This window comes from Oncorhynchus mykiss, chromosome 22 (assembly GCF_013265735.2).
Source record: "Oncorhynchus mykiss isolate Arlee chromosome 22, USDA_OmykA_1.1, whole genome shotgun sequence".
Taxonomy (NCBI): domain Eukaryota; kingdom Metazoa; phylum Chordata; class Actinopteri; order Salmoniformes; family Salmonidae; genus Oncorhynchus; species Oncorhynchus mykiss.
The window spans coordinates 37,740,510-37,811,359 of NC_048586.1; the positions used below are offsets into that span (position 1 = coordinate 37,740,510).

General features: G+C 41.4%; 8 protein-coding genes and 1 pseudogene across 10 annotated transcripts in view; 5 read left to right on the forward strand and 4 right to left on the reverse strand.

Annotated features, from left to right (window-relative positions):
- Positions 1-22,330: 22,330 nt before the first annotated feature.
- Positions 22,331-24,718, reverse strand: LOC110501826 (annotated as a pseudogene).
- On the forward strand, positions 24,220-43,131 carry LOC110501820 (gamma-crystallin M3-like). Of its 2 annotated transcripts, XM_021579660.2 has the most exons (4): positions 24,220-24,331; positions 35,787-36,025; positions 42,087-42,335; positions 42,432-43,131. In XM_021579660.2, exons 2-4 carry the CDS (start codon positions 35,906-35,908, stop codon positions 42,711-42,713), a joined length of 651 nt encoding a protein of 216 aa, XP_021435335.1. In that variant the 5' UTR covers positions 24,220-24,331; positions 35,787-35,905; the 3' UTR covers positions 42,714-43,131. The 2 variants fall into 2 exon arrangements, with proteins under 2 accessions (XP_021435335.1, XP_036815136.1); XM_036959241.1 differs by lacking the exon at positions 24,220-24,331 and having other exon boundaries at positions 35,270-36,025.
- LOC110501827 (gamma-crystallin M2-like) lies at positions 29,151-30,381 on the reverse strand. The gene is made up of 2 exons (XM_021579666.2): positions 30,091-30,381; positions 29,151-29,474 (listed from the first exon to the last, which is right to left on the reverse strand). Exons 1-2 carry the CDS (start codon positions 30,379-30,381, stop codon positions 29,199-29,201), a joined length of 567 nt encoding a protein of 188 aa, XP_021435341.2. The 3' UTR covers positions 29,151-29,198.
- Positions 38,762-39,131, reverse strand: LOC118943607 (gamma-crystallin M1-like). Its single transcript, XM_036959243.1, has one exon. It carries the CDS (start codon positions 39,057-39,059, stop codon positions 38,796-38,798), a length of 264 nt encoding a protein of 87 aa, XP_036815138.1. The 5' UTR covers positions 39,060-39,131; the 3' UTR covers positions 38,762-38,795.
- A 5,716-nt stretch (positions 43,132-48,847) lies between the features above and the next one.
- LOC110501823 (gamma-crystallin M3-like) lies at positions 48,848-49,907 on the forward strand. Its single transcript, XM_021579662.2, has 3 exons — positions 48,848-48,937; positions 49,135-49,377; positions 49,511-49,907. The coding sequence occupies exons 1-3, from the start codon at positions 48,926-48,928 to the stop codon at positions 49,814-49,816; spliced, it is 561 nt and encodes a 186-aa protein (XP_021435337.1). The 5' UTR covers positions 48,848-48,925; the 3' UTR covers positions 49,817-49,907.
- A 3,592-nt stretch (positions 49,908-53,499) lies between these two features.
- On the forward strand, positions 53,500-54,439 carry LOC110501825 (gamma-crystallin M3-like). The gene is made up of 3 exons (XM_021579664.2): positions 53,500-53,587; positions 53,733-53,975; positions 54,099-54,439. Exons 1-3 carry the CDS (start codon positions 53,576-53,578, stop codon positions 54,378-54,380), a joined length of 537 nt encoding a protein of 178 aa, XP_021435339.1. The 5' UTR covers positions 53,500-53,575; the 3' UTR covers positions 54,381-54,439.
- Positions 54,440-58,469: 4,030 nt separating this feature from the next.
- Positions 58,470-59,582, reverse strand: LOC110501821 (gamma-crystallin M3-like). The gene is made up of 3 exons (XM_021579661.2): positions 59,423-59,582; positions 58,958-59,200; positions 58,470-58,836 (listed from the first exon to the last, which is right to left on the reverse strand). The coding sequence occupies exons 1-3, from the start codon at positions 59,450-59,452 to the stop codon at positions 58,531-58,533; spliced, it is 579 nt and encodes a 192-aa protein (XP_021435336.1). The 5' UTR covers positions 59,453-59,582; the 3' UTR covers positions 58,470-58,530.
- A 3,691-nt stretch (positions 59,583-63,273) lies between these two features.
- Positions 63,274-64,327, forward strand: LOC110501824 (gamma-crystallin M3-like). The gene is made up of 3 exons (XM_021579663.2): positions 63,274-63,415; positions 63,638-63,880; positions 64,010-64,327. Exons 1-3 carry the CDS (start codon positions 63,386-63,388, stop codon positions 64,283-64,285), a joined length of 549 nt encoding a protein of 182 aa, XP_021435338.1. The 5' UTR covers positions 63,274-63,385; the 3' UTR covers positions 64,286-64,327.
- LOC110501828 (gamma-crystallin M3-like) overlaps positions 63,599-70,850 on the forward strand; it is a 7,654-nt gene continuing 402 nt past the window's right edge. The window contains exons 1-2 of one of the 2 annotated variants that reach the window (XM_036959242.1): positions 63,599-63,637; positions 70,564-70,806. In XM_036959242.1, coding sequence (XP_036815137.1) covers positions 63,614-63,637; positions 70,564-70,806 — 267 coding nt within the window. In that variant the 5' untranslated portion in view covers positions 63,599-63,613. Of the gene's footprint in view, positions 63,638-70,337; positions 70,414-70,563; positions 70,807-70,850 lie in introns of those variants that run through there. The other variant, XM_021579667.2, reaches the window with a different exon arrangement.

Below are 70,850 nucleotides of genomic sequence, written 5' to 3' on the forward strand. Positions count from 1 at the left end.
TATGTCGCTTGGGGTATGTCTCTATCAGTTTTGCACATCGAGAGACTGACATTTTTTCCCATTCCTCCTTGCAAAACAGCTCGAAACAGTGAGGTTGGAAGGAGAGCATTTGTGAACAGCAGTTTTCAGTTCTTTCCACAGATTCTCGATTGGATTCAGGTCTGGACTTTGACTTGGCCATTCTAACACCTGGATATGTTTATTTTTGAACCATTCCATTGTAGATTTTGCTTTATGTTTTGGATCATTGTCTTGTTGGAATACAAATCTCCGTCCCAGTCTCAGGTCTTTTGCAGACTACATCAGGTTTTCTTCCAGAATGGTCCTGTATTTGGCTCCATCCATCTTCCCATCAATTTTAACCATCTTCCCTGTCCCTGCTGAAGAAAAGCAGGCCCAAACCATGATGCTGCCACCACCATGTTTGACAGTGGGGATGGTGTGTTCATGGTGATGAGCTGTGTTGCTTTTACACCAAACATAACGTTTTGCATTGTTGCCAAAAAGTTCAATTTTGGTTTCATCTGACCAGAGCACCTTCTTCCACATGTTTGGTGTGTCTCCCAGGTGGCTTGTGGCAAACTTTAAACAACACTTTTTATGGATATCTTTAAGAAATGGCTTTCTTCTTGCCACTCTTCCATAAAGGCCAGATTTGTGTAATATACGACTGATTGTTGTCCTATGGACAGAGTCTCCCACCTCAGCTGTAGATCTCTGCAGTTCATTCAGAGTGATCATGGGCCTCTTGGCTGCATCTCTGATCAGTCTTCTCCTTGTATGAGCTGAAACTTTAGAGGGACGGCCAGGTCTTGGTAGATTTGCAGTGGTCTGATACTCCTTCCATTTCAATATTATCGCTTGCACAGTGCTCCTTGGGATGTTTAAAGCTTGGGAAATATTTTTGTATCCAAATCCGGCTTTAAACTTCTTCACAACAGTATCTCGGACCTGCCTGGTGTGTTCCTTGTTCTTCATGATGCTCTCTTTGCTTTTAACGGACCTCTGAGACTATCACAGTGCAGGTGCATTTATACGGAGACTTGATTACACACAGGTGGATTGTATTTATCATCATTAGTCATTTAGGTCAGCATTGGATCATTCAGAGATCCTCACTGAACTTCTGGAGAGAGTTTGCTGCACTGAAAGTAAAGGGGCTGAATAATTTTGCACGCCCAATTTTTCAGTTTTTGATTTGTTAAAAAAGTTTGAAATATCCAATAAATGTCGTTCCACTTCATGATTGTGTTCCACTTGTTGTTGATTCTTCACAAAAAAAATACAGTTTTATATCTTTATGTTTGAAGCCTGAAATGTGGCAAAAGGTCGCAAAGTTCTAGGGGGCCGAATACTTTCGCAAGGCACTGTATATACTGAGATCATGTGACAGATAATGTGACACTTAGATTGCACACAGGTGGACTTTATTTAGCTATTATGTGACTTTTGAAGGTAATTGGTTGCACCAGATCTTATTTAGGGCCTTTATAGCGAAGGAGTGAATACATATTCACAAACCACTTTTCCATTTGAATTTTTTTAGAATTCCTTGAAGCAAGTATTTTTTTTCATTTCACTTCACCAATTTGGACTATTTTGTGTATGTCCATTACATGAAATCCAAATAAAAATCCAAATATACAGTTGTATATCTTTATGTTTGAAGCCTGAAATGTGGCAAAAGGTCGCAAAGTTCAAGGGGGCCGAATACTTTCGCAAGGCACTGTATACTTTTTTAAACCTCTATTTAACTAGGCAAGTCAGTTAAGAACAAATTCTTATTTACAATGACGGCCTAGGAACAGAAGGTTAACTGCCTTGTTCAGAACAACATATTTTTACCTTGTTGGCTCAGGAATTCAATCTAGCAACCTTTCAGTTACAGGCCAAACGCTCTAACCATGAGGCTACCTCCTGCCCCGAGATGGTAGCAGCAACATTATGTACAAAATAAGTTCCAAACAATGAGAAAAAAACAGACAAAATAACACAGTTGGTTAGGAGCCCGTAAAACAGCATCAATTCCCTTCGGCGCCATTATTTAATGTGTGTGTGTGTGTGTGTGTGTGTGTGTGTGTGTGCCTATGTGTGCCTATGTGTGCCTGCCTACATATGTTTATGTGTTTTTTGTGTGGAGTCAGTGCAGACTGTTTCACATATGCATTTCTATTTTAGACGCCAAAGTACAGTTTAATTTATGATTATATGACACATTGTATTGGCAAGTTAGGTCAGCCAGCAGTAGAATTGACACTGTTCAGATAGATAAACATACAGGATTATCTGGAAGAGCAATTTAAGTGCAATTAAATATATGCTGTGTAATTTAAGTGCATATACTATAAATGTAATGTATGCAGAGGCCCTGGCACTGCACACTGTAACCTAGGCAGAGGCCATGGCACTGCACACTGTAATCTAGGCAGAGGCCATGGCACTGTACACTGTAATCTATGCAGAGGCCATGGCACCGTACACTGTAATCTATGCAGAGGCAATGGCACCGTACACTGTAATCTATGCAGAGGCCATGGCACTGTACACTGTAACATAGGCAGAGGCCATGGCACTGTACACTGTAATCTATGCAGAGGCCATGGCACTGTACACTGTAATCTATGCAGAGGCCCTGGCACTGTACACTGTAATCTATGCAGAGGCCCTGGCACTGTACACTGTAACATAGGCAGAGGCCATGGCACTGTACACTGTAACCTAGGCAGAGGCCATGGCACTGTACACTGTAACCTAGGCAGAGGCCATGGCACTGTACACTGTAATCTATGCAGAGGCCATGGCACTGTACACTGTAATCTATGCAGAGGCCATGGCACTGTACACTGTAATCTATGCAGAGGCCCTGGCACTGTACACTGTAATCTATGCAGAGGCCCTGGCACTGTACACTGTAATCTATGCAGAGGCCATGGCACTGTACACTGTAATCTATGCAGAGGCCCTGGCACTGTACACTGTAATCTATGCAGAGGCCCTGGCACTGTACACTGTAATCTATGCAGAGGCCATGGCATTGTACACTGTAATCTATGCAGAGGCCCTGGCACTGTACACTGTAACCTAGGCAGAGGCCATGGCACTGTACACTGTAACCTAGGCAGAGGCCATGGCACTGTACACTGTAATCTATGCAGAGGCCATGGCACTGTACACTGTAATCTATGCAGAGGCCATGGCACTGTACACTGTAATCTATGCAGAGGCCCTGGCACTGTACACTGTCATCTATGCAGAGGCCCTGGCACTGTACACTGTAATCTATGCAGAGGCCCTGGCACCGTACACTGTAATCTATGCAGAGGCCATGGCACTGTACACTGTAATCTATGCAGAGGCCATGGCACTGTACACTGTAATCTATGCAGAGGCCATGGCACTGTACACTGTAACCTATGCAGAGGCCCTGGCACTGTACACTGTAATCTATGCAGAGGCCATGGCACTGTACACTGTAATCTATGCAGAGGCCATGGCACTGTACACTGTAATCTATGCAGAGGCCCTGGCACTGTACACTGTAATCTATGCAGAGGCCATGGCACCGTACACTGTAATCTATGCAGAGGCCATTGATCACTTTGCTTTAGGTTCTTTTCCACCACAGAGGCAAGGTTCATTGAGTTCAGAAAAACCAGGAGCTGGCAGGGGAATATACTGCTAAATCCCTATATTTGTCTTCCTGGATAAGCTGAACAAACAGTAGTGGGCTCCTTCTATTTGGTGAAACTGACTCATCTGCCCTAACCTGCTCTGTTATTCCACATTGTAAATCCAATTCACAAACATTCAAACAAGAGGAGAGCAGCTGTATTTAGAAGGATGACATGATGTTACCCAGGCTCCTCTTTTCTCTCTCAGTTTTCTCTGTGTACCAATAAGAACAGTACTATTGGACTATAACTTATCCCCTGGCTGTGTTGTTGACTGGGTAAAGCCATGACTAAAATGACACTGTCCTTTGAAATCACAGTGTGTTTGGGATATAATGAGACAGAGAATGGGGAAAAGATCAGGGTGAAAAAGAAAGTATTGAAAGAGAGATGAGGTTGGAGGTGGGCAAAAAGAAAGATAAAGATCCAATGTACAGTTTCCCCCAAACAGCCTCCAGTAGGATATTCTTTAGTCATGAGGCTTGGCAAGCCTGCCCAGCAACCTCGGCACTCTCATCACACAATGGAAAATCTCAATGTGTACTTCCCAAATGGCATCCTATTCCCTATATAGTGCACAATGGGCCCTGGTCAAAAGTAGTGCACTACATAGGGAATAGGGTGTCATTTGGGATATAACCGATGTGTTTTGAAGATGTAATATGGCTATTTAGCTTTCACTGCAGGGACTCTCGTGTCCAGGCAGACAAACACAACCTACCACTAGCCGTGTCCAGACAGACAAACACAACCTACCACTAGCCGTGTCCAGGCAGACAAACACAACCTACCACTAGCCGTGTCCAGGCAGACAAACACAACCTACCACTAGCCGTGTCCAGGCAGACAAACACAACCTACAACTAGCGTGTCCAGGCAGAGAAACACAACCTACCACTAGCCGTGTCCAGGCAGACAAACACAACCTACCACTAGCCGTGTCCAGGCAGACAAACACAACCTACCACTAGCGTGTCCAGGCAGACAAACACAACCTACCACTAGCCATGTCCAGGCAGACAAACACAACCTACCACTAGCCGTGTCCAGGCAGACAAACACAACCTACCACTAGCCGTGTCCAGGCAGATAAACACAACCTACCACTAGCCGTGTCCAGGCAGACAAACACAACCTACCACTAGCCGTGTCCAGGCAGACAAACACAACCTACCACTAGCGTGTCCAGGCAGACAAACACAACCTACCACTAGCGTGTCCAGGCAGACAAACACAACCTACCACTAGCCGTGTCCAGGCAGACAAACACAACCTACCACTAGCCGTGTCCAGGCAGACAAACACAACCTACCACTAACGTGTCCAGGCAGACAAACACAACCTACCACTAGCGTGTCCAGGCAGACAAACAAAACCTACCACTAGCGTGTCCAGGCAGACAAACACAACCTACCACTAGCTGTGTCCAGGCAGACAAACACAACCTACCACTAGCGTGTCCAGGCAGACAAACACAACCTACCACTAGCGTGTCCAGGCAGACAAACACAACCTACCACTAGCTGTGTCCAGGCAGACAAACACATGCTGATTTCTGGAGGTCGGACTTGTCGACAAACTGAATTTGGGTTGCCAAAAATAGTTCTGCTTGCTAACGTTTGTTGTTATGAATTCTTAAAGTGTAAATAAAGACCTCAACTAGAACAGAAGCTCCCAGTTAAAAGACATGGACAAACAGAACAGAGGTCAACAATGAGAGGAGGGAAGGTTCAAAAACATACCCCTCTTTATTTAAGCAATAAGGCCCGAGGGGGTGTGGTATATAGCCAATATATCACGGCTAAGGGCTGTTATTATGCACCACGCAAAGAGGAGTGGATACCTCCCTCCTACCTCCCTCCCTACCTCCCTACCTCCCTCCCTACCTCCCTACCTACCTCCCTACCGCCCTCCCTCCCTCCCATACCACAAACCCCTGAGGTGCCTTATGGCTATTATAAACTGGTTACCAACATAATTAGATGTTTTGTCATACCCGTGGTATACAGTCTGATGTACCAAGGGTGTCAGCCAATCACCATTCAGGGCTCGAACCACCCAGTTTATAATATCAGATAGATACTGTATGTCTGTTTTCTTCCCTGAGCCCAGAGGTCTAACAATAGGCATCCACTGAGGGAACTTTGATTCCATTATTTGCTTGTTTTTCCATTTGTCTCCATGGCAATTCCTTCAGGACGCATTAAAGGTTCACTTCAAATACATCCAAAAATACACACACAGAGGAAAGACTGACTGACTGGTGAAGGCAGGGAGGGTATTGGTTAGATTCTCATTTCCTGAGTACTCTCTCCTAGAGGTCTCATGCTCCCATGGCCCTCCATAAGGGGTTGGGGGTTGTGTGTGTGTGTGTGTGTGTGTGTGTGTGTGTGTGTGTGTGTGTGTGTGTGTGTGTGTGTGTGTGTGTGTGTGTGTGTGTGTGTGTGTGTTTATTAGGACCAATTAGGACTCCCACTATTGGCCACGGCCTCAAAAACAGGGAGGATTACCCTTTTCATTCGTATGTCAATATCGTTTGTTATGAAGTGTAGAGTTTGAAAGTGATTTATGAAGGGAATATTACGTAATGTTAAATGGCACAAGGAGCTATATTTTGATCACACTCTACCGTCTGTTGTGGTAACCAGAGGAAAAACACTGTCAGGGCAGCGAGAGTGTCCCTGAATGCATTACACAAGAATGCAATACACAAGACTGCAGTACAAGGTACATAATAATGTCTGCCTACCTTCACAATAGACCCTGACACTGCTTGGGGTTCCAATGTCTCACTCTCTTCGAGACAAAATAAACATAGCTTGTTCTAGTAGTCGTTCACAGATACAACTCCAACACTATTACGTCACCCTAAAATTATGTGACGCAGTTTCGCTCGTAATGCGGCATAAACAAACAGTGAGAGAACAGAATCCACAAAAAAATCAAAAAAAAACAAATGGAAATTCAGGCTAGAGGGGACAAGACAGGAGTTCCCATCCCAATTCCCAGCTCGTTCCATGTATTTACAGAACCGTCAAAGCTTCTATAGAGAGAGCGAGGGAGAGACTTGACAGAAGGAACGGGGATACCTAGTCAGTTGCACAACTGAATGCATTCAACCCAAATGTGTCTGTCGCATTTAACTCAACCCGTCTGAATCAGAGAAGTTCGGGGGGCTGCCTTAATTCACGTCCACGGCATCGGTGCAGAGGAGCAGTTGTTGTTGGGGGTTAACTGCTTTGCGCAAGAGCAGAACAGCAGAGTCTACTTGTCGCCCCTTTGCTTCATAGCAGCCTTCCAACCCGTACACACATACACACACACACACACACACACACACACACACACACACACACATACACACACACACACCCTTAAAGAAAATGTTGTTTCATAGCCACCATCCAGATCCCTTTCATAGTCGTTATTAGAATGCAGCTCCCTCCCTCCCTCCCTCCCTCCCTCCCTCTCTCCCTCCCTCCCTCCCTCCCTCCCTCCCTCCCTCCCTCCCTCCCTCCCTCCCTCCCTCCCTCCCTCCCTCCCTCCCTCCCTCCCTACCTCCCTACCTCCCTCCCTCCCTACCTACCTCCCTCACTCCCTCCATGCTGTGCAGAACAACAGAGAGGAATGATGAAAGCAGAGCTAAAAATATCCCCCTCCTAGGATTCCCCCCGTCACACTGTAAACACTGTGAGCCAGCCCAGTGACAGCAGGCAGCATCAATGCAGTGGCAGACACTCTGCAGCCCTACAGCCTTGGCTTCTCTGCTCCTCGTCCCATATAAACCACTGTTTAGATTGTCAGGCAACGCATCATCAACCGGGAAAAGAGAGGAGGCATACGATACATTGAAAGCCATCTGTGGTGTTTTTCTTAAAAAGGCTCAGAGGCATTTACTGGACAATCAAGATAATGTTACTTCGTTACATACTGTACACACACACTACGTTACGTGTACAAATACACACTGTTATCCAAACAACAAATCTCAAATTAATTTACTAGGATCATATAAAAGATGTGAAAGTAGCATACTGTATCAAGCATTTTAATGACTGGAACAAGACAACTCCTGTTATCTTATTTATGTAGCATAGTCTAACGACTTAGATTCAGGTGCTTTGGAAATAACAATATTAGGCTACACTAAAATCTGTGACACCTGGGCTCTGATAGCAGATCACAGTAATTACAAAGGGCCATTGAGCAAATGATATACAATACAACTTTATTGTCCATAGTTACAGTGAACAACAGAAATGTGTCTTCTGCTCTCTTTATTTCTCAACCCCCATGCACACATCACACAGATACACATTTGAAAGGAGCACAGGGTCAAGCTGCAGTGCAGTGCCCCTGGATGGAAAGCATGTCGTGAGGATAAGGGCCTTGGTCAAGGGCCCAACGGTAGGGGATTGTTGTTCATTTTAACCTACAGGAATGGCTGAACGAACCAGTGGTAAATCATTTCACAATTTTAGGACTACAAGCTGGCGAACTCTATTCCCTACAGTCTGTAGGGCCTGTCATTTATTCAACAAACATCTACACACACAACGTTCTGCTGCAAGTAACTCATGTCATTTCTAAAACTAACTTATGGCCTCAGGCATAGTCTACATGAACACTAATAGGCCTACACGATAAGACAACGTGCTAAAGTGATTCAGTGTTAAGGTAAAGAAACCGAATTCACTGATGTGTTTGTGAGATCATGTTAATAAAACTGGGGAAATGGGTTTCCATGGCAATACTTTTTTCATTTGGTTGACGTCACATCAGCGTCTCTGGTAAATCCTTTGCACAAAGGTGTCTGTGTGTGTCTGTGTGTGTGTACGTTGTGCATGCGAGGTGCATGCGGGCATCATAGAGCGATAGAGGAGGAAAGGCATCTGACCACACAAATCTATACTTCCTGTTCGATGACTGTAATTTGAGTAGTCTGTTGACGGCCTTGATTGAGGACAAAGTCAGTCACGCAGTCATAGTGCTGCTTTTGCATAATTTTAGGCTACGCCTCCCCCTTGTTTTAGTCTGGTTGGGTTGTAATGGCTTTATAACGGCTTTATAAATCAATTAGTCAGGAAGCTACAGGATACCTTGTTAAATAATTGTACTGAACAATATTTTTTATTTTATTAGGATCCCCATTAGCCGACGTGTCTGACATGTAAGGAAAATGACATGATTGCATGTTATCTGATGCAATACAGACACATCAAATCAAAGCTTATTGGCTACGTACACATATTTTGCAGATGTTATCATGTGCCGCAAAATGCTTATATTTCTATCTCCAACTGTGCAGTAACACCTACCAGTACATACATACATACAGTATTGGCAGGGGCACATCTTTACTCTGCTGACTTTTGACACTGAGCCATGTCACAACTCACATATAAAATGGTAAGACTACTTTGCAGGAATAATGCTGTGAAGGTGCCCAGTTCGGACAGACGTCATAATGTTCAAAGTCAAACAACAGTCAAGGACTGTATGAGCAATGTTGCCACCTAATGGTAACAGCATAACATTGTAAAGGGGTGTACAAAAAGGACAACGCTTGACCTGCTGCTCACATGGCAACAGTTAACATCAAGGCTGCTGATTATCCTACACACCTGTCACCATCGTCTCACGCACCAGCGCCTCATGACACTCACCTGGACTCCTTCACCTCCTTAATTATCTTCCCTATATCTGTCACTCCCCTTGGTTCTTTCCTCAGGTGTTATTGACTCTGTTTTCATGTCGGTGTGTTGTTTGTGTTTCGTGTTCATTGTTTATTTTATTTATTAAAACACTCACTCCGTGAACTTGCTTCCCGACTCTCAGTGCACTCATTACAGAATAACACCTCACCTGAGGGAAGCATCATTTAAAAAAAAAAATGTTGTCAGAGTAATGACGTTGGGTCCGGGAAATGCTACTGGCTCTCGTGCTTCAACCAGATCGCTAGGCTTCCCTGTCTCAGCCGGATCGCCAGGCTCTCATGCCTCGGCCAGGCTCCCATGCTTCCACCGACTCGCCAGGCTCCCCTGCCTCAACCGATCTGCCAGGTTCCTGCCCCCCAGCTGACTCGTCAGGTTCTAATGCCTCAGCCGGATCGCCAGGCTCCCCTGCCTCAACCGATCTGCCAGGTTCCTGCCCCCCAGCTGACTCGTCAGATTCTCATGCCAGCCGGATCGCCAGGCTCCCCTGCCTCAACCGATCTGCCAGGTTCCTGCCTCCCAGCTGACTCGTCAGGTTCTCATGCCTCAGCCGGATCGCCAGGCTCCCCTGCCTCAACCGATCTGCCAGGTTCCTGCCCCCCAGCTGACTCGTCAGGTTCTCATGCCTCAGCCGGATCGCCAGGCTCCCCTGCCTCAGCCGATCTATCAGGTTCCTGCCCCCCAGCTGACTCGACAGGTTTACATTTCTCTGCTGGCGTGACAGGTTCTCACACATCAGCAGGGGTGACCAGTCCGCACCTGGTCTCCGGGTTCGTCCCCTTTGTTGACGTCCTGCGGCTGGAGCAACGCGTCGGGGAGGGGGTACTGTCATGTATACTCCCTCTCCAGCCTCTAGGTTTCAGGCTGCTGATTATCCCACACACCTGTCACGCACCTGCGCCTCATGACACTCACCTGGACTCCATCACCTCCTTGATTATCTTCCCTATATCTGTCACTCCCCTTGGTTCTTTCCTCAGGTGTAATTGACTCTGTTTTCATGTCGGTGTGTTGTTTGTGTTTCGTGTTCATTGTTTCTTGTATTTATTAACACACTCACTCCCTGGACTTGCTTCCCGACTCTCAGCGCACATCGTTACACATGCATGATGTAGGCTGTGTCCATGAAACGAGAGATGAGAACCTTGGTGAGTATGGGTGAACCTCTTATTTAGAAGTTATTTTCCTGTAACTTTAGTTTATTTTCCGTTGCATATTTCTAAAACCAAAACCCTCATTAGGCTACCTTTACCCCATGCCTACTATAACGAAGGCTGTTTCAGCAACAATTTCTCCTGTCTTTTTTATGCTGCCCATTTTTCTGATATCATTACATGTACGTATTGTTTTTGAAAAACTAACAGATTGCTTATTTTTTGTAAAATGTTTTTCAAACCAAACGTATCATAATGATTCACTGTCCTTCCGTGGCACGCAAGCAATGCAACTTCTGGAGAAGTGGGAATGCGATCTGTAAGATGGTTCATATGTGTATTTGGGCGCAAGTTTAACATGAGACAATCTCCCTTTCTCTTTATATTGGATCTTTTGTCCAACTACTGTGAAAAGTTTGGTAAAACTCTCCATACTCTGTTTTAATATTATATTCCCAATGGAAGCACTTATGGTGCCTGTAGGTGTACTTAGACAACCTATTTATAACAATTCTTTCAGTTGGTTTATAATTTGATTAGAATTATTCTCTCTTTTTAAGCCTTATCAATAATGAATGGAATCTTGCTCAGACATAATGTAATTTACAGCAGGTCTAGCCCTGTGTATATCAGTGTGAATGCTATGTACTGTATATATTTCATAATTGAAGCCATGCAATTACTTCGAACTATGTGGACTGCAAACAGGTTCAAGTTAGCATACTTACATTGTGTTTCTGTAAGCTATTTAACAAACTATAACAGACTAACATTGGAGTTGATACAACACAAAAGAACATAAACAACTTGAAGCAACCACATCTTTCACCATGGAGTACGTTCTGATTGGCCAGTGAGGGTCCAAGCCTTGACACACCCACAACTTTTTAATACCTCAAAAACCAGCCCCATCAACGCCAACACCAACAACACTGCGCTGATAATTATGGTTGTGAAAATAACAAATATTTCTGACACACCCCCGAACCTATAGCGCTACCGCCAACGCTTAGTTTGACTATTGCATTAGGTTTGTTAAATAGAGCCCCTAATGAGAGAGAGAGAAGAGAGACTGTTGCATATAGACAGACTGGCAGGTTCAGTAGGAGCAGTGGAGCGTCTTCCCGGCTTGGGCCAGGAGCCCTAATTAATGTTCCAGCATGCAGTTATGTGCCAGGCGAGGTGTGTGGCAGGGAGGTTGTCACTGCCAGCTGGGTGCATGATGGTCATACGACACACAGCACAGTTGACCTCAACAACATGGCCTCCAAAACGCACACTAAAGTCAGCAAAAACACTCAAATGAATACTGCTAAATACTGTAGTAGAAAACTAATATATACACTATATTAATGTACTGTTTTTGCAGATTGTAGTATGCTGTAGAATTTGCTGTAAGGTTTAAGCCAACTTTACTGTAGTATTTTTGTGTTATTATATTTGACATAGACAAAGGAAACCTTCTGGAGAAATACTGAAAGAGCACATTTTTCCATAACCTGTACATAGGTAGGAATGTAACTTCTGCTCGTTACAATAACCTGTAGGGCACACAATATAGTCTATACTCGGCATGCAGTCCTCACTCATGGGTGGCACAAATTGCGATATGAGGGAGTGGAATGGGCAGGGTATATGCAAATTAAATACGGTAGTATTTACTAAAGTTAAAAAAGTGTCTTGTGTTTGCGGACTACGGTGTTTTTTTGTGGTCGTTACTGTAGTATTTACTACAAGTGTTTATTTTGCGGATAATACTGTAGTATTTATTGCAGTATTCTACAGTATACTACAACATTCTATAGTAAGTACTACACATGATCGGGGAATACTATAGTGTGTAGTATACTACAGTTTACTAAATCATACTATAGTAAGTACTGTAGTAAACTGAAATATTAAATATTGTTGTGCGGGTAGTTCTATGGTTCTTACACTAGATGCAACTATTTAATTTAGATTGCAGTTGTCTGCCTGCCTGTCCAGAACTACAGTAAAGCAGCGTGGCCACTCCTTACTAGCTGAGAGACACCGAGCGATGGAAAGAGAGTGGCACTGTCTGATGATCAATTCACAAGCACTTGCTGAGAGACAAAATCGTTAAGATCGATGCACCTCTATCCACCTTAATGAACTGAAGCTTGTTTTAAGAGCTCTGTATCAGCTACAAGCTGAATATGAATTAGGGCTGTGTGACCGTAGTTTTCTTCTTAGGGAGATTATTTTGATCACAAGCCACAGCAGACAAATCTTCCCATCCACGTCATGTCATTGTCATTTCCCATAAATTATTTATCAGTCTCTCGGGGATGATAGGAATAGTCTTTATATGAGGATTGTAAAATGGATCTTGGAATTAAGTTCCAAGATCGTAAATATTCAGTGACATTTGTCTGCCAAATTAAACTTCTAACTTTGGTGATGATTATAAAAGCACATTTTTATCATGGCCCCGTTATGACATCCCTGTTAAACAACGTGTGAGAGAAGTTACTTACTCTTTCTGCACCCGTCTAAAACAAGTGACATAACACTAATGCAAAGATTTTCATGAGCAACAATGTTTTGTAATGTTTTAAAGCTCTGGACCTGATGACTGACAAGTGGATGGGATTTAGATGTTTCGATGTTCCAATGAACCACAAAAAGCCTCGTTGAAAAATGGACTCCGCCATTGTTGCATTTGTCATAAAACACAGCCACCTCGTAAAAAACATGGCACAAAAGGATCAGTTAGTGCAGTGTATGTACATTACATGTACGGCTATTTATAGCCATGGTCATTTTGGATCAGAGACATTCTAGAAACACTGGACCTTGTCGTCTTAAATCAGTTTGAGCTGAGGCAAGAAGCATGAAATGTGCCAAGATGTCAAATAGGGCTTTCATTTTATCCCCTTAAATGAAGTGCCTCAATGATCCTCATTTATTAAACAGACCATTAAGAATATTGCAGAGAGAGCTGATCACGAGCATAGCTAATGTCGGGTTTTGCTTGGTGTCAGGTTTGGGGTGTGAACCCCCTGCCTATAAGAGGTACGTCATCCTGTAAACCTCAGACAGACAGACCTCTGGGGAAGCCGGGGGAAGGATTTCATCACAGCTTCTGGCTGGTAACTGTACTGTATTGGCTGTACTGTTAACTTCTTAGTGTAATAGGATAATAGTGTCAGTTATTAAACAGGTATTATACTTGGGGAAATCTTATCCCAAGCAGATACACTACATGACCAAAAGTATTCCAAAATCATGGGCATTCATACGGAGTTGGTCCCCCATTTGTTTCTATAACAGTCTCCACTCTTCTGGAAAGGCTTTCCACTAGATGTTTGAACATTGCTGCGGGGACTTGCATCCAGTCAGCCACAAGAGCATTACTGAGGTCAGGAACTGATGTTGGGTGATTAGGCCTGGCTCGCAGTCGGCATTCCAATTCATCTCAAGTGGTTTGATGGGGTTGAGGTCAGGGCTCTGTGCAGGCCAGTTCTTCCACACGAATCTGAACAAAACATTTCTATACGGACCTCGCTTTGTGCACGGGGGCATTACAATGCTGAAACAGGAAAGGGCCTTCCCCAAACTGTTGCCACAAAGTTGGAAGCACAGAATTGTCTAGAATTTCATTCTATGCTGTAGCGTTAATCCTCCTCCAGCAAACTTTACAGTTGGCACTATGCCTTCGGGCACGTAACATTCTCCTGGCATCTGCCAAACCCAAATTTGTCTGTCGGACTGCCAGATGGTGAAGCGTGTTTCATCACTCCAGAGAACGTCCAATGGAGGCGAGCTTTACATCACTCCAGCAGACGACTGGCATTGCGCATGGTGATCTTAGGCTTGTGTGCGGCTGCTCGGCCACGGAAACCACTTTCATTAAGCTCCTGACAGACAGTTATTGTGCTGATGTTGCTTCCAGAGGCAGTTTGGAAATCGGTAGGGTGTTGTAACAAAGGACAGACAAGTTTTACGCCCTACGGGCTTCAGCATTTGGCTGTCCCGTTCTGTGAGATTGTGTGGCCTACCACTTCGCGGCTGAGCCGTTGTTGCTCCTAGATGCTTACACTTCAAAATAACAGCACTTACAGTAGATTGCATGGCTGTGTGCTCAATTTTATACACCTGTTCAGCAACGGGTGTGGCTGAAATAGCCAAATCCAATCATTTTAAGTGGTGTCCACATACTATTGTGTATATATAGTGTAGATAACACTATTGTTTTAGTCATACTCAGTCAACCCACAGAGAAGGTTAGCCCCTTGTCTAGGAGTTGCCTCAGCACTCACTTTTTCTCTCTTTTTCGCTTCTCTCCCTTTCTCTTTTTTTCCTCTTTTAGATGATCATTTTCTCTCTCCACCTACTCTTTCTATAGCAAAGTTACTTTATTTTCCCTTCAATCCATAGCTGCCATACATGGCAAATCTCTGGTCTAGAAAGTTTATTTTCACATCCTTTCCCTGGGATTAGAGTAATTCCTTTCAACCGACCTCAACAGAGATAAATAGCTCAGAGAGGATGGGAAATGTTGGCCAGTGTGGTCCAGCTTCCGAACCACAACGATGACCATATCGGAGAGGGACATGTTTGTTTATGTCTTAATGGCTTTTACAGCATAGGCTCTATGGTGCATGCAGTGGCGATTTTAGCATGTCAATCTTGGTGGGGCAAACTCAACTTGATTTTTTAAAATGTATGCCAGCAAAGCCACTACACAACACAAAACAACACTAGGCAATACATTCATTGCACTATAACAATGACAAACTGTGTCAACAAACTGTTAGGGCCTACATAAAGCTGAGTTTTCTTTTCATCACAATGGAGTGAATCCTTACCACCGCTACTCCTGGCTATCAGAGGAGCCTTGTCTGGCAGAGAAACAGTTAATTAGGCCTCATTTACTGCCTTTCAAAAAAAAAGCTGATATGGCTGACTTGCTTAAACAAATTTGGTTGCTAATGACAATTGAAATGTACAAACTATGGCATAAGGGAACGATGAGCGGATAAGAGGCAATACGTCATTTTGATTAAGACATTAATGAGCGAGCTAGGACGGACGTAGTCAATATAACTATTTGTTTAGCACTTTTGAAATGTACAGTGACAGAATTCAGAACATGGGCCGTTCTTACATTATTCTCCCCGTACACCAAGTCAGAACCGTAGGATAAATAAAGGGGGCTTATAAGCAGACAATGAAAGCAATTACAATATTTGATGGTGACATTTCTCTAAAACAGGCTATAGGCTACATGTGCACCACCAAGTCAGAACAGTAGGTGAAATTAAGAGGGGTAAATAGACCAAATTATTAGGGTGAGGCACAACAGCTTACTATACAACATACACGTAGTATTACTTTCTTATCTTCCTGGCATATCACAAATTTATGCAGCAGCATACAATACATTTTTGGGCTCACCGTTGCACTGTGCTCACTTGAACAGGAAAGTGGCGCAGTCTTCCTCCTTGTGGGCAAATTTTTTCATGAAACTTTGTCATCAAGTCTGGCATTCTCTGGATTGATGGTGCTTTCAAGACAACTGGGAAATCTGAAAAAAAATCTAAGTCGAATCATGACGTCAGTGATCTTCAGTCAGAGATCTAGAAAGAGGCTCCCGACTTGGAATTCCGAGTTGGATGACTGTTCAAAACGTATTTTCCCAGTTGGAGCTCTTTTTTTTCAAGTTCCCAGTTGTCTTGAACTCACTGAAGTGTGCGATTTCCAATTCCGAGTTTCCAGTTTTTTGGAATGTGCAGACGTCATGCTGGACTGACCGCATGGCCAATGTAGTCAACCTTTTCTGGCTCATGGTGTTGTGTGTGAATGTTTATCCTTTTAAGTTTGGAAAAGCGACCCATAAACCCAGACTTGGACCGCACCCCCTCTCCACCGAATAGCAGCGGAAGCAAAGTAGTGATTGCTTTGCACCGCTTGCAGTCAGCCACTGATTCCTTCCAAACCACTCATTGCTGAATTTGTAATTTTAAACTTGTTGTGTAATGTTTTTATCCAATGGCAGATGAGCACTGATACGTTTTATCTATAATTTATCTTCATAATTATGACAAGGATTGAAAAGGATTTGCCAGTAGATTGTCAACTTGATTCATGATGATGACTGCTAGCTAAGATTTTGAAAGTATGATGTTGACATGATCAGTCCAATCAAAGCTTCGGTAGATATGTGATTTGACGTCATTTTATCTGTGGCCAATGACCTTGAGCCTTCTTGGATATGCACTTCTAATGTAAATCTATGACAGCACCCAAGGGGGCTTGAACTTTCTACAGTAGCTCTCCCTGTAGGTTTTGCGGTGACGTAGTGTCCTAATGAGTGACAGAACACTGAGCCAATCACGGTGCAACTAGAGAAGATTACCAACCCCTACGCCCTGTATTTTCACTTGCCCCACCAATACAGAAATGACTGAGCTAGGCTGAAACACCTGCATTTTGGAGCTGCCTTACTCAAGAAAGCAAAAAAGAGACCATGTTTTTATGTAGCTTTATTAAATCAATATTATTTTTTTTACATTGTTTGGAAACTCTTATGTGACACGTATTAATGCCAAAATAACATGCAAAACAGGCATGTCACAGGAAGGCCAAAAAGATCATCAAGGACATCAACCATCCGATCCACGGGCTGTTCACCCTGCTACCACCCAGAAGGCGAGGTCAGTACAAGTGCATTAAAGCTGGGATCGAGAAACTGAAAAACAGCTAATATCTCAAGGCCATTATACTGTTAAATAGCCATCAGTCGCCGGCTACCACCCGGTTACTCAACCCTGCACCTTATAGGCTGCTGCCCTATATGCATAGACATGGAATCACAGGTCACTTTAATAACGGAACACTAGTCTTTTTAATAATGTTTACATACTGCTTTACTCATCTCATATGTGTATACCGTATTCTATTCTACTGTATTTTAGTCAATGCCACTCCGACATTGCTTGTCCTAATATTTATACATGTCTTAATTCCATTCTTTTACTTTTAGATTTGTGTTTATTATTGTGAATTGCTAGATACTACTGCACTGTTTGAGCTAGGAACACAAGCATTTAGTTAGATACTACTGCACTGTTTGAGCTAGGAACACAAGCATTTAGTTAGATACTACTGCACTGTTGGAGCTAGGAACACAAGCATTTTGTTGGATACTACTGCACTGTTGGAGCTAGGAACACAAGCATTTAGTTAGATACTACTGCACTGTTGGAGCTAGGAACACAAGCATTTAGTTAGCTACTACTGCACTGTTGGAGCTAGGAACACAAGCATTTAGTTAGATACTACTGCACTGATGGAGCTAGGAACACAAGCATTTAGTTAGATACTACTGCACTGTTGGAGCTAGGAACACAAGCATTTAGTTAGATACTACTGCACTGATGGAGCTAGGAACACAAGCATTTAGTTAGATACTACTGCACTGTTGGAGCTAGGAACACAAGCATTTAGTTAGATACTACTGCACTGTTGGAGCTAGGAACACAAGCATTTAGTTAGCTACTACTGCACTGTTTGAGCTAGGAACACAAGCATTTAGTTAGATACTACTGCACTGTTGGAGCTAGGAACACAAGCATTTAGTTAGCTACTACTGCACTGTTGGAGCTAGGAACACAAGCATTTAGTTAGATACTACTGCACTGATGGAGCTAGGAACACAAGCATTTCGCTTCACCCGCAATAACATCTGCTGGATATGTTAATGTGACCAATACATTTTGATTTGAGTTGGAGAAAAATAATATATATACAGTACATATTATATACTCAGAAAAAAAAGAAATGTCCTCTCACTGTCAAATGTGTTTATTTTCAGCAAACTTAACATGTGTAAATATTTGTATGAACATAACAAGATTCAACAACTGAGACATAAACTGAACAAGTTCCAGAGACATGTGACTAACAGAAATGGAATAATGTGTCCCTGAACAAAGGGGGGGTCAAAATCAAAAGTAACAGTCAGTATCTGGTGTGGCCACCAGCTGCATTAAGTACTGCAGTGTTTCTCCTCCTCATGGACTGCACCAGATTTTTACAGTTCTTGCTGTGAGATCCCAAGTGGCACGGCGTTCTAAGACACTGCAAGAGGTGTCACTACAGACACCCTGGTTCGAATCCCGGCTGTGATTAGGAGTCCCATAGGGAAGTGCACCATTGGCCCAGAGTCGCCCAGGTTTGGCAGGTGTAGGCTGTCTTGTAAAAAAATAATTTGTTCTTAACTGACTTGCCTAGTTAAATAAAAAAAAATTGAAGATGTTACCCCACTCTTCCACCAAGGAACCTGCAAGTTCCTGGACATTTCATTTCTGGGGGGAATGACCCTAGCCCTCACCCTCCGATCCAACAGGTCCCAGATGTGCTCAATGGGATTGAGATCTGGGCTCTTCGCTGGCCATGTTGTTGGCCATACACTGATATTCCTGTCCTGCAGGAAATCACGCACAGAACGAGCAGTATGGCTGGTGGCATTGTCATGCTGGAGGGTCATGCCAGGATGAGCCTGCAGGAAGGGTACCACATAAGGGAGGTAATGTACTGTAATGCACAGTGTAATGCACAGTGTAATGCACAGTGTAATGCACAGTAACACAGTGTAATGCACAGTGTTAAGATTGCCTGCAATGACAACAAGCTCATTCTGATGATGCTGTGACACACTGCCCCAGACTGTGACTGATCACTGATCCCGCTCCAGAGTACAAGCCTTGGTGTAATGCTCATTTCTTCAACAACAAACGTGAATCTGACCATCAACACTGGTGAGACAAAACTGTGACCCGTCAGTGAAGAGCCAGACCTGTCTGGCAAAAAAAAGTGACGGTGGGTTTATGCCCTGTCTGATGAGGACCTGCCTACAACAGGCCTACAAGCCCTCAGTCCAGCCTCTCTCAGCCTATTGCATACAGTCTGAGCACTGATGGACACACTGTGCGTTCCTGGTGTGATTCGGGCTGTTGTTGTTGCCATCCTGTACCTGTCCTGCAGGTGTGATGTTCGGATGTACCAATCCTGTGCAGGTGTGGTTACACGTGGTCTGCCACTGCGAGGATGATCAGCTGACCATCCTGTCTCCCTGTAGCACTGTCTTAGGCGTCTCACAGTACGGACATTGTAATTTATTGCCCTGGCCACATCTGCAGTCCTCATGCCTCCTTGCAGCATGCCTAAGGCACTTTCAAGAAGATGAGTAGGGGACCCTGGGCGTCTTTCTTTGTTTTTTTTTCAGAGTCAGTAGAAAGGTCTCTTTAGTGTCCTAAGTTTTCATAACTGTGACCTTAATTGCCTACCGTCTGTAAGCTGTTAGTGTCTTAACGACCGTTCCACAGGTGCATGTTCATTAATTGTTTATTGTTCATTGAACAAGCATGGGAAACAGTGTTAAACCTTTTACAATGAAGATCTGTGAAGTTATTTGGATTTTTACGAATTATCTTTGAAAGACAGGGTCCTGAAAAAGGGAAGTTTTTTTGTTGCTGAGTTTATTATAACAGCTGGGGCTCAAAATGAGTCGCCGCTGCGTGCATGCATGTCTGTACTGTATTGCCTGAATGACGGGTTGCCACTGGGTGCACGTCTCTACTGTATCTCCTGGTAGTTTGGCCCTTCTCTGTCTATTGTCATTCCCTGGGCCTGGGTAGAAGCAAAGCTCCGTGATGTTATGGTGGCAGCCTGCTAGGACGTTGTGTCAGATGTCTTCAATGGAGAGATTCTCTATTGGCATGAGATGCAGTGGCAGACCCCACAGGTACCAGGTAATTAACCCCTGAGTTGGCCTAGTGACAGGGCTTTGGCTTGGTACACTCTTTGGCTTGGTACACTCTACCTGGAACCCCTTTGGTTCCATGATGATCTTTTTTTTTTATTCTTGAGAGCGCCTTTTTTCTAAGAGTGTACACCTTCCTGCAAGTTCTTCTCATCCATTACCAAAGTGAAAACCCTGAAACATTCCCTGTATTTGGCAATGGGGTGTGGCAGGGTAGCCTAGTGGTTAGAGTGTTGGGCTAGTAACCGAAAGGTTGCAAGTTAAAATCCCTGAGCTAATAAGTTACAACTTTGTTGTTCTGCCCCTAAACAAGGCAGTTAACCCACTGTTCCTAGGCCATCATTGAAAATAAGAATTTGTTCTTAACTGACATGCCTTGTTAAATAAAGATAAAATAAATAAAAAATGGTCCCAGCTATCCGAGATCCTTGGGATGTCCACCATTGAAGTTGACATTTGTAATGGTTAAGGTAAGGGTAGGGGTTTAAGGTAGGAATGTCCCAAGGTTTCTACATTGCACTAACCATTTAGCAATGTTATTCAAGCGTATTTCCTCTGTTGTTGACCCGGGCAAGCATGGCTGGCTCCCCTATCTGGATGGAGGACATTATGCTATCACTATATGACCCAGATGTGACACACCACACCAAACAGCAGGGGTCGCTGTCCGTGTAACTCAGTGTAACTGCACCCCCATGTATAATCTGTTTGTCTTTCTAAACCTCTGCGCATGTTGGTGTCCATGCTAGAAGAGGCCAGTTTAGGTTAACAAGGGTATGGTGGAGGCCAGTGACCCCGCTGGGGAAAAGTGCTGGCGTAGGGCCTTTTTGTTGAAAAGTTGTTGTTTCAGAGAGCCCTGTGCCTGCTAGTATCAGCACCAAGCGGGACTGGCATGCGCTGGGCCCTTATTGGCAAATCCCATGAGTCATCAGCACAGTGGTCCGACCTCTTTGTTAGATGGTTTAACTGCATGCTGCCTATTGACCACTTTCTATGGCAACGGTGCTGGACTCCTGGCATACCACATCATGCGCCGCGGGCACACACAGGCCTGCCCCCCTGACCTGACGCATCACACACACGCATCTCCAACCCTCCAACCTGGGCCCTATAAACAGAGACAATACATAGGCCTAATACCTTTACCACATATGTTTTTGCAAAATTTCATAGTTTCCCTAGTTACAACCGATCTCTATCTGAAATATTTAGTCCAATTTTTTGAAGTATTTAGCATTTCATGTTATTGACAGAAAACAACTGTATTGACCAGAAGTAGAGAGTCTATTTATTTATTTTCCACTGAAATTCGGGTATGAAAGTATATGGTGAACTATTCCAGTAGAGGGGTAGAGAGAGTTTCCAGTTGATAACCAGACTGAGAGTCAATGTACAGTAGGTGCTGGCTCAATGAGAGAGTAGAACATCAGTAACAAAGAGAAGAGTGGAATGCTTTGCCAGTCTGATTCTGCAATAAGTCTTGATAGTACTCAATAAATCTTGCTGGTCTGTAAAAAGTTTTGATGGCCTGTGATAAGTCTTGACAGCCTGCAATAAGTCTTGATGGCCTGTGATAAGTCTTGATAGTGAGCAATAAGTATTGATAGTCTGCAATAAGTTTTGATTATCTGCAAGGAGTTTATAGTCTGCAATAAGTATTGTTAGTCTGACTGCAATAAGTCATGATGGTTGCAGCATCCAATCTTTGCATGACTGAAGTTGATTGAATTGACTCCTTTCTAACCCATTAAAGTAATTTTAATTAATAAAATATACCCTTTGATTTAGAAGAATTATGCATTTTGCATCATAAGTGAATGATTTCTTTATTTTTAAATTTACATATCTTGAAAACTGTTTTTTGTGACTATGACAATGGACTACCGAAACGAATACCAAAAGAAAGACAGAGGTTCATCTATCATTTGAAGACAATGTTTTAATTTTATTAATAAATGTGAAATAAGTTATGATTATTAACAGGCATGTAGTGAGGCAACTCTAAAAGTTCTGAACGTGGCGGATGGACCCCACTTTAGGGTGCATGGCGTTCCACTCGGTGAAGCGGCGGTACTCTGCCCTCTCCAGCAGGTGCTGGCGGCCGCGGTAGTTGGGGTGCTCATAGAACACCCAGTGCACCTCGCGGTGACGCCAGTGCTCGGGGAGGTTAGGCTTGGCTTCGCTGAACTCCATCGTCTGACCGGCAAAGTCAGGACGCTTGTAGATTCAGATCCTGAACATGCCAGAGGTCTAGAATACAAAGAGGGAACAGAGAGGGTATTTGTATTTATTATGGATCCCCATTAGCTGCTGCCAAAGCAGCTGCTACTCTTCTTGGGGTCCGGCAAAATGAAGGCAGTTTATACAATTTTAAAACATTACAACACATTCACAGATTTCACAACACACTGTGTGCCCTCAGGCCCCTATTCCACCACTACCACATATCTACAGTACTAAATACATGTGTATGTATAGTGCGTATGTTATCGTGTGTGTGTGTGTGTGTGTGTGTGTGTGTGTGTGCAAGTGTCTGTACCAATGTTTGTGTTGCGTCAGTCTCCGCTGTTCCATAAGGTGTTTTTTTTTATCTGTTTTTTACATCTAATTTTACTGCTTGCGTCAGTTACTTGATGTGGAATAGAGTTCCATGTAGTCATGACTATGTATATACCCATGCTCATAACTTTTTAACTGTTTTAAGGCATTGCATATCTAGATTAGATTTCACATTTGGATATACGTAATCAGTAATCCACTTGTCCTCCTCGGATGAGTAATAGGAAGGATCAGACCAAAACGCAGCGTTGTAAGTGTCCATGTTAATATGAATAAATAAACTGAACACTGCAGCAACCAAAAAACAACAAAGCGAACGAAACGAAACAGTTCTGTAAGGTGAAGACGCACAAAACAGAAAACAACTACCCACAAACACAGGTGGAACAGGCTACCTGAGTATGGTTCTCAATCAGAGACAACGATAGACAGCTGACTCTGATTGGGAACCATACCAGGCCAAACACAGAAATACAAAACATAGAACAAAAACATAGAATGCCCACCCCAACTCACGCCCTGACCAAACCAAAAATAGAGACATAAAAAAGGAACTAAGGTCAGGACGTGACACTAGGCTACAGTATGAATCATATGTTATGTTTTTTTCCAATACCTGGTTACTGGATTTGATTGAATGCAATACAGCATATTCAGGTCATTTGGTTGTACAGTATGATTGATGAGATAGTGGGTAGAGCTATTGTGGGAAAATGCTACCTGGAGATATGCAACGTTTGGTTCCACATGATGTGGCTACTGAGCGGTGGCAGTTATTTTTGGATTTTATTTGGGGAAGACACTTGACACTCTTTCTCCAAGAAGCATCCTCCAGAGCTCTAACATAAAGAAACTGTGTTTTCTAGGTCTTTGAGTTGTGTGAACTTAGCTTTGCTGCAACATTCATCTTATCTACTATTTCTGTGTATTTCTCAGTCTCCTCATAAGACTGCCGTTCAGCTGCACAGGACACATGTTGTAACACGCAGGTTTGTGTGTGCCAACCTGTGTGTGCGCATGTGTGTGATTGAGAGAGGAGGGTTGAGAGAGAGGTAGGAAGAGATAAAAAAAAAAATAGAATTACATTCTCTATTGGCATTAACCTAAACCAACGCTGCCCGGCATGGCCCCCAGTCTTGAAGCCAAACCCTTGGCCTCCTGGGTGGGACTTAGATTGCGGATGATGCGGCAGGACCTGATGTTGTTATTGTAGCCCATCCAGCTCTGGTAGTCAAGGTACTCCCCCCTGGTCAGGATGTACTGAGAGCCCAGGTAGTTGGGCCTCTCGTACAGCACCCAGTTCCCACTCTCCACCCGGATGGAGTTGCAGCGGCTTAAGTGGGAGCTCAGCTCAGGGCAATCGCTACTGCATTCAAAGTGGTGACCCTGGAAGTTTTTGTCCTCATAGAAGATGATCTGTGGATTGAGAAGAAGGGAAGTTAGGTGAGTAGCCTTGAGAAACGAAACTGATCTTGCGATAGCTCACATTTTGTTTAACTTCAAGACAAACTAAACGTGAGCACAGTGGTCAATCTGCTTGACCAGGCTAGTGGGTGAGAGTACGCAAGGTAAATTAGATGGTTGCATATTTTCTGAAACTTTCACAAAGTTCCCAGATTATCCAGAAATCCTGGTTGGAGGATTCCTAGTTGGAGGATTCCCTAGCAGCTCATTCCTTCCTGATTCCGGGAATCCTCCAACCAGGATTTCTGAAATACCAGGGAACATGGAAAAGTTTCTGGAGTTTTGCAACCCAGTTAGGTAAGAATATAGAGGTGGTGTCAAAAGGAAAATTACAGTTAAATGACCTACCTTTCCGATGCGGTCCATGATTGGGGCTTATCTCTGACTTTTTTGATAACTGAATGTTTATACCCCCCCCCCCCCCCCCTATCATATACAGCAGTATCGCTACTGGCGTGGACCATATTTATATATGTGGGACATTGAAATGCAATGCCAGGGGAATCATTGTCATTTGAATAGCCTCAGCATTGTTATCGGCACAATAGCTGATGTGGCAAATGTTTTAAAAGTGCACCCACTTTATACAATGTTTATCCGGCAATTGTATACCAGCTGACCTTTCGATCATACAACGCCCGATTCCAGAAAATGATTTATTTATGTAATTATTATTATTTATTTATTGTTAATTAAAATCTGGGCGGCTGGTAGTGCGATGGCCTCCATGAAGTTGGCTTCTGGCCACACGGCTCTGTCCTGTAAGCTTTAACATTTGCAATGGAACTGATAGGCACATTTCCGTCAGACATCATGCCCCACCCAACATCTTGGCTACTGTACAGCACACCACATTTACTGTAGAATGAGTCTACCAACATGGAGTTACTCATATAGAGTAGAAGGATTATAATCTTAGTCTTGGAATGCCCTTACAGTTCAGTACACCTCAAGATTCCAACACCCATGCCCCACCCTCCATCTACAACATTTAGAACGAGTCGGGGTTGGCTAACATTGGGGTTCTCTTAACTCATATAGAGTAGACGGATTATAATTTCTGATCAGTGTCCTTGTAGTTAATCACACTAAATGCCTTTACACCTGATCATGTATAGGTTCAGCATTGGGCAAGCATCTAAATGACAGTCGCACAATGTACAACTTCAATCAATGTTCAATATAACTGTCTATTAAAGATTTATAAGCTAATAATTCACTTGTTTAAAACTACAGGTAAACATTTTGACACTTCATCATACATTTTTACACTTGTAAAGTGTTTCTAGTAGAAGTAAGTTTTTGTAAATGTACAACTTCGTGGTATGTTTTATATATCTGTCTTATATAATAACCAACGCTGGAGATGAGAAGCAGAACATTTAATATAGTGTAACAGTTTAGCTTCTGTCCCTCTCCTCGGCCCTACCTGGGCTCAAACCAGAGACCCTCTGCACACATCGATAACAGCCACCCTTGAAGCATCGTTACCCATCACACCACAAAAGCTCTGTTAAAGTACAGGATTTTCTGCATCGAAAAGTATTGGACGGGTCGCCTAAGTTAGTATACTGTATGTATAAAAAAAATCTGAATGGTAAAAGGTTTTCAGTGTACACTTAAACAACAAAAAACAGTTATACAGTATATAGAAAAGATAATAGACCAATATATTTTTTTAATACGATCATCTTTGAGAACTTATAATTATAAAAACTAGACAGTCACAGAGAATTTAAAATTCCCCAAATGATCCATTCAGGAGTATTTTTTTTTCCAGGGCATGGGCCCCCATTGATTTTGTTAGAATGTTTGAGTCACTCCGACAGCATAAGAACTTTAAAATAGCTAAATGTTATCTATGCGGCCAAGAGGAGGGCCTCTAAAACGTTCGGTTGGCGACAACGCTAATGGCCAAGCCCACTGCCACACCCTGCCACACCCACCACATAAGCCCCATTTTGAACCAGAAAAAAACCCTGACAGTATCCCCTAATTTAGATAATCCTTTATATTTACATTGAAATTACTATTAAAACGTGAAAAAAATGTAACATTTTAAGAAAACTTTACAGTTAGGCCAGTCGTACAGAGTCATAAAGGTAAAATCCTAATGAGGCCAAATATGATTCTCTATGCAGTTCACATAGTTAATGCTAATGCATTCTTTACTCAGTATGCCAACTGTTGGCATTCATGCTGTAGTTGATGAAACCATCATTTATGTTGTGTAGAGGTAAAAGGGGGCATTGATTTCTGCTGTCTCCCTTTGCATTTTTTCATCCATATACTGTAGCTCCGTTTTCAAACCAAAGCAACTGTGTTTAAAGTATTTAACTTGCAGAAAAGCCCACCAGCACAACACCAAGACAGATTTCTAACAACTTTAGTAAGGCGATACAGTTCTATGATTCTGATTGTAGCTAGCTTTAGCTATTGGTTAAGTTATTAATTTTATTTGCACTGATTTACAAAATTATTATAGACAGATCCAGGATCAACACAGCTTAATGACGATCCAGGATCAACACAGCTTAATGACGATCCAGGATCAACACAGCTTAATGACGATCCAGGATCAACACAGTTTAATGACGATCCAGGATCAACACAGCTTAATGACGATCCAGGATCAACACAGCTTAATGACGATCCAGGATCAACACAGCTTAATGACGATCCAGGATCAACACAGTTTAATGACGATCCAGGATCAACACAGCTTAAATAAGATCCAGGAGTTAGATCAAAGTGAACTTGTTTCACAGTCAGAACATTGGAATATGATCCTGGATAAAGCAGTAATATTTACTGAAGTACATCACATTTAACATGTAAACTGTCACAGGGACGTATGCATCCATCATAAATGACGTTGTATTGTAAATTCCGTGTTTCTTGACTTGAATATTAGATGTGGTGTGTGTTTGTTCAGATACATAATGGAAACACTTGAATAAATGAGGGAAACAAAGTATATTGAAAGCAGGTGCTTTCATGAAGGTGTGTTCCTAATGGTGTTCTTCGGCTTGCAAGCCTCCCCTTTATCCTTCAAACATAACGATGGTCATTATGGCCAAAAAGTTATATTTTTGTTTCATCAGACCAGAGGACATTTCTCCAAAAAGTACGATCTTTGTACCCATGTGCAGTTGCAAACCGTAGTCTGGCTTTTTTATGGCGGTTTTGGAGCAGTGGCTTCTTCCTTGCTGAGTGACCTTTCAGGTTATGTCGGTATAGGACTCATTTTACTGTGGATATGGATACTTTTGTACCTGTTTCCTCCAGCATCTTCACAAGGTCCTTTGCTGTTGTTCTGGGATTGATTTGTACTTTTCGCACCAAAGTACATTCATCTCTACGAGACAGAACGCGTCTCCTTCCTGAGCGGTATGACGGCTGCGTGGTCCCATGGTGTTTATACTTGGGTACTATTGTTTGTACAGATGAACGTGGTACCTTCAGGAATTTGAAAATTGCTCCCAAGGATGAACCAGACTTGTGGAAGTCTACAATTTATTTTCTGAGGTCTTGGCTGATTTCTTTTGATTTCCCCCTGATGTCAAGCAAAAAGGCATGGAGTTTGAAGGTAGTTCTTGAAATACATCCACAGGTACACCTCCAATTGACTCAAATTATGTCAATTAGCCTATCAGAAGCTTCTAAAGCCATGACATAATTTTCTGGAATTTTCCAAGCTGTTTAAAGGCACAGGCAACAAAGTGTATGTAAACTTCTGATACAGTGAATTATAAGTGAAAAAATCTGTGTCATGCACAAAGTAGATGTCCTAACCGACTTGCCAAAACTATAGTTTGTTCACAAGAAATTTGTGGAGTGGTTGAAAAACGAGTTTTAATAACTCCAACCTAAGTGTATGTAAACTTCCCACTTCAACTGCATAAAAATGCTGGTCAGGCCATTATTTTTGCAAGTATCTTGGCTTCCATGGCTATGGCCCTATAGGATGACAATGCCTCCATCCACAGGGCACGATTGGTCACTGAATGGTTTGATGAGCATGAAAATGATGTGAACAATATGCCATGGCCATCTCAGTCACCAGATCTCAACCCAACTTATTGTAGAGATGCTCCCGAGACAGCATTTTTCACCACCATTAACAAAACACCAAATTATTGAATTTCTTGTGGAAAAATGGTGTTGCATTCCTCCAACAGAGTTACAGACACTTGTAGAATATATGCCAAGGTGCATTAAAGCTTTTCTTGTTCATGGTGGCCCAACACCCTATTAAGACACTTCATGTTGTTGTTTCCTTTATGTTGGCAGTTACTTGTACATTCCTTTGTTCAGAGACTTTCCTTCTCAATCCAATTCCTACTGAACTGTGTTGTGTGCTGATGTGGTATTCTAGGTCTTTGAGTGGTACAGTAACATTCTGATTCATTGGAATGTGTCTTGAATTTAAACAGTCTTCTGTTATCATCCAACTTTTCATTATGACTTTATGACTGTTGTATGTTCATTTTTAATGTTAACCTTTACAGAATTGTGTAAATACTTCTTTCCTTGGAGGGAAATAAACTATTCTATATTATTATATTCTGTTATATTCTGTTCTACAGTTGATCAAATGCTAGCAAAGAATACTAAAGAAAACTGAGTAAGTAGATCTACTGGTGTTAACGTACATGTGTGCCCTGTGTTGATACCCATGGCAGAGCAATGAAGACGGCAGCATATGTGCGGATTAGACAGGGTTTTATTTGTTGGACTGCAACACTCTCACACAGAGGTGGGTGTCATAAGAACGGCAGAGAGGTTCATGGGAAAGGATGTTGTCGTAGGGCTCTAGAACTAAAACACTAGGGGTCTTAAGGTTCTAGAACTCTGTGATCCTGCGGAATGAGCCCACGACAGGGGAGGTAGCGCCCCAGTCTGTGAAGTTACGGTACTCTCCGTGCTCCAGGAAGTACTGCTGACCCCTGTAGTTGGGCAGCTCATAGAAGACCCAGGCACCATCCATCACTACAGCAGAGTGGAATTCACAGAACTTGAAGGCTTCGTGGACCGATGGGCAGTCTTCGCTCCACTCTGCCATCTGGCCAGCTAAATCTGGCCTGTCATAGAACCTGATCTTGTAGGAATTTTCATAGACCTGCAAAATAAATACAACCAAAAATACATACATGCCAGTATCCCTAATTATTAATATAAAAGTAATCACTTTAATTATTTAAATTGCCATCACTCTGTATGTTCTTAACAATATTAGGCCTTTGGAATGCCTCTTTAAATGGGTTTCTTGGCTGTTGTCCTGGTTTCCTTCAACAATTGACGTGCATGGGCCTGGACGTGAGGGAAACTGCTGCCAAAACATGAGCCTTTTATCTCCTTATTGTCTGTGTGCTTTTGACTGATCATTGCCTGGTTGGTGCACCCTGGGGCATTCCATTCACTACCCTGCATCCAAATCTGGTCAGACACTTTTTTTAACATCCTAATTGCCAAAACCTAAATATACAAGTGTAATATGAATGACAAGTTTATGATGTCTCTCTGATATAAAATGTAGAACATTTAAAGATCTGTCAAAAAGCAAAACATGCTGGAAATATAGCAAAACAAGAAACAGCGCAGATTATCAACTTCTTGCATCAAGTCGTCAGCATCTATCTACTGACGCACATCCGATCCATCAGTGCCATCTTTAAACTTAACGATAAAGTTAGTAGGCTTACAGTTTGTAGCCTACGTTTGGTAGGAAGGCTTACATTTTTAATAGAGCGACAGGACCTGATGTTGTCATTGAAGCCCATCCACTGCTGGTGGTCAGGGTACTCTCCAGGGGTCAGCACGTACTGGTAGCCTCCGTAGTTGGGGCGCTCGTACAGCACCCAGCAGCCGCTCTCCACCCTGATGGAGTTACAGCGGCTGAAGTAGGAGTGCAGGTCTGGGCAGTCGCTGTTGCACTCATAACTACGACCTTGGAAATTCTTATCCTCAAAGAATACGATCTGGAAGAGAGAGAGAGAAAGAGAAAAGCCTGGTAAGATACAAGTCATACGTTTCATACAGTATGTCTTCCAATCTGGGGCTGTCACGATTGCTCTTCTGGCGAAGCTGCAATACTGCAATACATACAATGCTGCTTGAAGTTACAGAAGTTACAAAAATCTAATGTGAACTTTTTTGTTAAGTTTTAAGTGTATTCTATAATCCAAAGGCTCTTCTTACCTTTCCCATTTTTTTTTTATTGTTATTGTTCACCTCCCACTCACCAGCAGCACTGCCGAGGTTTATATCCAAATGTTTTTATTGTTATTGTTCACCTCCCACTCACCAGCAGCACTGCCGAGGTTTATATCCAAATCCAGAATGTGCTGACAAGGGAAACGCCTTTGTTACCTAAATTTGTCTGATTTGTATATAATCAAAATGGTTTGTTCAAGTTTGATTTCCCTTTGTCCCAATGTAATGGCTCTGTATCAAAGATTTGCCAGAACTGTGATGTGAAAGTTATAAAGGCCAAGTCTCCCAACCTATCCCCTAAATGCGTTATATGGATTGCTTTCAATCAGTCTGCTATCAAGGAACCTTTTTTGTTTTCTATTGGCTAGTCATTGTGTGATCTATAATCGTTTTTTGGGGGGGGTGGAGATTTAATTTTGTCTTGAGCATCGAACTGTCTGGTCTCATTGTTGAATAATCAATGAAGGATTTGGCAGGTAGCCTAGTGGTTAGAGTGTTGGGCTAGTAACTGAAAGTTTCAAGATTGAACCCATGTGCTGACAAGGTAAAAATCTGATGTTAACCCACTGCTCCAAGGCAGTTAACCCACTGCTACTAGGCCGTCATTGAAAGTAAGAATTTGTTCTTAACTGACTTGCCTAGGTAAATAAAGGTTGAAAAAATATATATATATGATATTGTAACAGACACAGCATCTCAAGGGGAAAAGGGCCCAAAGATGGCCCAAAAGCATCAGGCAAGCAGTTATTCAAATAATTCTATGACGGAACAAGGCAAGAATGACACGCTCAAACCAATCAGGGATCTTCGGGATGAGAAGACAATATTGAATTTACTTGAAAATTCTGTTGTAATCTCAGGTCGAGGTCCGAATGGCTCCTTTCATTCACAAAGGAAAACTGTCCCTGTTCAATAATCTATGGTTGATATTTGATCTTCGTCCACTGAGATCGAGACTAAGTCAATATTTTTATTTTTTTTACCTTTATTTAACCAGGCAAGTCAGTTAAGAACAAATTCTTATTTTCAATGACGGCCTGGGAACAGTGGGTTAACTGCCTGTTCAGGGGCAGAATGACAGATTTGTACCTTGTCAGCTCGGGGGTTTGAACTCGCAACCTTCCGGTTCCAACGCTCTAACCACTAGGCTACCCTGGCGATGCCGATATCAAAGGACTAGTGAAACAGAAGATAGGCAGCAATGCTTTAGCCCAAATTCTATGTGTGCTACAGAGGTCGTCCAGGAGGGAGTCCCCTGTGGGGACCGGGACAGTTTCTGAAGGACATGAATAATGTCAGTCATCCTTCACATTATTTTATAATTTTCCAGGGTTAGTTCCTTTGTTATTAAATGGTGGCCATTTGATGGTTGTCAGTAATCTGATCTTGAAAAGGAGGAAGATGAGGAAGAATGGTTCCCTCTCAACTGGGTGTCTTTCTGGATGAGGTGAAGCCATGGAAGAAGAATGGTGATCTTCCTCCTCCATGAAGCGGTGTCTCCTTATTTGAAGGTTGTTTGTCCTTCTCCATCTTGGTGTCGACTGTAGATTGGGAGAAGGAGGTGTCCTTCCTAGTCAGTGGCGCGGCATGAAGTCGCTACAACTCTAACGACTGAACTTTCATCCCAATATTAGTTATCGAGTCATTTAGTAGTAATTGATGTGTTCCTTTTGTGACTTTCGCTGTGCTCTTAATTTACAGTAGATATAGAGGAATGAGCATGCCAATGGATTGTTAACAAAACTGCCTGAAATTTTTGATGACACAGCATGAACTCCGAACCAAAGCAAGGATATTTTCTCAGGTTGCAAGTGTGACCACTATGACTTAGTTTCTTCAATCTTTCAATGAATGTCTCACTCGGATTGTGAAATAGTATTGACATATTTCAAGAATGACAAAGGAACTCCTCTGTGAGCTCTGTGCAGAGTAGAGAGTTCCTGGATGACTAAATAGGGTCTTTGTGACTCCGTTCTATAACAAAACGATGTGAAAAATGTGATTTAGATATACACTGCTCAAAAAAATAAAGGGAACACTTAAACAACACAATGTAACTCCAAGTCAATCACACTTCTGTGAAATCAAACTGTCCACTTAGGAAGCAAAACTGATTGACAATAAATTTCACATGCTGTTGTGCAAATGGAATGGACAACAGGTGGAAATTATAGGCAATTAGCAAGACACCCCCAATAAAGGAGTGGTTCTGCAGGTGGTGACCACAGACCACTTCTCAGTTCCTATGCTTCCTGGCTGATGTTTTGGTCACTTTTGAATGCTGGCGGTGCTTTCACTCTAGTGGTAGCACGAGACGGAGTCTACAACCCACACATGTGGCTCAGGTAGTGCAGCTCATCCAGGATGGCACATCAATGCGAGCTGTGGCAAGAAGGTTTGCTGTGTCTGTCAGCGTAGTGTTCAGAGCATGGAGGCGCTAACAGGAGACAGGCCAGTACATCAGGAGACGTGGAGGAGGCCATAGGAGGGCAACAACCCAGCAGCAGGACCGCTACCTCCGCCTTTGTGCAAGGAGGAGCAGGAGGAGCACTGCCAGAGCCCTGCAAAATGACCTCCAGCAGGCCACCAATGTGCATGTGTCTGCTCAAACGGTCAGAAACAGACTCCATGAGGTTGGTATGAGGGCCCGACGTCCACAGGTGGGGGTTGTGCTTACAGCCCAACACCGTGCAGGACGTTTGGCATTTGCCAGAGAAGATTGGCATTTGCCACACCAAGATCTTCACAGATGAAAGCAGGTTCACACTGAGCACGTGACAGACGTGACAGAATCTGGAGACGCCGTGGAGAACGTTCTGCTGCCTGCAACATCCTCCAGCATGACCGGTTTGGCGGTGGGTCAGTCATGGTGTGGGGTGGCATTTCTTTGGGGGGGCGCACAGCCCTCCATGTGCTCGCCAGAGGTAGCCTGACTGCCATTAGGTACCGAGATGAGATCCTCAGATCCCTTGTGAGACCATATGCTGGTGTGGTTGGCGCTGGGTTGAGTGTGACTCCAAATCCAGACCTCCATGGGTTGATAAATTTAATTTCCATTGATAATTTTTGTGTGATTTTGTTGTCAGCACATTCAACTATGTAAAGAAAAAAGTATTTAATAAGAATATTTCATTCATTCAGATCTAGGATGTGTTATTTTAGTGTTCCCTTTATTTTTTTGAGCAGTGTTTTAACTCTGAATCTAAGGCTGTATTAGTCCGTTGAGTATTTCTAAACAAACAATGTATAGCTTCAACATGTTTAAAACGGTCATGCCGATCTCATGGACTGTCTCTTTTAGTTATACTGTAGATCTGTCATTCAAATTGAAAGCAAGTCTAAGAAGCGGTAGATCTGTTCTATGTGCAGTATTTCTATGCTTCCCGGTTTAGCTGGTACAATGATTCTCTACACTATACTTGCTTGTTTTGTCAAATAAACTGAAATTAAGCGAACTACTTGAATTTCGGCAACCAGGAAATGGCGGAGCGGTTTATGCATAGAGCACCTTTAATTTTTTGAACCACTGTTGGCATTTTGAAGCATGCCCTTGATTAAAGCCACAAACATTGACATTGTATGGGGGATGGGGCTGGGTAAATGTAACCACAGAGCTATGGATGCCAGGGTTGACTGTCCATGAGATTGAAATGATAGGTTTGAATGTTTACAAATACTCACATGACAACACAAACATAAACAATGGAGTAAAACAAACTAATATTTTTCGTTAAGACATTTGCATTATGTCAGTTCCCACATATTTAGGTGACTTATTGTGGGAAATGGGACTGACATTTGTATTTCTCTTGAGAAAGAGAACAATTGATTCAGTATAATATTGGCAGTTCAATGTTTAAACTCACTTTCCTGAAGTGTGCTGATTATTATCATAATAAAAAACAGCATTTTGTGTTTTTGTATGGCACTACAGACGGTAGACTAATAAAAGGTAGACTCCTAAATGGTAGACTCCTAAAAGGTTTACTCCTAAATGGTAGACTCCTAAATGGTAGACTCCTAAACGGTAGACACCTAAAAATTGGAGTCATAAGCGATAGACTCCTAAATGGTAGACTCCTAAAAGGTTTACTCCTAAATGGTAAGAAATGGTCTCTGTTCTGTACATTCCTGCTTCCTCCGTGTGTCTTCAGCTGGTCCTTAGTGCCATGGGCACTTCTTTATGGTAAGTCACGATAGTACAACATTTTTTTATGACGATTGCAGACCTGCTTATTCAACAGGTTCCAGACAATGTGAATAACAAAACCCCATTGCTGTCGGTATAAAAGCCCCCTCGCAGCTCCAGGTCGTTGGACAGAAACCCACAAACAACATCAAACATGGGCAAGGTATGTTCAGATCAGCCAAATGTGGGTCAACCTGTCAGTCCTCTAACGCAACACAGTCATATTCATCTGGGATCCAACTAAAGGAACAGCAGACAGCTTGAAATGGGATCAAGATAAACAAAGATGGTTAATTAGATCATTACATACAGCAGGGTGACAGTCTTTTCAGGCATGATGATACATATAGCAGGGTGACAGTCTTTTCAGGCATGATGATACATACAGCAGGGTGACAGTCTTTTCAGGCATGATGATACATACAGCAGGGTGACTGAGTCTTTTCAGGCATGATGATACATACAGCAGGGTGACAGTCTTTTCAGGCATGATGATACATACAGCAGGGTGACTGAGTCTTTTCAGGCATGATGATACATACAGCAGGGTGACTGAGTCTTTTCAGGCATGATGATACATACAGCAGGGTGACAGTCTTTTCAGGCATGATGATACATATAGCAGGGTGACAGTCTTTTCAGGCATGATGATACATACAGCAGGGTGACAGTCTTTTCAGGCATGATGATACATATAGCAGGGTGACAGTCTTTTCAGGCATGATGATACATACAGCAGGGTGACTGAGTCTTTTCAGGCATGATGATACATATAGCAGGGTGACAGTCTTTTCAGGCATGATGATACATATAGCAGGGTGACAGTCTTTTCAGGCATGATGATACATACAGCAGGGTGACAGTCTTTTCAGGCATGATGATACATATAGCAGGGTGACAGTCTTTTCAGGCATGATGAAAGCAACAGCTTAGTGTCACAAATCCTGTGTATTAGTAACAAAACTTCACAGAACTTCAGCAAACAACTTAAGAAAGTGAATTGAACGTTTGATATGTGGTCTCTTTTAGATCATTTCTACGAGGACAGGAACTTCCAGGGCCGCTCTTATGAGACCAGCCAGGACTGCCCTGACATGTCCTCCTACATGTCTCGCTGACAGTCCTGCAGGGTGGAGAGCGGCTGCTTCATGGCGTACGAGCGCCCCAACTTCATGGGAAACCAGTTCTTCCTGAGGAGGGAAGAGTACTCAGACTACATGCATATGGGAATGAGTGACTCGGTCCTCTCCTGCCGTATGATCCCTCAGGTAGGAGAAAGTCTCAGTGATCCATATAACTCAATACAATATCTCTGGGGATATTTTATCATCTGTGTGTTTCTGCTTAAACCAGCTTGATTTGATGTGATTTATTAGGTTCCCCATTAGCCGATGCCAATGACGACAGCTAGTCTTCCTGGGGTCCGACATGTAGCGAAAAATACATCAGACAAAAAACTTTACAATTGACATTCTGTAATTTCCTCTGTATATTGGTTTGGCTTGCTTGTGTTGTTTTCTAAACTAATGTGATTTTCTTCTGGGAAATCGCGATCTCCAAAACGCCTCTAATTCATGTTACAATAGATGCTGTAAGGAGCTATTGACGTCTACACAGATACAGTTGAATATGACAGAACATTTAAAATCAACGCTATGTGGTATGTGGTAATAATATGAAACCTTTTATAATCCACAAGTCTTAATTCATCTAGGTTCCAAACGGGATTTAACAGCCATGACAAACTTAATGTTCCCTACACTTTAGCAGAGAGCAACACTTACTAAGAGCAACTCGGTTTAAGTGCCTTGCCTAGGTGTACATTGGCAGATTTTTCACCTAGTCGGTGCTAGGATGCAAAACCAGTGACTTTCTGGTTACTGGCCCAACGCTCTTAACCGCTAGGCTACCTGGCACACTTTAATTGGAATTACAGATGTAAAGGAGTGGTGATTATGAGCATGATTTATTTTGCACAACAGCACAGAGGATCCTTCAGGATGGGAGCCTACGAGAAAGAGAACTTCAGAGGTCAGATGCACGAGATGATGGAGGATTGTGAGTCCTTCCAGGACTGTTACCGCATGGCCAACTGCGAGTCTACCCAGGTCATAGAGGGACACTGGCTGATGTACGAGCAGCCCCACTTCAGAGGCAGGATGATTTACATGAGGCCCGGAGAGTACAGAAACCTCAGGGAGATGGGAGATGCATCATGGAATCCTGTTAGGGTAGCCTAGTGGTTAGAGTGTTGGACTAGTAACCGGTTGCAAGTTCAAACCCCCGAGCTGACAAGGTACAAATCCATAGTTCTGCCCCTGAACAGGCAGTTAACCCACTGTTCCTAGGCCGCCATTGAAAATAAGAATTTGTTCCTAACTGACTTGCCAAGTTAAATAAAGGTAAATACATATTTTAATTTGTAGCCCTTTTCAATTGTGAAACACGTAGTGGAAATGCAATAAAATACCATCTCAGAACATTTTTGTATCTCCCCACCTTTATTGTAAATTATTGTGGTTTTTGTTGTATTTTCTGATTTATTTAGAATTTAATGACTGACTTTGGTTGTTCCTCTCAAAATACAACCGAAAATGATTTGTCCACTTGTCTGTAGTTGATTCCCCAAGACAGACCGTGGGTATTTAGTTCCCTTACTGAGATACTTCATCTATATGTTTTGTCAGCATTATATTTTTCAAGTCAATTTATTTATTTAAAAAAAATGTGGGTTGCTTCAGATGTGCTATAAAATCTAAAATCACATTTTAAGTGAAATATAACATAATGACGTGACTTATCAATTAACATTTAAATACAATTTCAATCACATTCAGATTATGTATCACTGTTTGAATAAGCATTGGATCAAAACAAAATGACCAAATAGCATGACAAGTTATGAAAGACTATTTCAAATACAGTTGTATTACTTATGGATAAATTAGATGTTCTGGCAGCTCAGCTCTTTAGAGTAGAAAAAATACCAATGCAAATGTTGTAGCTACTATAAAATAGTTAGTACAAAATATGTTTTGTTTTCAAGGCTAGCAGCATACCACCCTGCATACCACTGCTGGCTTGCTTCTGAAGCTAAGCAGGGTTGGTCCTGGTCAGTTCCTGGATGGGAGACCAGATGCTGGAGGGCCAGTAGGAAGCACTCTTTCCTCTGGTCTAAAAAATATCCCAATGCCCCAGGGCAGTGATTGGGGACACTGCCCTGTGTAGGGTGCCGTCTTTCGGTTGGGACGTTAAACGGGTGTCCTGACTCTCTGAGGTCATTAAAGATCCCATGGCACTTATCGTAAGAGTAGGGGTGTTAACCCTGGTGTCCTGGCTAAATTCCCAATCTGGCCCTCAAACCATCATGGTCACCTAATAATCCCCAGTTTACAATTGGCTCATTAATCCCCCTCCTCTCCCCTGTAACTATTCCCCAGGTTGTTGCTGCAAATGAGAATGTGTTCTCAGTCAACTTACCTGGTAAAATAACGGATAAATACATAAATAAAACATTGAACAATAAGCGTCCATAAACTAAACCTTGCGGAACACCGAAAGTTGAATTTGGTGTTCTGCAAGGTTCAGTGCTTGGAACCTTACCATTCTCTCCATATATGCCATCCCTTTGAAATAACCCGTAAACAATGAATGCTATGCAGATGAAAGACTAATCTACTTGTCAATACAATCAGAGGATACATTAAAGACAAAGTATTTTCAGCACAAGCTACAGCCAGTGATTTGATGGTGCTTTAGGTATACAGTTTTATCTTTTATTATCAATATGTTCTCTTTTTTATGATGCCCTCTTCAATCCTATATATTTGATAGCAATGGTGCTTGGCCCTCTTAATTGATGCTTTTAGGTATTTTCTCATTTTCACAGATAGAATAAATGTTGTATACCATGTCATATCATATATTATACAATGTAAGTTATATTTCAGAATGAAGAGGAGGTATGTGATGATCAAGTAAGACAAATACTGTACATAGTGTTTTTGCATTTATTTGAACAATTGACAATCAGATGATTTAGCATATGTCGGTGATACGCCTCATGCTCATGAACCTCATGCCCTTGGCCCCCATGCCCATATCCTTGAAGCTCCTGTACTCTCCAGGCCTCATGTACATCATCCTGCCTCTGAAGTGGGGCTGCTCAAACATCAGCCAGTGGCCATCCATAACCTGGGCAGACTGGCAGTCAGACATGCGGTAACGATCCTGGATGGAGTCACAGTCATCCATCAGCTCCATGCTCTGACCTCCAAAGTTCTCCTTCTCGTAGATCTTCATTTTATAGGATCCTCTGTGCTGTTGGTGGAGATTTTTATTTAATTTAATTAATTCCAAAGTATGACAGTTTTAGAAGCGTAGTTTGTAATTTAAAGGAAGAAATGCTATTTCTTCCGTACCATGGGGATCATACGGCTGGACCTGATGCAGTCGCTCTGGCTCATGCCCATCAGGCGCTGGTTGTCGGGGTACTCTCCTCTTCTGACCAGCATCTGGTGTCCCATGAAGTTGGGGCGCTCGTAGACCATAAAGCAGCCGCTCTCAACCCTGCAGGAGTTGCACCTGCTCAGGTAGGAGGACATGTCGGGGCAGTCCTGGCTGGTCTCATAGGAACGACCCTGGAAGTTCTTGTCCTCGTAGAAGATGATCTGCAGAAAAGTTTTTAGAATGCTATACAACACCTATGCAGAATTAAGGTGCAGACACACATCAAAAGCAGTCATTTCGTTAGAATGATATGAACATTTGCTTAAATGCCACCTACCCTGCCCATGGTCATGGTGGCTGTTGGTTGTTTAAACTTGACTGTAAATGCTTGTGCCACCCTTGCCCTTTTATACTTTGTTAGATGCCCACAGCATATGTATCCACATTGTGTTCAATTCCTGAGTCATCACCATGTAATCTACTGTAAACTAAAGCAGGTTCAATATGATTGGTTTTAGTAGTGTTTGCATAATATTTTAAAGAGTTAGTATACCGTAGTAAATTAAACATGTAAATGTCTTGCCTATGGCTTTGATGATCATGGAACGTTAACTATGATTCCTAACTCTAAACAATTCGTACATCACCTAGAAGTAGAGATGGAGGTTGGCACACTGCCAACTGTGCCAACTGAGCAAAGCAAAAAGCCGCTTCACTGGGACACTGAGTATTGGTCTGCCCCTATTTTTGCTACGTTGCAGGAAATAACTCTGTGATACCTGGGGTTGCAATCTCATGACACCTGTTGCTAAGGTTTTCCATTTTTGGCCACAGAAAGTGCACGCAATTGTGATTATAACTTCATTGTTGGTACTAAATTGAACACTTCACACTTAAATAACAAATTAAAAAGGATTGCAGTCATTCCTATTTGTATTTGTTTTGATTAAGGATCCCAATTAGTTCCTGCCAAGGTAGCAACTACTCTTCCTGGGGTCCAGCAACATTAAGGCAGTTATATACAATTACAAATATGGCATTACATTTCGTAAAACTTTTCACAACACATTAAGTGTGTGCCCCCAGGCCTAGGACTAAAGTACAATATTCCCTAGTCTAAGCTAAATCACTTGGAGTCAACAGTAATGTGTTGAATGCAAGCATTATGTAATATTTAAAAAATGATTCAGTTCAAGAGACAGAGTTATTGTATTTCCTCAAATACCATCAACATAAGCAGGGTTGGGAAGACTTTGTGAACGGATTTAATGAAGATTGCTTGGTATCCCATCCTCCCCTAGTGACATTATTGGCACCAAAGGAATTACAAATATTTCCATTGGATTCTATTTTGTGTTGTGCTTTTCTGACTTATTTTAAGCAAAATACAATGAAGTTCCCGAGGTTTGATATGACTATTTTTACACAAAATTATTGAAAAACATGAGAATTAGATGAAACATTACAACAAAGTAGGTTGAAGAAAAAAAAAAAAAAAATAGGTGGGTAAACTCTGTTTCCTGGTCACGGTGAAAAAAGCAACACTCCCTATACTTTCAATTCATTTTTCTGCCAAACTGTTGGGTAAACTGTTGGGTAAACTTACTTGCGTTGACCCTGCACTACACCACTGGATCCCAACCTTAACCAAAGTCAGTGCCTTAAAGGGGCAATCTGCAGTTGCTACATCCATTTTTTGTACTTATAAATAAATGATACACACTCCATGATGCTTGAAGAATATAACTTAGAAATGCCCTATGAGCTTAGTTGTCTTACCCCATCAGAACTAAAAACATAAGGTTATTTTACTCTAATGTTTGTAAACAATGCGAATGTAAACAAACACTGTATAGCTTCAAAACATGGTTAAAACGATAATGTTGATATCATGGATGTTCCGTTCTTGCATCCATAGCTCTGTCTATGATTTGGAGTGGTTACATTTCTCCAGCCCAATCCCTCAGATTTGAATCTTTGTTCTCTTTTCAGCAATGTTCTACTTGCGATGTGCTAGACGGCTTGCTCAAAGTTGTAGTAAAAAAAAATAGACTGGGGCTGATTTGCTTGATCCTTCCTTGCTCCAGCTTTCTGCTCCTCTGATCGCAGCATCTTAAACACCTATTTAATCTTTAAATGATTTCTGATACCATCCCCAGGGTCCATATACTTCCCCTTCACTCCCCCTTGAAGAATGTGTTTGTTTCATATGAGTGTGTTTTGCTTTTCGTGTATTGATGTGTATATAGATATGTATATAGATATGTATAGTGCAATTGATGTGTGTATAGATGTGTATAGTGTAATTGATGTGTATATAGATATATATATATATATATATATATATATATAGTGTAATTTATTTGTTCTTAATTGACTAACCTGTATAAATAAAGGTAAAAACAAAAAAAAGACAGAACAGTCGATACATTCGCTGCCCCCATGCAGCTGTTCCCCATAGCAGCGGGTTTCAGTTGGCACTGCCCCAGATGCACACAATCTGGAATAATAACCATTTACAGACTGATTTAACAAACTTTACAGCACGCTATGCTGTGTTGCTGAGTTAGGCATTAAAAACAATGGACCATAGATCATTTAGCAATCAAGTTGAGTATAAAAGTGACAGGGGAGGATGAGTGAGCAAAGTACCAGTGTTGTCAGTGATAGGAGAAATCATGGGCAAGGTAGGATAACTATATATATTGTGGACTTCCATGGGTAGGTCAAAGACGCTGACACAAACAATTCAATACGTTATTAAGTAAAAATCATGTAAATTCTAAAATACAGACATGTGAGTGAACACACCTAGATCGAGTTCACATTTATGTATGTGATCATATTTTAATAACTTTATAAAAAAAACTAACTTCCTAGATCATCTTCTACGAGGACAAGAACTTCCAGGGTCGTTCCTATGAGGCCAGCAATGATTGCCCTGAGCTGACATCCCACCTGAGCAGGTGCAACTCCTGCAGGGTTGAGAGCGGCTGCTTTATGGTCTACGAGCGCCCCAACTTCATGGGACACCAGATGCTGGTCAGAAGAGGAGAGTACCCCGACAACCAGCGCCTGATGGGCATGAGCCAGAGCGACTGCATCAGGTCCAGCCGTTTGATCCCCATGGTAAGAAGAGCTAACGTGTCATGGTTCAATTCAGTGTGTTGTTTATTTCATTTACCACACATGGATAAGAAATTCCAATCAAATTCCCCAAAACAGCACAAAGGAAACTTCATGATGAGGATCTACGAGAAGGAGAACTTCGGAGGTCAGATGCATGAGATGATGGACGACTGTGACTCCATCCAGGAGCGTTACCGTATGTCAGACTGCCAGTCCTGCAACGTGATGGACGGCCACTGGCTGATGTACGAGCAGCCCCACTTCAGAGGCAGAATGATCTACCTGAGGCCTGGAGAATACAGGAGCCTGAGGGATATGGGCTTGGGCCCCGTGGACATGAGAATCGGCTCCATCAGACGTATCATGGACTCCTGTTAAACCCCCATCAAACTCCACCTAATCCTAATAAATATATGCTTTTATCTGTTGTAAGACTTTTGCTCTTTTATTCCCTTCACAACACGTGTTCAGTATTGTACTTGTCAAATAGTGTAGACTTCATGTAGAAGCCTTACATCAATAGATACTGCATTAAGACTTCCCTTTCAACCAGATCTCGCACACTTGAGATGTACAATTCATATTTATTTTTTTAACGGATTGTACTCTAGGTTTGAGAGATGTTCTGGTTAGGGTTCCATCCCGAGAATAAATCCCTTTTTCTCCCAGGTAACCCAGTATTTCCCGCCAAAACCAGAAATGTAATTCTAAAGCTTTATAAAGCATATAAATGTCTAGATTTGATTAGAGCTTTGATCAGCATGAACTTTAAAATCTGATGCTATCTGAACCTGATGTGCCATATATTAAATACATTATTATGAGCCTTACTAACAACATTTAATGAGCCCAAGCCCAAAGAAGCCCAAATGATTGTGCCGTTATCCAATACATATGTGATATAGGCACATTACGCACGACTGAAAAACATAAAAGCCAATAGATGTAGCAAGCTATATATGTTATCTTGGGTAAATAAATCAAACAAGCTTCAGTAGGCTAAACATTTTGAGTATCAACTGTATTACTGTACTGTATTGTATTATACTGTATTTTCTGGACTGGAATTAGGCACATCATTCAAACGATGATAAAGAAGAAGAGAAAATGCAATACTGATGCAGCACATGTTACCTATGAATGTACAAGTATTGGCTAGCGAATTTGATTTTAATTCTGAAATACACTGCTCAAAAAAATAAAGGGAACACTAAAATAACACATCCTAGATCTGAATGAATGAAATATTCTTATTAAATACTTTCACATGCTGATAACAAAATCACTCTAAAATTATGAATGGAAATCAAATTTATCAACCCATGGAGGTCTGGATTTGGAGTCACACTCAAAATGAAAGTGGAAAACCACACTACTGGCTGATCCAACTTTGATGTAATGTCCTTAAAACAAGTCAAAATGAGGCTCAGTAGTGTGTGTGGCCTCCACGTGCCTGTATGACCTCCCTACAATGCCTGGGCATGCTCCTGATGAGGTGGCGGATGGTCGGTCTCCTGAGGGATCTCCTCCCAGACCTGGACAAAAGCATCCGCCAACTCCTGGACAGTCTGTGGTGCAACGTGGCGTTGGATTGATGGAGCGAGACATGATGTCACAGATGTGCTCAATTGGATTCAGGTCTGGGGAACGGGCGGGCCAGTCCATAGCATCAATGCCTTCCTCTTGCAGGAACTGCTGACACACTCCAGCCACATGAGGTCTAGCATTGTCTTGCATTAGGAGGAACCCAGGGCCAACCACACCAGCATATGGTCTCACAAGGGGTCTGAGGATCTCATCTCGGTACCTAATGGCAGTCAGGCTACCTCTGGTGAGCACATGGAGGGCTGTGCAGCCCCCCAAAGACATGCCACCCCACACCATGACTGACCCACCGCCAAACCGGTCATGCTGGAGGATGTTGCAGGTAGCAGAATGTTCTCTACAGAATCTCCAGACTCTGTCACTTCTGTCACATGTGCTCAGTGTGAACCTGCTTTCATCTGTGAAGAGCACAGAGCCCCAGTGGCGAATTTTCCAATCTTGGTGTTCTCTGGCAAATGCCAAACATCCTGCACGGTGTTGGGCTGTAAGCACAACCCCCACCTGTGGACGTCGGGCCCTCATACCCCCCTCATGGAGTCTGTTTCGGACCATTTGAGCAGACACATGCACATTTGAGGCCTGCTGGGGGTCATTTTGCAGGGCTCTGGCAGTGCTCCTCCTGCTCCTCCTTGCACAAAGGCGGAGGTAGCGGTCCTGCTGCTGGGTTGTTGCCCTCCTATGGCCTCCTCCACGTCTCCTGATGTACTGGCCTGTCTCCTGGTAGCGCCTCCATGCTCTGAACACTACGCTGACAGACACAGCAAACCTTCTTGCCACAGCTCGCATTGATGTGCCATCCTGGATAAGCTGCACTACCTGAGCCACTTGTCTGGGTTGTAGACTCCGTCTCATGCTACCACTAGAGTGAAAGCACCGCCAGCATTCAAAAGTGACCAAAACATCAGCCAGGAAGCATAGGAACTGAGAAGTGGTCTATGGTCACCACCTGCAGAACCACTCCTTTATTGGGGGTGTCTTGCTAATTGCCAATAATTTCCACCTGTTGTCTATTCCATTTGCACAGCAACATGTGAAATCTATTGTCAATGAGTGTTGCTTCCTAAGTGGACAGTTTGATTTCACAGAAGTGTGATTGACTTGGAGTTACATTGTGTTGTTTAAGTGTTCCCTTTATTTTTTTGAGCAGTGTATAATAGGGCTTATTTGTAAAATTAGCAGGCTGACGCATATATACAGTTGAAGTTGGAAGTTTACATACACCTTAGCCAACTACATTTAAACTCAGTTTTTCACAATTCCTGACATTTAATCCTAGGAAAAATTCCCTGTCTTAGGTCAGTTAAGATCACCACTTTATTTTAAGAATGTGAAATGTTAGAATAATAGTAGAGAGTGATTCATTTCAGCTTTTATTTATTTCATTACATTCCCAGTGGGTCAGACGTTTACATGCACTCAATTAGTATTTGGTAGCTTTGCCTTTAAATTGTTAAACCTGGGTCAAACGTTTCAAGTAGCCTTCCACAAGCTTCCCACAATAAGTTGGGTGAATTTTGGCCCATTCATCCTGACAGAGCTGGTGTAACTGAGTCATGTTTGTAGGCCTCCTTGCTCACACACACTTTTTCAGTTCTGCCCACACATTTTCTATAGGATTGAGGTCAGGGCTTTGTGATTGCCACTCCAATACCTTGACTTTGTTGTCCTTAAGCCATTTTGCCACAACTTTGGAAGTATGCTTGGGGTCATTGTCCAGACCCATTTGCGACCAAGCTTTAACTTCCTGACTCATGTCTTGAGATGTTGCTTCAATATATCCACACAATTCTCCTCACTTATTATGCCATCTATTTTGTGAAATGCACCAGTCCCTCCTGCAGCAAAGCACCCCCACAACATGGTGCATCCACCCCCGGGCTTCACGGATGGGATGGTGTTTTTCGGCTTGCAACCCTCCCCCTTTTACCTCCAAATATAACAATGGTCATTATGGCCAAACAGTTCTATTTTTGTTTCCTCAAACCAGAGGACATTTCTTCAAAAAGTACAATCTTTGTCCCCACGTGCAGTTGCAAACCGTAGTCTTTTTTGTACTTTTGTACCTGTTTCCTCCAGCATCTTCACAAGGTCCTTTGCTGTTGTTCTGGGATTGATTTGTACTTTTCACACCAAAGTACATTCATCTCAAGGAGACAGAACGCGTCTCCTTCCTGAGCGGTATGACGGCTGCGTGGTCCCATGGTGTTTATACTTGTGTACTATTGTTTGCACAGATGAACGTGGTACCTTCAGGTGTTTGGAAATTACTCCCAAGGATGAACCAGACTTGTGAAAGTCTACAATTTATTTTCTGAGGTCATGGCTGATTTCTATTCGGTTTTCCCGTGATGTCAAGCAAAGAGGCACTGAGTTTGAAGGTAGTCCTTGAAATACATCCACAGGTACACCTCCAATTGACTTGAAATTATGTCAATTAGCCTATCAGAAGCTTCTAAAGCCATGACATAATTTTCTGGAATTTTCCTAGCTGTTTAAAGGCACAGTCAACTTAGTGTATGTAAACTTCTGACCTACTGGAATTGTGATACAGTGAATTATAAGTGAAATAATCTGTCTGTGAACAATTGTTGGAAAATGACTTGTGCCATGCACAAAGTAGAAGTCTTAACCGACTTGTCAAAACTATAGTTTGTTAACAAGAAATTTGTGAGTGGTTGAAAAACGAGTTTTAATGACTTCAACCTAAGTGTATGTAAACTTCCAACTTCAACTGTACCTTTCATAATATTTCCCCAAATGTTATTAGCCTAGCTCCTCTTTCTCTCTCTGTTGTTGCTTCATTCCTTTCTCGCTTTCAACAGTTAATTGAAATACGTTTCATTGTCCTTATCTTCATCATTCAAATGACAACCTTGAATAATACAGGACTAGAATTTGATGCAGAAGGCTTTCACTTCTCTTCATGAAGATTGAATGGTTACGGGTCTGAATAAATAACTGCTATATCCGTGAGTTCTATTGGCTGCTGTATTTAACATTCAGCAAAAAAAAAGGTTGCGTCCCTGTTCAAATTCTTTATTGATATCAGAAATGTAAGACAAAAATTATGTCTAGGAAGCTATTCTACTCTAGCTTTTCCGTGAAAGAGAGCTCAGCCGTGCACTGATTTAAAGCAATGATAGATATTCCAGTTATAGGCTGTTCTAAAACTCTGCAGCTGCAATAAAACATAAAACATCTTTATAATTCAAAAACAAGGTGACCCCCGAATGCCAGATGGAGATGGGTAAATTAGACAAGTATAAGGTCTTTATATTACTATAGCATAGGCTATGCTGCAGCAAATGTAGGCCTACAACAACAACAAAAAGTTACCGAGATGATAGGTCTACACATGCATAGTGAACTGAACTCCATACTGAGATGGCCTGTCTGTCCCCACCCTGAGCGTTGATGATTCATGCAGAGGCGTTAGAGAAGACAGATTTAGAGATCACATGTAATTTAACTGTTCCATTTCACGCCATGCTGTTCGCATAAATAATGTTTATAATTTACTGGTTTCTCACAGTTATTTATCCCGGGAAAAGGACTGGTTTTGGGTGGTAAATCCTTGTAAATCCCATAACCAGGTTTTTAAGCCTTGAGACAATTGAAACATGGATTGCAGTCAAGAACTGCAATGCTGCTGGGATTTTCATGCTTTACCACCCAAAGGACATCCAGCCAACTTGACACAACTGTGGGAAGCATTGGATTCAACATGGGCCAGCATCCCTGTGGAACACTTTGGACCCCTTGTAGAGTCCATGTAACAACATATTGAGGCTGTTCTGAGGGAAAAAGGGAGTGCAACTCAATGTTAGGAAGGTGTTCCTAATGTTTTGTTTCCTCAGTATATGTTGAAGTATTACAAAAGAGAAGTCAACATGTGGATACAGTATATGGGAAGTTGGACAACAGGTTACTGAAACACCAGACATGTTTTTGTTTGACTCGGTGAGTGTCATATTTTTGTTAACTAACTTTTAAACTAACCCTAACCTTATCCAGTCACTAGCATGCCTGACCATAAACTGAACCTAAACTGGAGCTAGAATACTAACAGTTGTTCCGTTTCCCAAATGTTCACATGATGACATTTGAGAGTGAAAATAAGAGATTTGACTTTATTGGAGATAAACATTAGTATGTAATCCAAGAGAGTTAGACTGTGTATGGAATGGACATGTTGCTGTTGTAATGCAATCGCGAATAAGGGAGTCTGACAACGTTACTGCTGGTGTAAATGTCCAATGTTTACTTCACCAATAGCATTTCATACGTGGTGCATCTTGTGTCACACTTAATGATGTCCCCATACACCCCACTTATAGTGTACTAGTTCCGGTGTAACCCCCGCCCATCTTTATCCCCCTTCTTTTAATTTGAAACAACAACAATGTTCAATGTATCTCACAGGCCATTGTTGAACACCCATCTGTCTTCTTGTTTTGGAATGAACATAGTGGCCATACTTGGGATTGGGCTAGGGCTAGGGTTAGGGCTAGGGATAGGGTTAGGCCAGAATAATGACAAAGTGTTAAATATTTAATAACATTTCTAAGGAATATGTTTCAGAATGTATTCTACAATAATGAATAAAGACAGACACGAATGTCAAGTTCAATCGCCATATTGCTATAATACCTGATGTAACAACCATGTTTTTACATATATAGACTAAAAATTATACACTATATGTATAATACGTTGTCATGAATGTTTAGAAAATTCTGTTTTACTCTTTATATGTTGAACACAATATGGACACAGATGCACCTGCAACAGAAAAGCATAAAGAGACAGATAATAACCCTTTGAGTCCACACTGAGCAGTAGGCCCTGTGCTGTGTTGTTGAGTCAGGACTTTACACAATGAGAGGCCACAGATTCTTTGGGTGTTGGACAGGTATAAAAGTTAGGGCTAAAACAGACAGGAATTCAGTGCAGTCACAGTGCAGTCCTGAAGAACAAACGTCATCATGATGGGCAAGGTATGAACCGGAGCATCATTTTCCCTCTGTCTCTTCTATCTATATGTGATAGACTGTTTGACATCTACAACAATTTCAGAATGTCAGACATAGTTTTGGGGTAAATGTAATTAAAGTTCAATGTTGATTTAGTTAATTATATATTGTAGCTTCTCTCTTCATGACAGTATTACTCACAGACCCTATGTCATCCCCAGATCATCTTCTACGAGGACAAGAACTTCCAGGGTCGTTCCTATGAGACCAGCTCCGACTGCCCTGAGTTGACCTCCCACCTGAGCAGGTGCCACTCCTGCAGGGTTGAGAGCGGCAACTTCATGGTGTACGATCGCCCCAACTTCATGGGAAACCAGTACTTCATGAGGAGGGGAGAGTACTCTGACTACCAGAGTATGATGGGAATGAGGGAATGCATCAGGTCCTGTCGCATGATCCCCATGGTAGGTTGAACGTTGGTAAATCTATTCTTGAAAATAAAGTATGTTTTGATGGTGGTATTCTCATACAAAATGAGTTTGTTAATAATTTCACTGATCAATAAAGTAACCCTATGATGTTCTTTCCTCCTAACAGCACCGTGGAAACTACAGGATGAGGATCTACGAGAGGGAGAACTTCGGAGGTCAGATGCACGAGATGATGGACGACTGTGACTCCATCCAGGAGCGTTACCGTATGTCCGACTGCCAGTCCTGCAACGTGATGGACGGCCACTGGCTGATGTACGAGCAGCCCCACTTCAGAGGCAGGCAGATGTACATGAGGCCTGGAGAGTACAGGAGTTTCAAGGATATGGGCATGGGAATGGGAGGCATGGGCGGCACGAGTGGCATGAGGTGCATGAGCATGAGGCGTATCATGGACAACATGTCTATGTAAATGCTCCAATGTTTAATGAAAAATGTATTTCTGTTTGGTCTCTGTGGGACGATTCATGAAAGGTTAAAAAAATAAAAAACAAAAAACAAAATCTGAGTTTGAGTGATTTGTTATCAGTGACATGGTATATTTACTTTAATTTAAATACCACATAAAATGTTTTTAAAAAATCATAACTATCTACTACATACTAATACATAATATATTGTTATACAAAAAAGCAAGAAATAAAATACATACAAATAATAAGAAAATAATATAAAGAGTGAAAAAGGAGCATTTTTGTGCTTTTGAAAAGGAACAACATTTTTCTTCAAAATACTTATTAGAGTTTCTGAGACATGGTTACTTAACCTACATTTACAGAAAAAATGTAGTTGAATTTGATTTACTTCAACATAATTACATCTATAACAATTGGTGTATAATTAAAAACATAAATTAATTTTACAAGCTAGCTAGTTTCATCACCATAAAATAGTTGCTTACAATACTTTTATCAAAATAGTTTGTGAATTGTGACGTAGAAGTCCGTCACTGGCCGCGGGCAGCATTTGGTTCTTTAACGCACGCACACATTCATCACTCTTCCCTGCTCCGTTATAAGATAAGTTAACAATGTGGGTCGACACACAAATTAACTTCTGTCTTAGTACATGCATTTCACACTTGTCAGTGTTCATATTTAAGATAAGCAATATTTATTATACTTATCTATGTTGTGGATGAGCACGTTGTTTGTTTGTTTGTTTGTTTGTTCTTTTCATCTCTCTCTCTCTATCTCTGTAGCTTCCGGGTATGCTGGATAAGGACCCGAGCAAAGGGAATTGGGCTGACTTTGTAGTGCCCGTCCCAAATGGCTCATTAATGTAAATGTGCATATAGAAAGACACTGTCAGTAGTGATGTCATTTTGTAAATGTTATGTTGTGATATTGTTTCATAAACATGTTGCGATGTATATACTTTAGTATGTTTGTTTAGTTAAATGGGAAATGTAGGTTTGTTTAGGTAATTGCTTAATTAATTAATGAGCCTCTTTTTCAGTTCATGGAGAGGCATTTTGGATTGAGCTGTGGATGGGGTAGCATTGTTTTTTTAGCTGGCCCATAAGGTAATATATAATATATATGTTTGATGGCACTACTGTTGTTTTTGTTCCGGAATCACTTTGTAAATAAACGCCCTTGCGCAGAAGAACTTTTGCGTCTCCGGCATCTTTTTATTTTGATAGAGGTTAGGTTTTCCAGTATAGCCTTCTGGCCGACTCTACGTAACATGAATAAATGGATTGTCGAGTACTATAGGAAGGCACAAGGACTACCTTAAAGGTGCAATATGCAGAAATCGCATGCAATTTCCTGGTTGCAAAAATTCTAATATTTTGCCTAATTTCATTTTTTTTTGACAGTGTTGAAAATCATTATTCAATCTAAACCGCTGTGAAATATATTTTCTATATCCAAAATAATTGGATTTTCAGCTGTTTGAATGCTGGTGTACATGGTGTACGCAAAAACGAAACTTAAGAATGGGAAGCATAGAAATAGCACATATAGAACAGATCTACCGCTTCTTAGACTTGCTTTCAATCAAAATTAAAGATCTATAAGTCACACAAATTGCAGTTATTGCTCTTGCTAAGATGCTATGTTTGTTTCTTTTTGACCGTTTTAATTGAAAACAATCACATTAAGTTACTTAATTGTTACCTAGAAATGATTTGATATTGAGATAAAAATGGCTGCATTGGACCTTTAATGAAGGCAAATAATTAGACATGTAATAGGTCCTGAAGATTTTAACAGTTGCCTTATTTTGTTCAGAACATCAGTTACCAACCATTTGCATGTTTTGTGTTAAACTCTCCGCGGTTACACCAGCAGTGTTGAAATTGGGAGGGGGTACGTGGAAGGGGGAGTTCATAAAGTGAAAATCTCTGTTATTAGTTGTTAGTGGCTGATAAGATGTCAAACAATCTTACCATAAAAATATGAACCGTTTCAACTTTAAAAGATTAGTTACCAGACTTATATAAAATGGTATGTTGTCTATTATTCATTTTTTTCCAATCTCAACTTGATTTCCTGATTTGACATAACTTTTGATAGCATTTTACCAAAGCAGGGTATTACGTATCTATATTTCAAAGTTACCCTGCTGCCTTTATGTTAAGAACAGTGGTTCAAATAGCTGATGCAAAGAAAAATGTTAAGTTGCCAACAACGGAGCGGTTATGTACAGTAGCTTCAACTTCAACAAAATATACCATTATTAATCCTCAAATCAGACAAAAAAACGTTCATATTTCCTGAGCTTTCTTATATCTCTTAGATATAGGACAACCACTTCAGAAACGTGTTCCTTATTAAAAAAAGTGTTCATATTTCCTGAGCTTTCTTATATCTCTTAGATATAGGACAACCACTTCAAAAACGTGTTCCTTATCATTTATTTTTTGACTCTTTTTTTTCTATTTATGAATGTGTTATTCAATGCGCTTCTATGGACTATAGTAGTAAAGGCCAAATGTGTACCTAAAGGGGTCCTAAAATTCTAAATCAAATAGCTAAATGATCCATCCAGCTTAAAACACTTCCATATGTTATCTTAGTAAAATCCCTCCCAACGGCTTAGACTTTTAGAGGTTGAAGCAAATATAGTATAATGATTAGGCAATAACAAAAACCAAAGGCCAGAATAAAACATGCTAAAGCAGGGTTTCCAAGACTACAGAATATGTTACAGTGTTCTACGAGGGCTTAATCCTAATTTAATGCCTTAGCTTAGACTTTCACTAAAGTCATACACTGAATTGGAGTTTTGAGTTATAGATTGAGGTATGCAAGCATAATTCAAGTTATCATTCTGCCCCAGGAAATGATGTATAGTGGTCCTGTGTGACTCATTTGGTAGGAGCATGTCCCTAGCAACGTCCGGGTCGTGGGTTCAACTGCTCCTGGGGTCACCCATGTGAAAATGCATTCTTTCACTGATGCAAGTCGCTTTGGACAGAAGTGTCTGCTGAATAGCAAATACCATGTTAGAATTCATATGAACACTGCAGTGATAAATATGGGGAATTCAAGCTATCTTACACCTCAAATACAGAGAAGATGAGGCAGTGAACTATAGGGAAGATTATAGGTACACTTTTATGATTGAATGAGGGAAATATATAATTAATACATTTATAATCAATTATAAATGTTCTGGCAATTTCATTTTCTTTAAGAGTGACTATTTAACAACACTGTAATATGTATCTATTAATATCATATCCATCAAACTATGTGATTGTTATCTATTTTCTTAACTCATTTGTTTGCATCTATACACAGTAGTTAACTGGCATGTGAAACCAAAATGAAAGCTGTTGGTATAGATTTATGGATTATGTCACGGCTATAGCATCAAAAATTAACTCAAGCAAAAGAACACTTTTACTGAACATGTTTCACTAAATACCTGGTGTGTTTTGAAATGTGTAAAACAGACCATTGTATACTGCTTTGAAAAGCTCAGTTGTATTGACTTCTAAATGGAAAAACCCATTCTAAAGTCTTCTAGGGACCCAGTCACATGGAAATGTAGGGAAAGCACTTCAGCACTCTACAGGCCTCTATACTGTGTTGCTGGGTCAGGGGTTTACACAATGGGACACACAGATTCTTTGGGTTAGGTCAGGTATAAAAGTAAGTGTTAAAACAGGCAGGACACCAGTGAAGCAGCAGCACAGCTCAAAGAAACAACCGCAACCATGATGGGCAAGGTAGGCAGAGTGTTTCATCCTATAATTTTAAGTTGTATGTTTAATGCTTGACTAAATGGCTGGTTAAGGAAATCATAATTGCAATATCTTTGAAAATATTTATTTGATAATAATATTTCCATGTATTTTATTGTTGTGTTTTCAGATCATCTTCTACGAGGACAAGAACTTCCAGGGTCGATCCTATGAGACCAGCCAGGACTGTCCCGACATGTCCTCCTACCTGAGCAGGTGCCACTCCTGCAGGGTGGAGAGCGGCAACTTCATGGTGTACGATCGCCCCAACTTCATGGGAAACCAGTACTTCATGAAGAGGGGAGAGTACTCTGACTACCAGAGTATGATGGGAATGAATGACTGCATCAGGTCCAGCCGCATGATCCCCATGGTTGGTTGAAAATATGTCATCTTAAAATAGACTAATCTTGTTATTGAAAATAAAACTCTCCTATTACACAAGTTTAACATATAATTTATCTTGTCAATTTAACCTGTTTTTTCCTCCTAACAGCACCGAGGGAACTTCAGGATGAGGATCTATGAGAGGGAGAACTTCGGAGGTCAGATGCACGAGATGATGGACGACTGTGACTCCATCCAGGAGCGTTACCGTATGTCAGACTGCCAGTCCTGCAACGTGATGGACGGCCACTGGCTGATGTACGAGCAGCCCCACTACAGAGGCAGGCAGATGTACTTGAGGCCTGGAGAGTACAGGAGCTTCAGGGATATGGGTATGAGTGGAATGAGGTTCATGAGCATGAGGCGTATCATGGACAACATGTCTATGTAAATTCCTCAAATGTATGAAAATTGTTGATTAAATAGTTTTCAAATTCTATAACTGCTAAATTGTCTTCTTTTGTGATTATTACACTCAGAGCACTCCATGTTTAAGCCTTCACTATTTCACTCCCTACATCTTTAACATTTCAAAGTTTATGTGTACTGTAGACATGAATGTGTACAATAGATGAATGCTGGATGTAATATAATATCCAGTGATATCTCAGATCTTTACATGCTATTTTGCGATGCACAATTTTAAGGATTTTCAAAGAAACTTTCAAAATCAAAATAACAGACTTATCTAAAACAATGATTATAGGGTGAGAGGAACATTAGCAACAATTAATTTGCATTTGTTTACAAAATCGTATATCTATGAAACCAGTCAAGGTGTAATTACACATATCGCAAACAAGTATAAAAGTTGTAAGTGCTATGTATCAATGTGTAGCTACAGTGCCTAGTGAAAGTCTACACATCCCTTGCAAAGCCTTCTAATGTAATCCAAAAATATAATTATATGGATGTTTGTCCTACTGAAGTACACAACCTACTCCACATGTTCAAAGTAAGACAAAAATTCTAGAATATTTTCCAAATTAATTCCAAATTAATTGTTGTATTTTATTTTGTATTAGGAAAATGTTCTATAATTTTTCTTTCATTTTGAAAAAGAGAGGAAAAATATAAAATATAAAATGCATGTATTTAGCTACACATTTAGGTACAGTAGGTACAGTACACATTAGGTACACATTTAGGTACAATACACATTTAGGTCTACATTTAGGTACAATACACATTTACAGTAGGTACAGTACACATTAGGTCCACATGTAGGTACAAAACACAGTTAGGTACACATTTAGGTACAGTAGGGACAGTACACATTAGGTACACATTTAGGTACAATACACATTTAGGTCTACATTTAGGTACAATACACATTTACAGTAGGTACAGTACACATTAGGTCCACATGTAGGTACAATACACAGTTAGGTACACATTTAGGTACAGTAGGTACAGTACACATTAGGTACACATTTAGGTACAATACACATTTAGGTCTACATTTAGGTACAATGCACATTTACAGTAGGTACAGTACACATTAGGTCCACATGTAGGTACAAAACACAGTTAGGTACACATTTAGGTACAGTAGGTACAGTACACATTAGGTACACATTTAGGTACAATACACATTTAGGTCTACATTTAGGTACAATACACATTTACAGTAGGTACAGTACACATTAGGTCCACATGTAGGTACAAAACACAGTTAGGTACACATTTAGGTACACATTTAGGTACAGTACACATTTAGGTACACATTTAGGTACAGTACACATTTAGGTACACATTTAGGTACAATACACATTTGGGTACACATGAAGGTACAAAACAAATTTAGGTACACACTTAGGTACAGTACACATTTAGGTACAGTACACGTTTAGGTACACTACACATTTAGGTACAGTACACGTTTAGGTACACTTGTATTTTTATTTTATTTATTTCACATTTATTTAACCAGGTAGGCTAGTTGAGAACAAGTTCTCATTTACAACTGCGACCTGGCCAAGATAAAGCAAAGCAGTGCAACACAAACAACAACACAGAGTTACACATGGAATAAACAAACATACAGTCAATAATACAATAGAAAAAGTATACATACAGTGTGTGCAAATGAGGTAGGATAACGGCAGAAAGGCAATAAATAGGCCAGAGTGGCGAAATAATTACAATATAGCAATTAAACACTGGAATGGTAGATGTGCAGAAGATGAGTGTACAAGTAGAGATACTGGGGTGCAAAGGAGCAAAATAAATCAAATAAATAACAGTATGGGGATGACGTAGTTAATTACAGGTGGGCTTTGTACAGGTGCAGTGATCTGTTAGCTGCTCTGACAGCTGGTGCTTAAAGCTAGTGAGGGAGATATTAGTCTCCAGCTTCAGAGATTTTTGCAGTTCGTTCCAGTCATTGGCAGCAGGGAACTGGAAGGAAAGGCGGCCGAAGGAGGAATTTTGATTTGGGGGTGACCAGTGAAGTATACCTGCTGGGGCGCGTGCTACGGGTGGGTGCTGCTATGGTGAACAGTGAGATAAGGCAGGGCTTTACCTAGCAGAGACTTTTTGGATTGGAGATGCTTAATCTGAGTCTGGAAGGAGAGTTTACAGTCTAACCATACACCTAGGTATTTGTAGTTGTAGTCAGAACCGTCCAGAGTAATGATGCTGGACGGGCGGGCAGGTGTGGGCAGCGATCGGTTGAAAAGCATGCATTCAGTTTTACTTGCATTTAAGAGCCGTTGGAGGCCACGGAAGGAGTGTTGTATGGCATTGAAGCTCGTCTGGAGGTTAGTTAACAGAGTGTCCAAAGAAGGACCAGAAGTATACAGAATGGTGTCGTCTGCATAGAGGTGGAACAGAGAGTCACCAGCAGCAAGAGCAACATCATTGATGTATACAGAGAAGAAAGTCGGCCCGAGGATTGAACCATGTGGCACCCCCATAGAGACTGCCAGAGGTCCGGACAACAGGCCCTCCGATTTGACACACTGACCTGTCTGAGAAGTAGTTGGTGAACCAGGCGAGGCAGTCATTTGAGAAACCAAAGCTGTTGAGTCTGCCGATAAGAATGTGGTGATTGACAGCGTCGAAAGCCTTGGCCAGGTCGATGAATACAGCTGCACATTATTGTCTCTTATCGACGGCGGTTATGATATCGTTTAGGACCTTGAGCGTGGTTGAGGTGCACCCATGACCAGCTCGGAAACCAGATTGCATAGCGGAGAAGGTACGTTGGGATTCGAAATGGTCGGTGATCTGTTTGTTAACTTGGCTTTCGAAGACCTTAGAAAGGCATGGTAGGATAGATATAGGTCTGTAGCAGTTTGGGTCTAGAGTGTCTCCTCTTTGAAGAGGGGGACGACCGCGGCAGCTTTCCAATCTTTGGGGATCTCAGACAATACGATAGAGAGGTTGAACAGGCTAGTAATAGGGGTTGCAACAATTTCGGCGGTTAATTTTAAAAAGAGAGGGTCCAGGTTGTCTAGCCCGGCTGATTTGTAGGGTCCAGATTTTGCAACTCTGTCAGGACATCAGCTATCTGAATTTGGGTGAAGGAGAAATAGGGGAGGCTTGGGCAAGTTGCTGTGGGGTTGCAGGGCTAGGGGTAGCTAGGTGGAAAGCATGGTCACCCGTAGAAAAATGCTTATTGAAATTCTCAATTATCGCTTCTTGAAATTCTAAATTTTTAACACATTTAGGTACAGTACACATTTAGGTACACATTTAGGTACAGTACACATTTAGGTGCACATTTAGGTACAGTACACATTTAGGTAAACATTTATGTAAAGCACAAATTTAGGTACAGTACACTACACATTTAGGTACAAATGTAGGTACTGTACACAGTAAGGTACATATGTAGGTACACATTTAGGTACACATTGTTACATAGTACTTATTTTCTTCTACTTTTATACTTACTTTTGTAGATATTAGATAAGGAAACAAATGCTAATTCATTGTGGCTCACATTCCCCTCACCCTATATGTATTGTTTTCGATAACTGTTACCTTGATTTTGAAAGTTTGTTTATATGAAAATCCTTAAAATTGTGCACTGCAAAATAGCATGGCAGGATCGAGTAATATGTTCTAAATTAAAGAGCCGAGATATCACTGGATATTATTTTACATCTAGCCTACAGTACATTAGGCTCCCACGTGGCGCAGCGGTTTAAGGCAATACATCTCAATGCTTGAGATGTCACTGCAGACACTCTGGTTCGATTCCAGGCTGCATTGCATCCGGACTTGAATGTGAGTCCCATAGGGTGGCGCACAATTGGCCCAGCGTTGTCCGGGTTTGGCAGGTGTAGGCCGTCATTGTAAATAAGAATTTGTTCTTAACTGACTTGCCTAATTAAATAAAGTTTTTTTTTAAATCTACTGTGCAGAATCATATCTACACAGAAACTTTGAAATGTTAAAGATGTGGGGAGTGAAATAGTGAAACGCTCAAACATGAAGTGCTCTGACTAAAAGCATCACAAACAGAAGACAATTTAGCAGTTCTAAAATTGGAACAAATTTAATCAACAATGTTCATACAACATTTGAAGAATTTACATAGACATGTTGTCCATGATACGCTTCATGCTCATGAACCTCATGCCACCCATGCCGCCCATGCCTCCCATTCCCATGCCCATATCTCTGAAGCTCCTGTACTCTCCAGGCCTCATGTACATCTGCCTGCCTCTGAAGTGGGGCTGCTCAAACATCAGCCAGTGGCCGTCCATCACGTTGCAGGACTGGCAGTCTGACATACGGTAACGCTCCTGGATGGAGTCACAGTCGTCCATCATCTCATGCATCTGACCCCCGAAGTTCTCCCTCTCATAGATCCTCATCCTGAAGTTTCCACGATGCTGTTAGGAGGAAAGAACAGGTTTCCTTGTTCAGATAAATTATTTATAAACTTGTGTGATATGAGAGATTTCTATTCAATGACAAGATTATTCTAGTTTAAGATTAAATATCTCAACCTACCATGGGGATCATGCGGCAGGACCTGAAACCATCGCTCATTCCCATCATACTCTGGTAGTCTGAGTACTCTCCCCTCTTCATGAAGTACTGGTTTCCCATGTAGTTGGGGCGCTCGTACACCATGAAGCATCCACTCTGGACCCTGCAGGATTGGCACCTGCTCATGTAGGAGGAAATGTCGGGGCAGTCGGAGCTGCACTCATAAGAGCGGCCCTGGAAGTTTCTGTCCTCGTAGAAGGTGGCCTGAAAATAAAATAGAATCATCATTCTTGAAATTAAACAATTGTACAAAACAAACATTTTAGATACATTTGCGATTCTATTCAGTCACAATGGTAACCAGGTTATCGGGATAAGTACAACTATCATGTTGTAGTTTAGGGTGCTAGAGCATTACAGCCTTTTTGTTGAACAATCTATGAAAATGAAAGAATAAGTTAAAAAAATAAACTTCCCCGTGCTTACCCTGCCCATGTTCATGCTGGTGTTGGACATGTTTGCTCACTGTACTGCTGGTTTCTGCTCCTGAACTGACTTCCTACCGGGTTTAACCCTTTCTTTTATACCTGACCAAACCTAAAGAATCCCTAGCTCCATTGTTCAAACCCCTGACCCAGCACCATGCTATAGAGGCGTACTGAGGCCACATTTCCAGGGACTGGATCCCTCACTGTCTTTAGAAAGGCTGCTTCTCAATTGGCTGTTTCTCAAACAAAGTAACATAAAGACTTTTGAGAGTAGCTAGTAACAGCCTTGAAATGGAAGGTTCTCCATACATTGAGCATTACTTAAAAAAAAAAAAGATTGCACACGATTTAAGACATTTAAAAGAAATCACACATATTGGCTTAAATGGGAAATCTACAGTTGAAACAATAACAAAGCACACCCCACCTCTGTTTTGGTAAAAAGCTGAAAGATGTGCCTGGAGAAATGTAATCACTCTCAGATTCATAGACAGAGCTCTGGATGTAAGAACTGACCATCCAATATACGATAATTACTGTTTTAAACATGTTTGGAGGCTATACAGCATTTGTTCACATGTATAATATTTATAAACACTGGATTCAAACAAGCTCATATTTTGGATTCTGATGGGGCACAACAGTTAAACTAAGGTCGTGATGCATTTATAAGTTATATTCTTCAAGAATCAATGGGTAGATATATTTTGTTCAAAGTGACGTAACATAGACCGACATTCCTACTAATTGAAATGACGTGGAAACAACATTGATTCAACCAGTGTGTGCCTAGTGGGTAACCAGTGTGTGCCTAGTGGGTAACCAGTGTGTACCTAGTGGGTAACCAGTGTGTGCCTAGTGGGTAACCAGTGTGTGCCTAGTAGGTAACCAGTGTGTGCCTAGTGGGTAACCAGTGTGTGCCTAGTGGGTAACCAGTGTGTGCCTAGTGGGTAACCAGTGTGTGCCTAGTGGGTAACCAGTGTGTACCTAGTGGGTAACCAGTGTGTGCCTAGTGGGTAACCAGTGTGTGCCTAGTGGGTAACCAGTGTGTGCCTAGTGGGTAACCAGTGTGTACCTAGTGGGTAACCAGTGTGTGCCTAGTGGGTAACCAGTGTGTGCCTAGTGGGTAACCAGTGTGTGCCTAGTGGGTAACCAGTGTGTGCCTAGTGGGTAACCAGTGTGTGCCTAGTGGGTAACCAGTGTGTGCCTAGTGGGTAACCAGTGTGTGCCTAGTGGGTAACCAGTGTGTGCCTAGTAGGTAACCAGTGTGTGCCTAGTGGGTAACCAGGGTGTGCCTAGTGGGTAACCAGTGTGTGCCTAGTGGGTAACCAGTGTGTGCCTAGTGGGTAACCAGTGTGTGCCTAGTGGGTAACCAGTGTGTGCCTAGTAGGTAACCAGTGTGTGCCTAGTGGGTAACCAGTGTGTGCCTAGTGGGTAACCAGTGTGTGCCTAGTGGGTAACCGGTGAATACATCATTAAAATTGAGTTGTTACTTAACTATCCTTTATAGTTGATAACTGTGATACTAAATGCATTTGTACAAAACTTACAATTGTATTATGTATTTCTAAATCAAATACATCAGTAATGTATTAATTTGTTAATTAAATAGATTGAATGACTTAATTAAATAGATTGAATGTTAATTAAATAGATTTAAAATACCCAATGCAGACGTTTTTGTCTCAATATCAAATCATTTCTGGGTAACAATGAAGTACTTTACTGTGAAGCATGGTGGTGGCAGTATCATGCTGTTGGGATGCTATCCTCAAACTGTGGCAAAGGTTTACCTTCCAACAGGACAACGAGCACACAAACAAGACAATGCAGGAGTGGCTTCGCGACAAGTCTCTGAATGTCCTTGAGTGATCCACCCAAAGCCCTGACTTGAACCCGATTGAAAATCTCTGGAGAGACCTGAAAATAGCTCTGCTGCAACGCTCCCCATCCAACCTGACAGAGCTTGAGAGGATCTTCAGAGAAGAATGGGAGAAACTCCCCAAATACAGGTGTGCCAAGAAGACTTGAGACTGTAATCACTGCCAAAGGTGCTTCAGCAAAGTAGGAGTAAAGGGTCTGAATACTAATGTAAATGTGATATTTCTGTTTTTTATTTATTTTTTAAATACGCAAAAAATTCTAAAAAACGTTTTTTGCTTCATCATTATGGGGTACTGTGTGTAGATTGATGAGGGTATGTTTTTTTTTTATTAAGGCTGTGAGGTAACAAAATGAGGAAAAAGTCAAGGGGTCTGAATACCTTCCCAATGCACTGTACAAATAACAGGAAATTTGCAACACCAAAAAAATGCAGGACGTAACATATCATACTAAATATATCATGAAATGTAATATGTGAAGAGATATCTGATATTTACACAACTATATTCAAATGTATAGTAAACATAGTGTGCTAAAAGCCTTATATTTTATATCTGGGAACTGTTATTTGAATACTTTTTTGAGATATCTTCAGAATTACAGACGATGCATCATTGACGTTATTAAGGTGACTTTGTGTTTGCTTGTTTGCTAGCAAGCTACTTAATTATGCTATTTTAAAGAGGAAGGATAAGCAAGCATACACAATCTGCCAAGTCACTGAAGAAATGTAGCTGATTTACTAGACTTCCGAGGGACTCACTGCACAACTCCATAGCTAACAATCACAACTCCGAGAGAAGCTCGGAGAAGCTGTGGGAGGAGCCAGAACCAAATGTTTGCTGAGTCACAAGGTGTACCCAGAGCCACTTTATAGCATTAGATGGATTTTACATTTATGTAATTTAGCAGAAATTCTTATTCAGAGCAGTTTACAGGATCAATTGGGGTTAAGTGCATTGCTCAAGAGCACATTGACAGATTTTTCACCTGGTCAGAGCAGGGATTTGAATTTCTGACCGTTCTGTTGCTGGCCCAACACTCTTAACCACTAGGCTACCTGCTTCCTCACGGTTTACCCAGTATCGTGGGCAGCAGCAAACACAGGAAATACAGAGGCAAACAGTTTGTCCAACTGTTCTAATTTAAAGATGACCAAAATACACACCTTGTAGTTTAATTTCCAGTGGTCAATGTGCTTCATAACAAGTCAGACAGAGTTGTTTTCTAGCTAGCTAGTCTGGTAACATTTTCTATCAGATAGCTACAGTATCAAACGTTAGCTATCATAGCACCATTCTTTATAGTTGAGGATTGGATTCAATCTTCATCCAGGAACCCTGTCTACAGTGAAACAGAGAGATCTGTTGATGCAGAGAGCTCTGTTTATTTACTTAGATATTCACTGCGTGTACAAAACAAGAACACCTTCCTTGTACTGAATGTATGTGTGTAGAGCAGAGGCCGAAAAAGTCTTCAACGATTCTGACAGCAAGCAGGACTAAAATGTTAACACTGACACAAGCTTTACGGTTTACCCAGTATCGTGGGCAGCAGCAAACACAGGAAATACAGAGGCAAACAGTCTTCAAAGATTCTGACAGCAAGCAGGACTAAAATGTTAACACTGACATCAGCTTTACGGTTTACCCAGTATCGTGGGCAGCAGCAAACACAGGAAATACAGAGGCAAACAGTCTTCAAAGATTCTGACAGCAAGCAGGACTAAAATGTTAACACTGACATCAGCTTTAGGGAGCAGTAATTTGGTGGTCAATAATGGTTGCAATTGAAATAAGCTGTGCAGGGGATTTTGGCACATATTTATGGTTTAAGGAGAGATCAACTGGTGATAATCTAGTGGCCATCGATGGTTACAATAGGACCTGAGGGATCCAGTCCCTGGAAATGTGGACGTCACCTCAGTGGCCTCAATAGGCTTCTATAGCATGGTGCTGGGTCAGGGGTTTGAACAATGGAGCTAGGGATTCTTTAGGTTTGGTCATGTATAAAAGAAAGGGTTAAACCTGGTAGGAAGTCAGTTCAGGGGCAGCAACCAGCAGTACAGTGAGCAAACATGTCCAACACCAGCATGAACATGGGCAGGGTAAGCACGGGGAAGTTTTTTTTTTCAACCCATTCTTTAATTTTCATAGATTGTTCTACAAAAGGGCTGTAATGCTCTAGCACCCTAAACTACAACATGATAGTTATACTTATCCCGATAACCTGGTTACCATTGTGACTGAATAGCATCGCAAATGTATCTAAAATGTTTGTTTTGTACAATTGTTTAATTTCAAGAATGATGATTCTATTTTATTTTCAGGCCACCTTCTACGAGGACAGAAACTTCCAGGGCCGCTCTTATGAGTGCAGCTCCGACTGCCCCGACATTTCCTCCTACATGAGCAGGTGCCAATCCTGCAGGGTCCAGAGTGGATGCTTCATGGTGTACGAGCGCCCCAACTACATGGGAAACCAGTACTTCATGAAGAGGGGAGAGTACTCTGACTACCAGAGTATGATGGGAATGAGCGATGGTTTCAGGTCCTGTCGCATGATCCCCATGGTGGGTTGAACATAGATTAATCTTTGAAAATAAAGTATGTTTTGATGGTGGTATTCTCATACAAAATTAGTTTGTTAATAATTTCACTGATCAATAAAGTAACCCTATGATGTTCTTTCCTCCTAACAGCACCGTGGAAACTTCAGGATGAGGATCTATGAGAGGGAGAACTTCGGGGGTCAGATGCACGAGATGATGGACGACTGTGACTCCATCCAGGAGCGTTACCGTATGTCAGACTGCCAGTCCTGCAACGTGATGGACGGCCACTGGCTGATGTACGAGCAGCCCCACTTCAGAGGCAGGCAGATGTACATGAGGCCTGGAGAGTACAGGAGCTTCAGAGAGATGGGCATGAGTGGCATGAGGTTCATGAGCATGAGGCGTATCACTGATATGTGTTAGACATCTCATATTGACCAAATAAAAGTGATTAGTAATCCGTAACATTTGAGTGTGCTACATTATTTCAATATTTTGGTATTGGGGCACAGCGTAAGGGGTATTAGGTTCATGAGCATGATGTGTATCATTGAGTCATGCTACTATATACTACAAACCATTAAATATATTGTTTTCTACTATACATAAACCATTGAATAAAATAATTCACAAACCTATTTAAGTGATTTTAAGCCCTTTTTCTACTTACTCGGAGTCAGATGAACTCAAATCAAAATTAACTCTGACTAATCCCGCATGCTAGCTGTTCCAGTAGACTTCCAGTCATAGAACTAACGCTAGTTCAACTACCATAGACATAAACTTTTCATCCATCAGTTCATTTGACTCTGGGTAAGTAGAAAAGGTTGTTAATTCGCAAAGTCTCACACGATCCCTTTAATGTATCCCTTTTTAAGTGTGACAACAAATGTACCTACTGATTAATAAATGTAATATAACGTACTGTACTGCATGTTGTATCATGTTAGCATAATTGGTCTCAGCTATATGACAATGATTGCAGGTGTGTGAACAAGAAATCAAATCTAATAACATTTGATTTGATTTTATTTCTTGAGATTTTAGCATGAAACCAGGATTTTCCCAGGGACGTTAAAGTCCACGTGGCCCTCTTTGGAAACCATTCCACACAGTTGCTCACTGAGCAACAACTAATCATTATTGTTTTGAAAAGACATAGTCAATCGTTCAATAATATAATTATTATTTTAGAGAAAAAAAAAAATCTTTAATTTACAGTATGTAGAAGCTATGAGAATAGAAATGTTCAGGACTTTTGTGAACCATCACAGCACAGTTGAAAAATACATGGCAAATAGAAATCCAAAATGGATGGTGTTGAGAGATAGATGGGAGGGGTTGAATGAAGCTGAAGGGACTAATAAAAGACTAATAACAACAAGATAACAAATGTCTGTATACGGGGTCTGTAAGATGTACATAGGTTCAAAACCTTTGTGAAAAAGCACAGTTACAAATAGAAATCAAACTGGATGGACATCAGAAATTGAGGAAGGCCAGGACTAAAAACAAACTAAATATAACTGTTGTAAAATAGACTGTCTGTAAAATGTGTATAGTATGTATAAACTGAAAGAAGAAGTCTACTGCAAGTGTTAATTAGTTTACTCCAATTGGGGGAGGGGTGGTAGGGTTTGCGGTAAAAAAAAAAGTGTTTATGTGTATGTATATGCAGTTGAAGTCGGAAGATTACATACACTTAGGTTGTAGTCATTAAAACTCGTTTTTAGACCACTCCACAACTTCCAGAAAATGATGTCATGGCTTTAGAGGCATCGGAGAGACTAATTGACATCAGAAGACAATTGAGCCAATTGGAGATGTACCTGAGGATGTATTTCAAGGCCTACCTTCAAACTCAGTACCTCTTTGCTTGACATCATGGGAAAATCAAAAGAAATCAGCCAAGACCTCAGAAAAAATTTGTGGACCTCCACAAGTCTGGCTCATCCTTGGGAGCAATTTCCAAATACACAAGTATAAACACCATGGGACCACGCAGCCGTCATACCGCTCAGGAAGGAGACGTGTTCTGTCTCCTAGAGATGAACATTCTTTGGTGCGAAAAGTGCAAATCAATCCCAGAACAACAGCAAAGGACCTTGTGAAGATGCTGGAGGATACAGGTACAAAAGTGTCTATATCCACAGTAAAACGAGTCCTATATCGACATAACCTGAAAGGCTGCTCAGCAAGGAAGAAGCCACTGCTCCAAAACCACCATAAAAAAGCCAGACTACGGTTTGCAACTGCACATTGGGACAAAGACCATACTTTTTGGAGAAATGTCCTCTGGTCTGATGAAGCAAAAATAGAACTGTTTGGCCATAATGACCATTTTTATGTTTGGAGGAAAAAAGGGGAGGCTTGCAAGCCGAAGAATACCATCCCAACCGTGAAGCATGGGGGTGGCAGCATCATTTTGTGGGGGTGCTTTGCTGCAGGAGGAACTGGTGCACTTCACAAAATAGATGGCACCATGAGGAAGGATTATGTGGATATATTGAAGCAACATTTCAAGACATCAGTCAGGAAGTTAAAGCTTGGTCGCAAATGGGCTTCCGAATGGACAATAACCCCAAGCATACTTCCAAAGTTGTGGCAAAATGACTTAAGGACAACAAAGTCAACGTATTGGAGTGGCCATCACAAAGCCCTGACCTCAATCCTATAGAAAATGTGTGGACAGAACTGAAAAAACGTGTGCGAGCAAGGATGCCTACTAACCTAACTCAGTTACACCAGCTCTGTCAGGAGGAATGGGCCAAAATTCACCCAACTTATTGTGGGAAGCTTGTGGAAGGCTACCTGAAACATTTGACCTAAGTTAAAAACAATTTAAAGGCAAGGCTACCAAATACTAATTGAGTGTATGTAAACGTCTGACCCACTGGGAATGTGATGAAAGAAATAAAAGCTGAAAGAAATCATTCTCTCTACTAGTATTCTGACATTTCACATTCTTAAAATAAAGTGGTGATCCTAACTATCCCATTTGCACAACAGCATGTGAAATGTATTGCCAATCAATGTTGCTTCCTAAGTGGACAGTTTGATTTCACAGAAGTGTGATTGACTTGGAGTTACATTGTGTTGTTTAAGTGTTCCCTTTATTTTTTTGAGCAGTGTATTTACCCCCAAAATTTATGGGGGATTGGAAATGATGCAGACAATTACATTGACGGAAGCAACAATCTATCCACAATATTATAGCTGATCCACCCCCAATAATAAAAAAATAAATATTAATTATTGTTCATTATTAAACTAAAGATTTTTACAAATATGTACAATAGTTGAAAGGAAAAATATGAAATCATAGATTTTTTTATTGTTATGTTACAAATTATAGATTTTTGTTGAATGGGAAAAATATTGAATCATATTTTCATTAAATTATTAATATTTATTTTTATTGTTTTATGGAAATATTTATATATTTTTTTTACAAATCATTATCCTTGCTGTTTGAAAAATATACAGTAAAGTCCACATGTTCGCACAAATAACTTATTGCATTTTCTTCTTTAAGAATTACATTTTTTAATGAATCTGTTTTTGATATTCCAGTTGGCCCTGTACTAGTTTTTGCTAAGTAAATAACACAATCTCCACATTCATCTCTAGGTATTTTGACGGCAATAAATAGGCTATGGTGGCGAAGTTATTATAATATAGCAATTAAGCACTGGAATGGTAGATTTGCAGAAGTTTAATGTGCAAGTAGAGATACTGGGGTGCAAAGGAGCAAAATAAATAAATAAATACCGTATGGGGATGACGTAGTTGGATGGGATATTTACAAATGGGCTATGTACAGGTGCAGTGATCTGTTAGCTGCTCTGACAGCTGGTGCTTAAAGCTAGTGAGGGAGATATTAGTCTCCAGCTTCAGAGATTTTTGCAGTTTGTTCCAGTCATTGGCAGCAGAGAACTGGAAGGAAAGGCGGCCGAAGGAGGAATTTTGATTTGGGGGGTGACCAGTGAGATATACCTGCTGGAGCGCGTTCTACGAGTGGGTGCTGCTATGTGGACCAGTGAGCTGAGATTAGGCGGGGCTTTACCTTAGCAGAGACTTGTAGATGACCTGGAGCCAGTGGGTTTAGCGACGAGTATGAAGCCAGCCAGCCAACGAGAGTGTACAGGTCGCAGTGGTGGGAAGTATATGGGGCTCTGGTGACAAAACAGATGGCACTGTGATGGACTGCGTCCAATTTGTTGAGTAGAGTGTTGGAGGCTATTTTGTAAATGACATCGCCAAAGTTGAGGATCGGTAGGATGGTCAGGTTTACGAGGGTATGTTTGGCAGCATGAGTCAAAGATGCTTTGTTGCCAAATAGGAAGCTGGGTTCTAGATTTAATTTTGGATTGGAAATGTTTAATGTGAGTCTGGAAGGAGAGTTTACAGTCTAACCAGACACCTAGGTATTTGTAGTTGTCCACATATTCTAAGTCAGAACTGTCCAGAGTAGTGATGCTGGATGGGCAGGCAGGTGTGGGCAGCGATCGGTTGAAGAGCATGCATTTAGTTTTGTCACGCCCTGACCTTAGAGATTTTTACGTCTCTATTTTGGTTTGGTACGGGTGTGATTTGGGTGGTCATTCTATGTTATTTTTTCTATGTTTTTGTATTTCTTTGTTTTGGCCGGGTATGGTTCTCAATCAGGGACAGCTGTCTATTGTTTTTTCTGATAGAGAACCATACTTAGGTAGCTTTTTCCCCACATGGTTTTTGTGGGTAGTTCATTTCTGTTTAGTGTTTGCACCTTACAAGACTGTTTCGGTTATTCTCTTGTTTATTTTTGTTATAGTGTTTTAATAATAAAACAAGCATGAACACTTACTACGCTGCACTTTGGTCCGATGATTCCTCTTCTTCAGACGATGAATACCATTACAGTTTTACTTGTATTTAAGAGCAGTTGGAGGCCACAGAAGGAGAGTTGCATGGCATTGAAGCTCATCTGGAGGTTAGTTATCACAGTGTCCAAAGAAGGGCAAGAGGTATACAGAATGGTGTTGTTTGCATAGAGGTGGATCAGAGAATCACCAGCAGCAAGAGCAACATCATTGATGTATACAGAGAAGAGCGTCGACCCAAGAATTGAACCCTGTGGCACCCCCATAGAGACTGCCATGGTATGGACAACAGGCCCTCTGATTTGACACACTGAACTCTATCAGAGAAATAGTTGGTGAACCAGTCGAGGCAATCATTTGAGAAACCAAGGCTGTTGAGTCTGCAGATAAAAATGTTGTGATTGACAGAGTCGAAATCCTTGCCCAGGTCGATGAATACGGCTGCACAGTAATGTCTCTTATCGATGGCTGTTATGATATGGTTTAGGACCTTGTGAAGACATTGGTTAGCTAAACTAGCCAGCGGATGCTATGGCTAAAAACGGCTGCTTTAGTGATTACGTCACTGACATGGCAAACCCCTATCCTAACATTAGGGTTTTAATGTTTTAAAAACTCAAGTCTTTTAAATCCAGCTCGCCAGCATCCCTCATGGCATATTCTCAGTCCCAAGTTGTCAAATTACTTTTAACTTGTTGGCACGACTGCACTTTTTAAAATATATTTGTTTAATTGATATAGCTAGTTAGTTAGTTGTGTTGTAATCTTCATTCTAGTCAGGAAATATAATATATGGTGCATCTCCTCAATAAGTGAAACATTACTCTGAACATTTAAACAACATCATGCAGAATTAGGGCTACCATACACCCATGGAATGGACATGAATTATGCTTGTGATGTTCTTAACAAATCCTCATTCCACACAATGTGCTGTTTTCTAACCCAGTTGGTCACAATCTAGGTACACTAACTGAGTAGTAGTAATCAGGAACATTTTGAAACAGTGTCGTCAAAAAAGGTTTTTTGTTCTCTGATCATTTCATTTTCATTAGAATTCTCTTTAAATAAATGTTTTACTTCTCTGAACCATTATTTAACAGGGAGTTTCTGATAGAAAAGCTGATATTGACATGGGGGACATGGGATCCATATCTGATCCAGAAAAAAATATACAGTCTATTGACAGAAAATACATCTATGGAGTCAGGTGATTACATTTTAGCATTGAGTTACATTTAACACAGGAGTTATATTTAACTGGCTTTACTGAATGAAAGAGATCACAAGGGAATATGAATCATATGTTGAAATATAATTAAATTGTGTAACTGACTTGTGGACTCCACCCCACTCATATGCATATATGTCTGCAATGGTTTTCACTGTCAGAGTCCATTGTTCCTTTGAATGGTTTTGTGTTACCTGTTTCACAGTGGAAATAGGCTTTTATGTCTTTTTTGGGACCCCGTCACGTGGAAATATGAGTACAGTACTTCAGCACTCTACAGGCCTCTATACCCTGTTGCTAGGTCAGGGGTTTACACAATGGGTCTAACAGATTCTTTGGATTAGGTCAGGTATAAAAGTAAGGGTTACCACAGACAGGACATCAGTGCAGCAGTAGCAGCAGCAACAGCAGCAACTCAGTGACCAACAATGACCACCACCGGCATGAACATGGGAAGAGTAAGCATTTATTTGAATTTTATTCTAAAAACACATTTTTCTCTATATTATCTTTGTATCTTTACGTACAAAACTAAAAGCTTCTTATATTTGGTTGCATTTATTTAATTATATATTTAGAAATGATAAATAAATACATTGTGTTTTCAGGCCACCTTCTACGAGGACAGAAACTTCCAGGGCCGCTCTTATGAGTGCAGCTCCGACTGCCCCGACATTTCCTCCTACATGAGCAGGTGCCAATCCTGCAGGGTCCAGAGTGGATGCTTCATGGTGTACGAGCGCCCCAACTACATGGGAAACCAGTACTTCATGAAGAGGGGAGAGTACTCTGACTACCAGAGTATGATGGGAATGAGCGATGGTATCAGGTCCTGCCGCATGATCCCCATGGTAAAATATGATATTCAGGCTGCTGTAACGGCCCATAATTCCAT

Bases quoted from the DNA above. Each gene is read 5' to 3' on its own strand.
- LOC110501824 (XM_021579663.2), top strand. From the start codon at position 63,386: ATGTCCAACACCAGCATGAACATGGGCAGG. The intron at 63,416-63,637 runs GTAAGCACGGGG...TTTTATTTTCAG, and splicing joins CCAGCATGAACATGGGCAGG to GCCACCTTCTACGAGGACAG. The intron at 63,881-64,009 runs GTGGGTTGAACA...TCCTCCTAACAG, and splicing joins CCTGTCGCATGATCCCCATG to CACCGTGGAAACTTCAGGAT.
- LOC110501823 (XM_021579662.2), top strand. The intron at 49,378-49,510 runs GTAGGTTGAACG...TCCTCCTAACAG, and splicing joins CCTGTCGCATGATCCCCATG to CACCGTGGAAACTACAGGAT.
- LOC110501825 (XM_021579664.2), top strand. The intron at 53,976-54,098 runs GTTGGTTGAAAA...TCCTCCTAACAG, and splicing joins CCAGCCGCATGATCCCCATG to CACCGAGGGAACTTCAGGAT.
- LOC110501820 (XM_021579660.2), top strand. From the start codon at position 35,906: ATGGCGTACGAGCGCCCCAACTTCATGGGAAACCAGTTCTTCCTGAGG. The intron at 36,026-42,086 runs GTAGGAGAAAGT...CTAACTTCCTAG, and splicing joins CCTGCCGTATGATCCCTCAG to ATCATCTTCTACGAGGACAA. The intron at 42,336-42,431 runs GTAAGAAGAGCT...TCCCCAAAACAG, and splicing joins CCAGCCGTTTGATCCCCATG to CACAAAGGAAACTTCATGAT.
- LOC118943607 (XM_036959243.1), bottom strand. From the start codon at position 39,059: ATGAAGATCTACGAGAAGGAGAACTTTGGAGGTCAGAGCATGGAGCTG.
- LOC110501827 (XM_021579666.2), bottom strand. From the start codon at position 30,381: ATGACTTGTATCTTACCAGGCTTTTCTCTTTCTCTCTCTCTCTTCCAG. The intron at 29,475-30,090 runs GTAAGCCTTCCT...TTTATTTTGCAG, and splicing joins CCTGTCGCTCTATTAAAAAT to GTCTATGAAAATTCCTACAA.
- LOC110501821 (XM_021579661.2), bottom strand. From the start codon at position 59,452: ATGTCCAACACCAGCATGAACATGGGCAGG. The intron at 59,201-59,422 runs GTAAGCACGGGG...TTTTATTTTCAG, and splicing joins CCAGCATGAACATGGGCAGG to GCCACCTTCTACGAGGACAG. The intron at 58,837-58,957 runs GTAGGTTGAGAT...TCCTCCTAACAG, and splicing joins CCTGCCGCATGATCCCCATG to CATCGTGGAAACTTCAGGAT.